Source organism: Dipteris shenzhenensis, chromosome 21 (assembly GCF_047967505.1).
Source record: "Dipteris shenzhenensis isolate YYH24624 ecotype China chromosome 21, Dip_SZ_1.0, whole genome shotgun sequence".
In the NCBI taxonomy this organism is placed as follows: Eukaryota; Viridiplantae; Streptophyta; class Polypodiopsida; order Gleicheniales; family Dipteridaceae; genus Dipteris; species Dipteris shenzhenensis.
In genome coordinates this window covers 25,380,609-25,452,697 of record NC_141616.1, presented here as the reverse complement: position 1 = coordinate 25,452,697, position 72,089 = coordinate 25,380,609, and the positions used below count along the sequence as shown (strand labels likewise).

Sequence of the window (72,089 nt, the reverse complement as noted above, 5' to 3'; positions counted from 1 at the left end):
CAGAGGTGATGATGGGGCAGGGAGAGAAACTGGGGACATGGGGGAGAAATATGGTAGAGTGTTAGTTGCAGAAGGGGGAGTAGAGGGGAGGGGGGAAAGAATTGGGAAAATGGTTTGAGCAGCTTGGTAATCCTCAAAGGTAGGATTAGCAAGGGAGGGGAAAAAGCTAGGTGTGAGGGCTCGTAAGTTTGTGACTATTAGGTTAGTTGAAAATGGTGAGAGGCATGAGCAAAGAGACGATGAAGGGAATAGATGTTAGGATGGAGCTCGGGGAAGGTTAAGAAGGGGGTGGCAACAAGGGTAAGTGAGGTTATGATGTTGGTAGAAAGAGTGGTTAGATATGGGAAGTTGGATGTGAGATAAGGCCCTGTCATCTTCTGACACTTCTTTTTGCTGGTGCAATGGGATGATCAGTTGCATGGGTGGGATGTCGGTTATGTTGTGCCTTGCAAATAATAGGGATGGCCTTTGTAGCAATGGCAATAAACTTGCAATAACCTTGAGGGGAGGACTACCCATGAGGTAGACATATGCAATGAAAGCATCCATCTTGAGTGTTATAAACCCGGCATGTGTAGACAGGCAGAAGATATTTTTCTCATCTTCGAACAAGTCTTAGCAAATTATGTGCAGGGTTTTGGTCCTAATGGAACGTTCCCATTTGATTGTTGGATGAGTAGATATGATCCTGATTTGTAGTTGCTTCCATTGGATAAGCACACGTGCATTGAGGTGATCTTCCACTTGTATAGTAGCCACAAGCTCTTGGTACACCACCATTGTGCATTGAAGTGGGGTTTCATTGGTGTTGTCTTCCAATGCCTCATTGTTGTGCACTAGCAATTGGAGTTCAAGCTTGGAGATGATTATCTTTTGGGAGTGCATCTCATTCAATTTTTCTTTGTATTGATGGTAGATGGTTGTATAGGCCTCCTTAAGCTTTCTCATTTGCATTGTGACCTTTGTTTATTGAGGAATGTCTTCAGTGGTATTGGACCATTGGTCCAAGACTTGTGCTTGTGAAGTGCTAGCCTCTTGAGCGGTAGCAAGTTGGTCCTTTAAGATTCTGCATTCCCTTGTAAGCTCATTAATGCTGAAGGCACGCGCTGCCAAAGATTGTTTCATTTCTTCAAGCTTGTCTTTGCAATCTTGGAGCTCTTCTTCTTTTCAAAAAAGAGTGAGTCAAGCTTGTGCGACTAGCTCTGTCTATTGAGCATGTGCAGATGTTAAGGAGTTATAGTAGGTTTGTAGGATTGCCATTGCTCGTACTGCTGCTATCAGTTGTGTTTGACTTTAGTGGAGGTTGGAGGTCACATCCCTCACTGCCTTTTCTTGAGCTTGGAGAGCTTGGTTCATGTGCACTTCTTCTACCTCCTTCTCATCTATCTACGCCTGAAGTGCCTTGACCTGTGAAGATTGTGGGAGAGAGGGAAGGAGTCTCACTTGCGGCTTTCTCACATGCACAATGGGGGAATACACACAAAGGTGGAGGCTGAAAACAGTTTTCCTCTTCTTAGTTGTAAAAGCCAAAAGAACTCTAGTACAAAGAAATAGAAGAACCCTATATGTGGGTCTCAAACCAAACTCAACTAACTAAGGTGGCATACTAACTGAGCCACAAACTAGAGTAGATAAGGATAGCTGTCATCCAGCTATTATTTGTGGGTGGTGTACCAACCGCATCTTCAGCTAACAGGTCGGTGCTAACAGGTCGGTGACATAAATGCACAACAGTCACCCTGGCATATCGCGAGTGGAGCTCGATATCTCAACACTCCCCCTCGAGCTCAATCCCAATTCCTGCACACCAAGCAGGTCTCTGAACTTGCGCAGCTTCTCTGCGCCCAATGCTTTCGTGAAGATGTCAGCTACCTGATCCTCTGTGCTGACATAAACTAGATCAATGAGACCTAGTAAAACCTTCTCCCGCACATAGTGATAATGCACCTCAATGTGCTTTGTTCTGGCATGAAAGACTGGGTTCTTTGCCAAATGTATACTACTCATGTTGTCACAATAAATGACAACTGGCCCATCTGTAGACTGATGCATATCATAGAGTAGCTTATGCAACCAAGCTACCTCACATGCAGCCATTGCTGCACCCCTGTACTCAGCCTCTGTGCTCGACAAGGCAACTGTATGATGTTTCTTGTTGCTCCAAGCGACTGCAGCACTCCCAAAAGAGAACACATATCCACTGGTAGATCGTCTATCAGAAATGCTACCAGCCCAATCAGCATCAGTGTATCCATGCAACTGTATCTGAACCCCAGCCTCATAAAATAGTCCATACTGCAATGTGGACTTCACATACCTGAGTATGCGTCTAGCCGCATACAAATGCGGTTTCCTTGGAGCCTGCATAAACTGACTTACCAACCCAACAACATAGCTCAAATCTGGCCTGGTAATAGTCATGTAAATCAAACTTCCTACTATGCATCTGTACATAGTAGGGTCTTCCAGAAGCTCACCTGCATCTGTGCTCAGCTTCACATTCTGCTCCAAAGGAACTGAAATAGGCTTATAGCCTGTCATCCCATATTTGGACAGCATGTCCAATCCATACTGCCTCTGCAAGAGCTGTATCCCACTTGGTGATCTAATCACCTCAATGCCCAAGAAATAACGCAGCTCTCCCAAATCCTTCATCTCAAACTTCTGCCTCAATAGCATTTTCACATGAAGGATATCTTCATCACTATCACCTGTGATGATCAAATCATCAACATAAATGACCAGCAGCATAATCCCTTTCTCTGTTTTTCTCACATAGAGTGAGAAATCTGCCTTGGAAATCTGAAAGCCAATAGTGACAAGATACTGTCCTATCTTGTCAGACCATGCTCTAGGTGCTTGCTTCAAGCCATACAAGGCTTTCTTCAACCTGCAAACAAACTCAGGATGAATAGCATGAACATAACCTGCTGGCTGCTCCATAAAGACCTCTTCTTGCAAATCACCATGCAAGAAGGCATTCTTTACATCCATCTGATGTAAAGACCATCCCTTTGATGCAGCCATAGCAATGGCTGCTCTTACGGTTGCCATCCTTGCAACCGGGCTGAAAGTTTCTTCATAATCAATGCCATATGTCTGTGCATACCCCTTGACAACTAATCTTGCCTTGTATCTATTCACAGAACCATCTGCATTGTGCTTGATCTTATAAACCCACTTACAGCCAATTGCATTCTTGCCTTTCGGCAAAGGCACCAATTCCCATGTAGCATTAGCATCCAAGGCATCCATTTCTTCATCCATGGCTTTCTCCCATTTTTCATTTCCCATGGTTGCTCAAAAGAAGTGGGTTCTGGTTCCTGTATCACTTTGACCATATAGGCATAGTGAATGGCTGTAAATCCATCATATTTTAGCCTATCCACAGGATACCTAACCCTGGTAGACCTGCGCAAAATAGGCTCACTTCTAGATGCTCTCAAAACATCCCTGGTCTTCCTTACTCCAGGTGTAACAACAGAAGGAATACCCAACTCATCATCAATGCTCTGTTCTGAGCCACTGGATTCACCATCCACACAAGAGTGACTTGCATTCACATCAAACATGGGCTGATCTACCTTCTCTTTTCCTTTTCATGATACCTGCGTACCACTATCTGCATTGCTTTGAGGGGATTCTCCTGATCTCAATCTGCCTGTCCATGGCAAAGTATGTGAACCACTGGTAGAGGACACTCCAGGTCCACTGATATTTTGTGATTGCTGCTGTGCATTCTGTGCAGCATTACCATTTTGTGCATCTACATCAATCATCACATTTACTGGTTTATACCAGCTGCTCATCTCATCAAAAACATCTCTGCTCACTATGAACTTACGTGTAGAAGGGTTATAGCATCTATACCCTTTCTGCTGCAGAGAATAACCAATAAAGACGCACTTCTCAGCTTTTGGATCCAACTTGGACCTCAACTCATCTGGCACATGGACATAAGCAATGCAACCAAAAATCTTCAAATGAGAAATATCTGGTTTCCTACCAGTATACATCTCCTCTGGCGTCATGCCATGTATTGCTGCAGTGGGAGTCTTGTTCATTATATAGACTGCTGTAGCAACTGCTTCAGCCCAATAATAATCTGTTAGATCTTTTTCATTTAGCATAGCCCGAGACACCTCTCCAATATGACTGTTTTTTCTTTCTGCAATTCCATTTTGCTGTGGGGTATGACTGCATGAATATTGCTGCTTTATACCATGCTCCTGCAAGAACCTTGCAAACTCATTTGAGAGGTACTCTCCCCCTCCATCTGACCTTAGGCATTTTATTTGCAGGCCTGTTTCTTTTTCAACCATAGCTTTGAAAGCTTTGAAGTGCCCAAACACTTCACTTTTCTTTTTCATAAAATACACCCACAGTTTTCTGCTGAAGTCATCAATAAATGTGACAAAATAGTGACAGCCTCCAATGGATGCAGCTTTTGTAGTCCACACATCAGAGTGGATTAATTCCAATGGTTTTTTACTCTCTTGAACATGCCTAGGAAAAGGTTTCCTTGCCTGTTTCCCAAATTGACAGGCTTCACAAATCTTGTGCATTTCTGCAACCTTGAATTTTGGCAATCCTGCAACAATATTTTGGGCTTGCATTGATTTAAGTCGTTGTATATTAACATGACCAATGCGTTTGTGCCAGATATCAATATCTGCAACTACATCTGCAACTACACCGGTCCCATGTGCAAACATTGCTGCACTCAATTCAGGCATGTCTGCATCCAACGTAAACATCCTGCCCTTCTTCTTTCCTTTTGCTATCAAGCGACCATTATTTTTCATATCCTCAACAAAGCATCCATGAGGATTAAATCTGACCTGCAAGCCCTGCTCAACCATCTGACCAACAGAAACTAGGTTCTTGGTGATGTTCGGGACATGAAATACATCAGACAAGTATTTCTTTTTCCCATCCTGCATAGACAAAGAAATTTTTCCAATCTGCACAATAGGATGTGCAGTATCATCACCAGTCTCCACAAATCCTGGTTTTTCCATTTTTCTTGCATCCTGCATCCATTCAGCGTGACCTATCATGTGGTTTGATGCACCCGAGTCAATATACCACACATCATTGCTTTCTTCTGCACTTGTTACAGAATTTGTCATATGCTGCACCATAAACAAATGCTCATTTCTGTCATCACCCTGTCTACTAGAGGATGCATAATTGCCTTGCTACAATTTTCCATTCATAATGTCATTCTGCTTTTTATAGCAGTCCTTAGCCATATGACCCATTTTGCCACAATAGTAGCATTCAATATTGCTGTTTGCATTTTGGCCTCGCTGCCATCCACCACGGCCTCTTTGGCTCCCCCTGCCTCTAGAGTTCCCACGTCCTCCTGCATAGGACTGGTTTTCTTGCGTTTGCTGCATATTCTGATTTCTACCATGGCCTGCAGATCGGCCTCCTCTACCTCTGCCTCTACCTCTGCCAACATTTGAGTAGAAGACAGTTTCTTTTGAAGTTCCTACTGAAGAAGATGCACCCCCATTTCTCTGCTCTTCAGAAATTAGAAGAGCAATCAACTCCTCAAAATCAGGAAAGTTTTCACGGATAGCAATGGATGTCCGGAACTGTGCATAATCCTTTCCTAGACCATTCAAGGTCACAGAAACCAAATCGTCATCATCCACTGGCGACCCAATGGAAGCAAGTGCATCTGCAATTTTCTTCACTTTCATGTGGTAGTCACTTATGCTCAAATTTTCTCTCTTCACATTGTGCAACTCCTGTTTGAGTTGCATTTTCCTGGCTTGCGTATTTGTGCTATACATTTTTGCCAAAGTATCCCATGCCTCCTTTGGCGTATTTGCATCCTGAATATGCACAATCATGGAGTCTGAAATACTGATAGACAGCCAGTACATAACTTTCCTGGCTCTCTCATGCCATCCTTTGAATGCCTGCATTTCCTATTGACTAGGAACATTAGGAAGAACAGGTTCTTCTTCATTTCCTGTAATGAATTCCCAATAGCCTTTTCCCATCAAGAAATTCGTCATTCTAAACTTCCATGCCTGGAAGTTGTTCTTGTCAAGCTTTCAGTGACAATCTGTGAAAGAGAATCAGATGCCATTACAGAACACTGCAAAATATTCTGTCACTGCAAAAAACACAGCTTTTTGCCTCACACAGGCAGATCTGCAAAACTGACGAAAGTGGTATTTCACCACACAGTCACTTCCTAGTGACGATTTTGCATCAACAGGCAATAGGCATGAATCTGTAACTCCCAATATCTTTGCACATAGGCATACGATGCAATTTCTGCGGCACCTTTCCACCAACTAGCCGCGTAGTGGTCGCACAGCCAAAAACAGGGCCTTTTTCTGAGTGCCTGCGAAGAACTTCCGCCTTCAAAACGGGCCCCGAAACGGCCTCAAATCAAAAAAATAAAGTCACTAAGGGCTTCGCCCTTACCCGCAGCATATACTGCGCTCTTGCCACACCGCGAAGGGCGTCTCAATCTGAAACAGTGCACTCCTGCACTTCTGGCTGTGCTACCTGCAAAGATTTACTCCCAAACTCGAAATAGGAAAGCAACACTGGTCCTCTTACCAGGACACCACGAACTTGGCTTGCTTTCTTGAGCTCCTTACCACGAACAAGGCTCTGATACCATGTGAAGATTGTGGGAGAGAGGGAAGGAGTCTCACTTGCGGCTTTCTCACATGCACAATGGGGGAATACACACAAAGGTGGAGGCTGAAAACAGTTTTCCTCTTCTTAGTTGTAAAAGCCAAAAGAACTCTAGTACAAAGAAATAGAAGAACCCTATATGTGGGTCTCAAACCAAACTCAACTAACTAAGGTGGCATACTAACTGAGCCACAAACTAGAGTAGATAAGGATAGCTATCATCCAGCTATTATTCGTGGGCGGTGTACCAACCGCATCTCCAGCTAACAGGTCGGTGACATAAATGCACAATAGTCACCTTGGCATATCGCGAGTGGAGCTCGATATCTCAACATGACCTCTATGGCGATTGACTAGGATTGGTCTTCAATTTCTATTGTAGTCTATCTTTCCAATTCCCTTGCATATTCTTCCTTGGCCAAGCTAGTGAATAGTTCTGACATTTGGATCATTTGGCTAGCTTGATGTTGGAGAATGACAGACGGTGATGAGGTTTGGCAATATTGTTGATACAAGTGGTGCCCATGTAGCTAACTCGATGATTTTGTAGTACTTGGGGGAGGTTGTTCCAATGCTATTTCAGTCCCTTGTGTACAATAGTCATACTATTAGTCTGACACTAGCTCCCCTTGTGGCTCATCGACTGGCATGGCATCGATGGGCGGTTCTAGTATTGATGTAGCCTCAGGCTCTGGTGTCGATCTTTTCTCAAGTTTTGGTGCCAATCTTGCCTCGGGCTCTGGTTGCTGCTGTTGTTGGAGATATATTGGTTGTAGTTGTGCACCGAGCTATAGCATCTCTTGGGGCAATTTCACAATCCCAACCTCCAGAATAGGTATTTCTTCTAAGGCAGCTGCACCTATTAATGTGATAGTAGGAGAAGTTGGTGACGGCTCCCATACTAGTGAGAAGGGTATGTCCAACTCCTCAATTGGTTTTGGTGACTAGGGCAGAGTCATTTCTCTTTCTTGTAATTCTTTTTTGAAGATTATAGCCAATAAGTGTGGAATTTTACATTTTTGGCCTAAAGAACCATCTAGTTTCTTTGTAAAGAAGATGACTAAGTGCTGGACCTAGTCTTGTTTTAGCTTTCTACTTAGCAAAACAAATGTGTTGAGTGGAAGGGATCAATTCTTGCTGCACTTACCCCTAGGATTCTAGATAGGAATTGTGCTGCTTCCTTGAGGCGATGGTCAAGGATTGTACAAAGAAATATGCCATCTCTATGGATTAGTGTGCCCTTGGTGAGGAGAGACTGTACTTCGATAAACTTTGCATTAGCAGGCTGTTTAGGGTATTTGGCACCTTGTGTTGGCAGTGAGAAAGCCCTTTGAATGACTGTACTGTCGAGGATAATGTTGAGTGGGCTCTGATGTACAGTGATTGTACCGTACTTGCCAACCTTGGCATTGTTGGAGTGGTAAGAATGGAGAAAGTCCTTGATGTATGTGGTCATTGTAGTACTGTCCTCTAAGGATTTTAGGCTCTCATGCAAACTACCTAGACCCCTTTGCTTTAAGTAAGACGTTGCTTCCTAGGAAAGAGCATAAGTCGATGGGGGTGGCCAAACAAGTTCCAATGACTGGGCCCCTTCAATGGTTGTGTAGGTTGTTGGTGACTGGGGTGGCATTTGTTCTTCTTGGTCATGCACTGAATCCTCTTCAGGGTTATCACTCTGGACCATGAATGGCTATGGTCACCGTGGTTGAGAGGATGTAGATGGCTACAAACTCTGAAGGGGGTCTCATGGTTGAGGCAGTGGGCTCTCTTTGCGCATCCTCTTTAGTGGTGGCATCTTTCTAAACCTGCATCCATGTGCATGTGGTGTACCATTGATCATTAGATTGGTTGGCATGTCGGTATGACCTTTTTGTGTGTGTGTGAGAGATCTTATTTTTATACATGCTTTGAGAGTGTGGTACAATTATTCATGCAATCATCTATGTGTCTAAGCGAAAGCGTGTGAGTGCACATGACCTAGTAGCTAGGTATGGACTAACTATATGCTTTTTTTATTGCTGGGATTTTCATAGGGCAGCTAGAACTCAAGCATCACTTCTGAGCCCTAGGTCAAAATCGATTGATGCTACCTATATGTGCAAAGATGTACATATGCAAGTGAGTGCTCGTGATACAATCTAATCCTAACTAAGGAAGACTTGGTTTCCCAAATCTTTGTTTTTGTCAGGGATGGCTTGCGTGTTGATGTAGTAGCACTTCAGTCGGCTCCCATTTATTGTTGTGTTGAATTGGACTCCATCAATGTTTCTAGTAGCACAGCTCCAATGGGATTCATCTTTTGTAGTCGGTAGGGTCCTTGACCTAGATGCTTCAGTTTCCCCTTGTGTACTTTGGCATTGTATAACAGATAATACGACTAAGTCGCCTTCCTTGATGTCTTTAGCTTTTAGATTTCTATCAAACCATGCCTTTCTTCTGCGTTTTTCAGTGGTCATGGCATGGTAGGCGACTAGTATTGTCTCTGTATGCTTCTCCAACTGATAGAGCCTTTCTTTCAAGGATTCATGGTCTCCCATGCATTCTTGTACTGCTATACGTAGACTTGGTATTACAAATTTGAGTGGGACCACAGCTTCAAGGCCGTACACCAAATGAAAAGGTGTGTTCCCTGTACTGACCTTGAATGTGGTTCTGTATGCCCATAAGGCTGCATTCAATTTCTTTGCTCAATTAGAACATTGTGGTTCTACTATCTTGGTGAGGATAACGCATATTATTTTGTTGGTGGATTCGGCCTGGTCATTCCCTTGGGGGTAGTAGGGTGTGCTTTTTCTATGGATTACCATGAAGCTAGACAATAGTTCTTGGATTACCTCATTCACAAAATGTGTGCCTCTATCCTACACAATTTCAATGGGGCATCCGAAGTAGGTGATCACATTTTCGTATAAGAATCTTGCTGTGCTTTTGGCATCTACCTTTCTAACTGCTTTAGCTTTAGCCCATTTTATAAAGTAATCAGTGGCCACAATGATGTAGTGTGCCTATGTTCCTTTTACTGCTAGATGTATGGGACCCACATAGTCAATCCCCATTTTTCAAATGGTTTTTGTGCAACAACTGTTGTTAGGGGATTGAAGTCTTTGTGGTGGTTTAGTAGTCCGTTGGCATACATCATAGCCTTTTACATATTCATAGGCATCTGCCCACAGTGTTGGCCACTAGTAGCTTGCGAGGAGAACTTTTCTTACTGTGGCTTCCCCTTGGAAGTGTCCTCCTACAATGCCTTCATGGACTTCACTTAGGATTGGCATGATCTCATGAGTTATTACACATCTTCTTAATATCTAGTCCTTGCCCATCTTATATGGTTGTCCTGCAATGAGTTGATAGGGTGCAGCCTTTAGAATCAATTTTTTGGCATCTATTGCTTTCATTTCAGGGGGTGGTCTTCCTGCCATCAAGTACCCAATGATATCTCCACACCACTCTGGAATAGCATCTATTTGAAATAGTGTGGCATCTGGTAAGTCATCCTCTATTCCAGTGGCTTCTTCTCTCGACTTGACTCGAGACATGTGATCGACAATGTAGTGTTGGGCACCTTTGCGGACCACTATTTTGAAGTTGAATTCTTGAAGCAAGAGGAGCCATCTGGTTATTCTTCCTATTGTACACGGACGGTTCACAAGATAAAGCAATGCTTGATGGTTGATGTAGAAGACTCTTTCTATGGTGGTATAGTTGATCTCTACATCCTGCATCATTGAGTTGTCAACTGATGAAGTAGAATGGGTAGTCTTTCTTATGTTCACTAGGTTGACAAAGTGCACTCCCAATTGCATACTTGGATCTGTCAGTATGAACATGAAAATCAATATCCCAATTGGGAGATATAAGGATGGGTGCTATGATTAGGCACCACTTTAAAAGCTCAAAGGCTTGGTCGCACTCTTTGGTCCATAAGAATTCCACCAATAATTATAAAGTGGTCCAGCTATTATGGCATACCGCAATATAAATCTTTCTATAATAGCCGGCATGTCCCATAAAGACCTGTACACCTTTGGAATTTGTAGGAGGCGGCAATTCCATGATGATTTTGATTTTGTCCATGTCAGTGGGGTGGCAATCCCATGCTGAGAGATGATGTGTCCCAAAACAACTCCGTGGGTGACCATGAACTAGCATTTTAGGAGATTTAGGGAGATGCCATACTCCGTGCATTTGATTAGTATTGCTTCAAGACATTTGAAGTGGTCTTGTTTGTTTGAATGGATGCACAAATCATCGAAAAACACTTGTAAGAACTTATTCAGAAATGACTTAAAAGCTATGAACATGACTTATTGGAGAGTGGCTGGGGCATTACAAAGGCCGAATGACATGACTCTATATGCAAAAATACCCCATTCTGTAGCAATTGCTATTTTTGACTGGTCTTTAGGAGCGATTTGCACTTGATTATAGCCACTAAAGCCATCCAAGAAGCTATATATTTCAGAGCCTGCCACCTTTTCCAACACTAATTCTGTTAAGGGTAGGGGATAGTGATCCCTAATTGTGACGGCATTCATATTTTTTAAGTTTATGCATATTCTAATCTTCTTGTTGTGTTTAGGCACAATGACAATGGGTGAAACCCAATCAGTGTGCTCTATCTCATAGATGAATCCGGCATCTAGGAGTTTTTCTATCTCGTCGTAAACCATGGTGCCATGCTTAGGATTTGTGCGATAAGGTCCACATACCTTAGGGTGAGCCCTTCCCTTATAGTATCATGTGTACTGCCACTTCTAGTGAAATGCCTTTCATCTCTTTGCATGACCATGCTAGGCAGTCACGATATTCCATTAGGAGTGCTTTGAGTTTGGTTTCATCTTCTTATCAAAGCTGTTTCCCAATAAAAACTAGTTTTTCTTCCTCCCCTTCGAGGGTGACATTTATTGTGCATGTTTTTGCCGGTCCCTCATAGATTAGAGTTTCTCCAATGCTATCGGTTTCTTGAATTTTAGACTCTCTTAGTCGTCTTGGAATTGCTATTGGCGCACTGCCACTTGTGTAATTCTTGAAGTATTTCGGCACTTCTCGAAGATCGGCCTCTGATGGTGTTGAACTAGCCTAACATGTGCCATGTGTACTGGGTGGCATAGTTGCATGTACTAATTTGTTAGGCTCTTCTTGACTTTCTTTTTCTGAAGTTTCTTGATCGATGAGCTTCATCCGTACATGTGGCTTATATTTCTGAAACTTCTTATGTTGGGAACTATGGGGTAACTTTTCCACTAGTAAGGTGTTTCCAAGTACGGGTTCATTTGCTGTGCATACTCCTTCCAGTCCCTCAGGGGACCATTCAAGAGGCGGTGGTTCTACTTTTGAGGGAGCTAGCTTTGCAAGGTACAATTCGATGATCCTTGTTTGGACTCGTTCGAACTCATTGAATTGCTCGGCCTTGGCTTTTCTGCGATTTCCTCCTTCAACTTTCTTGTGGGATCTTTTGTTGTTATTCAACTGTGGAGGTTCAACTTTTGGGAGCTCAACTGCCATTAGGGCATGCAGAATGGCTAAGTCATTATCAAAGATTTGATCTTCAATTTCAACATTTTCAGCCTTTGTTTCAAAGTCCCAAGGAAAATCTGAGTCATCATTGGTATGGGTACCTTCTTCAGGTTCATTATCCCACTCAAGGTCAACCATAAAGAATGGCATCTCTAGATCAATTGGTTCTTCATGTGTGAGTGGAGGATCTACCTATAGCACCTTAGCATCTATCTGTGAGAAGATGGGGTCTAATGAATGGCAATTGTCGATGGTTGCCAATGTTTGTATCCAGTTATTGACATTGCTTTGTGAGTCACCCGCCATGGCATGCTGTTGCAGGGGAGCTGATTTGCTTGAGATTGTCGTGAAAGATGTGTCATCCAATGCTCTAGGCATAATTGGTTTTATAGCTCCTATTCCCACATTCACCTTGACTGCGGTGTCTCAATTCTGGATTGTCAGTCTATCAGTTCCCTAGTTATGGAGGAATGATGCTTCCCGTAACCAAGGATGTCTCAGTATGATTTGATAGGATTTTTTGGGGAGATCCAAGATTGTGAATTGAAGGGAAAAGCGGACTCCTGTGATCTTTGTGGACATGCCATTCACTATTTCCAAGGGTTAGCCTATGAATTATCGGCAAGGCGTATGTTGAAATTAGCCTTTTGCATTGGTGGGAGACCCCATTCTTTGTAGAGCTCCTTTGATAGGACATTTACACCTGCTCCACCATCCACTATCGCTTGGACTTCATTATATGCCTTGTGGATCAAAGGCACAGTAATGTTGCATATGTCATCTCTCTCACCCATCCGTACAGGGATATCTTCGATGTCATTCATAGATGGAGGGGGATATGTGAGTTCAATCCATCCTTTGAAATCTCCTAGAGATTGGGACAATTCCATAGGAGGATTCTGATGGGAATGGACACAGGGCAACTCAGGATGCTAGAGAGGGCGGCTCCTTCAAATTCACGTGGCGGTACATTATATTGTGGAGTCTGTTGTTGGAATACGAGCTCGAGTACAGTATCAATACTTTGTGGAACCAAGTCATGGATTGGGTCTTGAGCTTGTTTCTCAACCTCAAATTGAGCTTGTTTCACAGCCTCAAATTGAGCTTGTTCCTTTTGTACCCATTGTTGAAGTGCCTAAAAACGAGCCTTCTCCACCTCTGCATTTGGGTATGGAGCTTCTTTTATTTGAGGCTCGCGAGTTGATGTGGATGAGCTTGGCTACTCATTGCTTGGCAGAGGTGGAGGCACTTGTGCTTTCTTTTTCAAAAGTCGCTTTCGTTGGATTGGAATGTTAGGGTCCTTGGTGGCTCTTTCTGTTGGTGTGTAATTACATTTACAGGTTTTGATTTTACACTTGCCGGCGGACCCAGACTTTGATGGTCCACCCCAATGATGCCGATGGGGATGCCAAGCTTTAAATCTGTTTATTTTGGGACCTTATTTTTCATGGGACAATCCATACAGGCATGTCCTATGCCACAATCTCTGCAGAGTGGTTGGAAAGCTAGGCTACCATGATGAGGGCACTCTGTGATCTGGTGATTTTCTCCATGACCGTAGCACTTGATTGGTGCATGATATGTGTTAGGACATACTTGATTTGTATATATTAGTATTAGACCCTCTGCACCTTCTACATAGTATGTTGGGTACTCTACTTCATACTCAAATGGCGAGTCTACTTCCTCGGCTTGTAATTGATGTATTGGAACTGCCTGAGGAGCTGGATTTGGTGCTCTTGGATATAGTCGTGGATCTAGATTCTTGAGTAGTTGTGGAACTTGTGTCCGAATGGGAACAGGATTTAGCCTCAGAGCTAGGGGCGCTTGCGGTTGCTTGTATACTGGTATGGGTGTCGCTTGGTATTGTTGAGGTCGAGGCAGGTCGTTGCCCATGTTGAAGATGCACGATCCATCCTTTGAATGACAATCTTGAGTCGATGTTGTGGAACACTAAGTACCTCCTCCAATCGATCAATCTCTTAACGAAAATCATGGGTTGCTAAGGGACCCATTGTAAAATGGCTTCATCTTCTGCAGGACAATAGGCTGAAGAAATGTCATTGCTATCGTGGCTTTCCATCTATATTCCTTCATTGGTTTGTATCAAAGGGCATGCAAATTTCAGCAATCTTTCTACAACATTGATTTGATCACTTTGGAAATATTTATAATATTGGAAATATATGGACATATAGATCTATATGGATATATTCAAAATCTTTTGTCTGACATTATGGTCCTTGTCTTGTCAAAGGATCACTTCAATCAATTTGGAGCTTTGTACAACATCACTTGGATCACTTCGTCTATAATATTGGATATATCCGGACATATAGATATATGTAGATATTTAGTCTGACAATATAGTCCTTGGCCTATCTTGACACTTTCGAGACTCAAAGTGTTCTCTTGTCATACTAAGTGCTACCATCATCATAGTGACATCTTTTCCTCTCTCATTAGCATTATCCAACCACTTTATTTCAAATCTTCAACTCATTTTACTAAAAATCTTTCATCTCACATTATGGTCCTTGGCCTGCTACTAAAGGAAACTATCTAGTCACATAGCTGAGGAAACATCACTTGAATCACTTTGGAAATATTATAATATTACATACATATACATATATTATTATATGTATATAAATATATGCTAATAACTGCACCTACATTGAGAAATATGAAATCCCATCCATAAATCCAAGATTCCATCGGGCTAGTAGTTACTTACTAGCCACCGCAATGGCCTGTAGTTATTCACCTGTCAATTACAACCACCAAGCTAGCATGATCAGTAGAGTGCAATTAATTACCAGTCACCGAGATTGCATGCAAAGTGCATGGTAATGAGTGATGAGAGGTGATTAGGCTTCATTATTTATGTTTGTGGTAATTACTACCTAGTGGTGGTGACTCTCATCAACCACATCCATCATGGCTAAGATTCCACTGGGCTAGCAGTTAATTACAAGAAATCGTAGTGGCTTGCAATTACTCACCTGCCAATTTTACCACCACTGGGCATCTGCTTCATGATTACCAGCCGCATCGTAATTAATTGCCATTACCATCGGTGGCAAGGTGGCATTTGGGGTGGTCCCTAAGATTCCATTGAGCTAGCAGTTAATAACTAGCCATTGCAGTGGCTTGAATTAATATGGATGGAACTCTGGGCCTCTGGGTCTCCAGCCACCATGGTGGCTCAAACTTTTTAATACGTAAGATCCATGGCATTTGGCATTTTGCTATGTTTCTCTTATCCACCCCTGCTTTGCTACTTTGCTCCATGCACTCTGCTACTTTGCTCCACACACCCTCCTTCACACCCCTGCTCTTCTTTGCTCCATGCTTCCTCAATAAACCCTCATCACTCATCTGCTCCCCTGCTCATCCGCTCCACTGCTCACCCACTCATCTTCACCATGCCTATTGTAACTACTACCACCCCTCGTTGTAATGTGATCCCAATATTATTTGCCTTCTTGCACTCTGTAAGATTGGAAATGCTAGATCTTTTGGACACCCTTCATTCCCTCAGTCGATTCCCCCCACATCTGTATGTCATTAGCTTGGATGACATGTGCATAGAGGGCCTCTATATTCCCCTACTAGACGTTGACAAAGCGCTCAGGATTTTCATAGCAGTGGAGTACTCTTGTGACTTGTCTTGTTGGGGGCGCTGTAATGTGAGTCCTGGAAATGTGCATGGTCTTTGGCCTCTCCATTGTCTCCTTCATTGGCTCTTCAAAAGATTTAAATATAGCAAGCTGGGCTGGCGGCAATACTTAGTTGTACAAATTTCCTCTTGCTCAATAAGGCTCATAACCACTCAGTAATGGCTGGATGTAATCCTCATGTGCTACACACCTACTTTCCCAGTTCATCTGGTTGGAAAGGTTGACTTCAGAATGTTCATATGATAGAAATGAGAGGGTTGCATGAACAGAGAACTACTGCTTACAAAGGAAATTTAGCTTCTGGTCAGGGTCGAGCCACGACTAGTGTCTGGCAACAAAAAAGGCCTTCGCGAAAGAAGTGATCGAGGATGTTCTTGTAGCCTCAACGGCCAAATATAGCCTAGAGATCCCTAGCAATGCCTTCCTCAAATAGTTGGAGCTCAATCCCAAGCTTTGGAAAATTGCTTGATATATCAGATTTGCAAGCTTGTGTACTTTGTCATGAAATGCTCGTCTACAACAAGCACAATATCAAAGCTCAAATATTAAGAGTTTTCTTTCTTGAAAAGAGTTTTCTACATACATAAGACATCGTTGCAGACATGAATAAATTTCTTGGATCAGCATCGCTTACTTGCAAATTTGGGGCGCTTCTTCAAAGCCATTGCACTTGCCCAAAATTTCTCGAATATACAACACATCTCTCCACTCTCAGCCGTTTCCGAAGATGGATTAAAACTTGTGGAGTAAGCCATGCTGTCATATAGATTCTGACTACGATACTGGTTTCTTGACTTTGCTAGGGTGCCCAAAGAACTTCTGACAAGTTGCCTTTATTTCGTCTACAATAGCCTATGGGGATGCCATGCTCGATCACCTACAATTTTCTAGATGTTAAGTTGGCCAGAGGCAGCTATCAAATGGCTAGATATGATCGGACTCTGGGCTTTCAAAGAATTGTCATGGTCACAAACATTTAGCCTGATAATGGCAAAAGAAGCCATTGAGAGCTATGATTCAATACCAAGTAGGAGCGAGGAAGATCGAGATTACCGAAGCATAGGTGACAACCACATTCAAGCTGCCAAATGAAGACGACAATATGGCACATCCAACAAATGACACATGTGATGCTTTGGTCCTAGAGCATGCGGGGCATCGAGGCAAGTCGACCGAAAGACTAACTTCTATTCACTTTTTTGGATTCCTTGCGGAAAGGATTCTATTGAAGACCACGGATATGTACATACCCAGACAACTAGTGCAGAAGGTGGTAAGATCGGCAAAGGTAAATTGGGCCAAAATTTTGACCCATAAAATCAATGACTAGGTGGAGAAATTGAAAGCAGGGAAGCCGAGGACGTGCCGAGTTGGGCCTCCTCTTTGTTTACTCAAAGTAGGAGGTGAAGTGGAAACCCCTCTGCCACTACCAACAAAGGATGGGTTGGAAGAGCTTTCAGCGAGCCAGTAAAGGAGCAAGAGAAGGCAGCCCCCAAAGATCTGGTGCAGCAGATGCAAGCACGACTAGTAGATCCCATGACAGAGAGGCCAATTGAATAGTGTACAAATACCGCTAGGCAATAACAATTTGAAGCAAGGAACAATTAGGGAAAACAACCGATAGATGAGGGAGTCCTCCTAGGCAAAGGAAGAAAAACTCCGCCTTGAAATTACCCAGGGCCTGAAATGTTTATTCCTTTTAAAGAAGAGGGATTACCGCCAATCCCTCAAATCAAAATCTATCGATCGACGGAGCACGACTTGAAGTAGAATACAGACAAGTACTTCAGTATAATCTGAAGGGAGATCAATGTGATTGTCCACATCCAACAGAATTTCCATCCCTGAGGTGTAATGGAATTCCGGCTACGAAGATCCAAATCCAACTTGGACCAATTGGAAGCCACATGTGCAGCCTTGAAGGAGGAGAGCAAACGTTTTGTTCTATCTGGAAAATGATGTTGGATGGCATTCTCACAGAAATAGACTCGAAGAAAGAGGAGGAAAATAGCTGCAAGGAGGACATGCTTCGATGGTGGGTGTATTACTTGGAGTCAACAGAGAAGGTGAATATTAATTTCCCTGGCTATTGTTTTTCATGCTCCTTTAAGGTACTTGTCAAGCTCATGATGTAGGTTTCTTTTGGTAGGACATGATAGAGGCACGAAGATGTATAGAACGCAGAGACCAAGATGAAGAGGACCCCCAGCAAAAGGAGGAGCTACTATGGGCTTATAAGTCGACAGAGTCAAGCAAGCAGTGTGTAATCTGAGTGTGTGAAGAGCTCTACCATTGTGTGCATTAGACTGGCCTAAAGAGGTGGGAGATGCTTGCCATAGAGAGGCTGATAAGATAGTTGGGAGTCTGGAATTTCCTTGAAAAAGCAAAATGTCATTGTATTTTGAAACAATAAAAATCTTGCAAACATTTCTTGGACTTGTGGACTTTCTCATGGTGCTCGTAATACCTGATTTTGCATCGACCTGCTTCCATGTTAGTACTTAAATGTTTTAAGAAGCCCGGTGGTTGAAATCTGACGGTTAACGATAACAAGTCTAAAGGGCACTAGCACTATGCAACAAATTTTAGGATAGCACGACAGTAGTGTAGGGATAGCACGGCTGCTGGTATACATACTCTATCTTTGCAAACCAAGTAGCCATCTTTGATGGAAAAATTCTTCCATAGAACCTTTTCATCGCTTGTCACAGCAAATTGTATATGATGACATGATTTGAACCAATTTGTGTGGACATGCTCATCTCATGATTGGGGCCAACTTCAATAACTTGTTCTAAAATAGAGGCCAAGGGTGAGGGATCCTTTCTTTTTACTGCATGCCACACCTAGGAATAATGTAGATTGGCTTCGCACTTACCTTTCAGCGATTCCAAGAAATCACTCATTAGTTGAGTAAAACGCAACTCATTAACCCTGGGTGTACAACTCAATGCATTGGCAACCATGTTCTATTGACCTTTCTAATTCTTGAGTTCAAAGTCAAACTCCTAGAGCAACTCAACCTAGCAAGTTGTATGACCAAATCTTTTTGAGATGATAGCCATTTGATACTCTTTTGATCAAAGACTATCTAAAAGTGGGCACCATACAAATAATCCCACCACCTTTTCAACATGTGAAAAATTGCATACAAATCCCTCTCATAAGCTAAATAATTATGTTATGCACTACCCAACTTCTTATTTCCAAATCCGATATGTTGATTGCCTTGGATAAGGACAACAACTATCGCATAATTGTTAGCATTTGTTTCGAGAACAAATGGCTAATTGTGTAGTCTGAGCGGTGAATCAAGTGTCGTGGGGATCTTGGATTGAATGTCGTCAAAGCCTCTACTCCCAAACAATACCTTGTGGGAGTTTTGTATGTGCAAGCCTCACGCTTGTGTCATCAAAGCGTCTATTGTGTGCAAGATATCCTCCACAAAACTCTAGAATGGATGCAGGTGTATGGTCAAAGTAATGCTGAATATATTTTCCACTGCATGTTTCAGTCTGGTAGTGAAAGGAATCCTCCTACAGGCATTATAGTGCTATACAATAACATACTCCAAGCCCGCAGAATATGATTCAAACTAGCATAAGTTAGTTTGATGATTCCCATGTGGCATACCCAATAGATGTACCCGATGATATGGATGCGGCTTGGAACCTTTTTAACTCTGCCCCACAATCACCACCGCCCTCACAGCCCAACACAACTCCTGGCACAAGCCCCAACTCCACTATCATGGGCACACACACAAGCACCGCCCCCAACTTATAGCCCTCCACATCACAGCATGGCACAACGGACATGCAATAATAGCCTCTCCAACAAGAGGGACCCGAGAAGACATACCACTCATTGGTACAAAATCCTCAAACCCATGCTCTTCTTTGACGTGAAAGGGCCCTACAACAAAGAAGGCAAAGAGGAGGTTGACCAGCACCCTCATGAAGAAGAAGACCAACAGCCGCAAGACACCACTCCCAACCACAACACATGGTATGATGTCATAACATAATTCCGCATGTTTGAGGATGTGGTAGATGTTAATCGATGGAAAGGCAAGTTACAGAGCTTCCACCTCACACGCAAAATATCATGGAGATGCGAGATCTCATCAAAATCATCCAATGTAACTTCCAGAAGTGGTGGTGTAAAAATTACTAGAATATGCAGGCGAGGATCAAGGATATAGTTGACCCGACGACAACCAAGTCCCCCGCACAGATGCCAATGCCAGGTTGGTCTTCTATGGCTAATGGCTTAATGAGTTCAAGAAGTGGCATAGCCATGGTAAAGTCTACAGAATCGTGTAACACTCTAGTCCATGCCATAAAATGATATACAATGGGATGGTAAAAGAGTGTAAGGATGTCCATAGCAACATCTAGGACTATAGCCTCATGAAAATACGCCATGGCCAATGATTGGATGGGCTTGGGTGGTAGGGTGGAAAAAAACCTCTTCAAGGTCGTGCAATGTGAGGATGTTGTTAAAAAGTATGTCGTGGGGGAGGACTCTGAAAGTAGTTGAATGTGTCGTGGATTGTGTGTGAGGTGAAGCAAAGGGTGGAGGCACGGGACGATACTTCCAACAACGTCTCGTGGGGATGAAACCTAGTTCTTGTTGTGGAGGGGTTGCTACCCGAGTTGCATGCATATCCATATGGAGTGACATGATCTATTGTTGACACTGTTGGATCGTTGCATGTAGCTGATCAATGAGTGCGGCGTGCTACTGAACCTCTAGCTCCAAGGCCATATTCTTCTCCTAGACTCAAGCATGTTGCTCTTGATCCATTATTTCCTATCTGTGTAAGGCCTCGAAGTCCCCCTGGAGGGTGTTGGGTTTTGGAGTGAGTGAGGCAGTCGACCATGCAAGCGATGTCGAGCGAGTAGGACCAAATTAGCGAGTGAGAAAAAGTGAGCGAAGCAGAAATGGTTGGACTACCAACTTATAATCTCATTGTATGTATGTACTCATCATTAACAAAGACTTATAGTACTTCATCAACATTAAACATGATTATAACATAATATTGCAAGTGCACATTAATAGTAGTATTCTATATTCTCATGAGATGAGCTTAAAGAGAAATGGTTTGGCTATCAACAACAGGTACTATATAGTTGAAGTGCATCACTTGAGAAAAACATAATCTCACTATATGTATGTACTCATCATTAATAATTTTTTATATTATCACCACAATTTTGAAGATGATTATAACATAAGCTTGCAAGTTTACATTATTGATAGTGTTATTAATTCTCATGAGATGAACTTGCATAGAAATGCTTTGGCTACCAACAAGTAGTATATAGTTGAAGTGCATCATTCAATAAAAACTTCAATACTGAACATGATCATAACATGTTATTGAAAGTCTACCTTGGTAAAAGTGTTCTATATATTTTCATCAAAAAAACTTGCATAAAAAATATTTGATTATTTTTATCCCAATGTATAGTAGATATCTAACATGCTTTCAACTACGAGCAGCCTTGTTCTAAATCTAGTGCAAGAAAATTCTCCTGTTTTGGGCCAAAAAAGGGTATTTTGGACCAAAACATGAGAATTTAGGATGCCTAAATTCTCATGTCTTGGTCCAAAATAGGGAGTGTGTCCCTATTTTGGCCCAAAACAAAAGAATTTTGATGTCTTGTATCTTTTGATTACAAATCCAAATGGGGTCATGTTAAGGCATGATTTAGATGATTATCATGACCTTTTGCACCATTAGGAAAATTTCATACATCAAAATGTGAATTTAATTAAAATTTAACTAATTTGTTGCATCAGATCTATAGGAAAGTTTACTTAATTGGGACCATGTCAATATGTTGTCTATTTTGGCTTCTACTATTGATTTCTATAAGCAAAAATTGATTTGTTTTGAATTTAATTCATTTTAAAGAAAGGGATGTACTTACTCTTTAGATTTTGTTGGATTGGTGGGATGTAACAAGCAATAAAATTTCCATCTGAAACAAGAATGCCTGGTAGCACATCGCTCATACTACCTACTAGCATTTCTCATTGTCCATCAAAGGACGTGAAGGATTGTATTTACAAGATGGGCGAGCTTGTGAGGTACTTCACACTATAAAAAATCTGAAGCGTATCAATGCTTGATGCAAGGTTTTCATATTGCTCTCCACTTTGTAGAGTCTTTCCAACTAATCTCCTTGGTGATCTATGGGCTTTGACAAGCTATTTTCTTGGTCTAGAACTAGCCTTTCCAGGCTTCCTCATATAGCTTGCCCTTCACGATAGCCTTGCTCACTCATGTCTCACTTGCCAATGCATGTGCTAGCCTATAGAGCCTTCATTTCCTAGGATCCTAGTGCTAGGTTTATAGTTTATTGCAGCAATATTATGCTCCTATGCATTTTTGATTGCTCCCAAACATAGGGGTGATGGCTAAATTATTTCCTAATCTTTATGCTTATAATCTTATTCAAGCTCTTCCATTCAAGTTGCATCACTACCTACTTTTTGGAGTGATGGCTAGATCCAAGCTATTTTTGGACTATTTTTGGAGTTGAGTGATGGCTAGATCCAAGCTACTCTTCCATTCAAGTGGAGTGATGGATAGATCCATGCTTCGAAGCTATTTTTGGAGCCTTGATATGTTGCTATTCAAATGATGTTGTTTACATTGAATGTTGTAGCTTCATCATTATGTAAGCTTCTTTTATGACTTGTATGTGGGTCTTACTCTGCCAATGATCTCTTTTTAACTATCACAAGAACCTTCCTTGAGGCTTGAAAGTCCTCACATATAAACCCATGTAATTCCAAAACATTAGTACTTTGTAAGAGCTTAGAAACTATCTACAAGTCTTGTTTCATTGCCAATGCCTACCTTTAGTATTGTTTCTTAAGCTTGCATATCATCTCTTACATGGAATACTAGTACTTTGTAGGAGCTTACCAGTTACTATCTACAAGTCTTGTTTCATTGCCAATGCCTACCTTTAGTATTGTTTCTTAAGCTTTCATATGATCTCTTACATGGAGCACTGCTACTGCAAAGGCTTCACAAAGGCTTTAAAACCTTTTGTCAAGGTTTGAACGTGCTTTTTTCTCAAGAGCTATGTATGCTTGGAGTCATTGGTTTCTCCATGTAGTTAGCTAAGTGCTTGTCATTGCTTTTTTTTGTGGGGCGAAAAAAAGTAGTTTTATATTATGTCTCAAGAGACTGATAATCACATAAAGTTCTAATTACAACTGGTTCCACCATTACACATTTGAGAAACCAAAATAGAAAAAGGGAGAGCAAATGAAGATCATACATCAGTTATAGACTGATGGTCTATTAGTTTTGCTTTGATGTCTGTGATCAATGCCTTGCCATCTCGGTAGACAACCCATTTGCCTTCCTTTCTAGCTGCCTTCACCTTTGCAAGCTCTGAAGCTTTACTCTTTAGTTGAGTTTTTGTAAGTTCTTCTGCAATCCACACTGGAAGTCCTTTCAACTTGTTAGATTGTCTAAGGATCTGTATTCTTTCCTATCTTGTCATTGCTTTCCCAAGCTTACTGCTATCTTTTAGTCATGTCTACAATGTGTTGCTCTACATTTACAAAGACTATGGCTAACTATGCTATGGATTGCACTTAAGTGAGCCTCCAAAGTCTATTGTGGACTTTCCAAAGGTGTTGCATGGGCTCAAGACCACCTTCTGCTCTTCAAGCTGCCTCTAATTGTGAGCTTCTAGGGATATGAAAGCCTTTATTAGTAATTCCCTTTGGTATCTCATGGGATTCACAAGCTCCTTAGCAAGCCATCTTCCTGCTGCTTGTTTACACAAGCCAAGCTAGTCCCCACCTTTTCCCATTTCAGAAAAAATGCCACATTGCAAAAGGGGAATTTTTGACCTCTCTCAAAGAGATTCTCATGTAGAAAATCTTACCCATACAAAGATCTCTCTCTCTCTCTCTCTCTCTCTCTCTCTCTCTCTCTCTCTCTCTCTACCCATACAAAGATCTCTCTCTCTCTCTCTCATGTGTGCGTTTGTGATCCCCGCATATAAGAGGACAACTAAGAGGAGGATCTTCTTATACCCTGATGGAGCCCCACATAAGGGAAAGCTGGAAGAACTTACCCAAACAAGTTGAAAATTTAAAAATGCCAAAAGTAAAGCTAGTCTCAAGGTGATTTTGTCACAAAATCTTATGCTATTATTAGCTACAAATCTAATGGCATTCACTTAGTAGTGATCCAGCAGGCAACTTATCTTTATGCATGATCAATAACATCATTGTCACCCCTGCAAAGGGGACAATTGCACTCAACAAACCCCTCGCTCAACCTCATAATTGTGTGCAACTCAAAGTAACAATGTGGGATGCTTTTGAATTAAAATATCGTCCATGCTCGACCTCACTATTGCACAAAGCTAAAATAACAATGCATTGTGTGTCTGAACTAAAATATCTTCCACTTCACTTCCTCTACACACAAATACAATCGCAACATACCCATCTAGGCAACTTATCTTCTATGCATGATTGGAAACATTATTCTCACCCCTACAAAGGGGACACTTGCATTTGACAAACCCCTCACCCAACTCACAAATGCGTGCAACTCAAAATAACTATGTAGGGTGCTTCTAAAATGAAATATGTTCCACACCCAACCTCACTATTGCACACAACTCAAAATAACAATACTTTATGCTTTTGAATTGAAATATCTTTCACTTTTCTCCCTTTACACAGATAATACAATCACAACATACCCATCCGAGGCAACGTTTCTTCCATGCACTATCAAAAACATCATTGTGGACACTTGCATTCAACAAACCCCTCATCCAACCTCACAATTATGTGCAACTCAAAATAACATTGTGGGGTGCTTTTGAATTGAAATATCTTCCATGTCTGACCTCACTAGTGTGCACAACTGAAAATAAAAATGCATTGTGCTTTTGAATTGAAATATCTTCCAATCCCATCCCAGGCAACTTATCGTACATTGAAAACATCATTTTCACTCCTGCATATGGGACACTTGCATTTGACAAATCCCTCGCCCAACCTCGCAATTACAGGCAACTCAAAATAACAATTCAACAGGCTTCTAAATTGAATCCCACTCTGGTCCCTCTACACACACGATACAATCGCAACATGCCCATCCCTGGTAACTTACCTTGCATGCACGATTGAAAGAATCATTGTAACCCTTACAAAGGGGATACTTCCATTGGACAAACCCCTTGCCGAAACTCGCTATTGTATGCAACTTAAAATAACAATGCATTGTGCTTCTCAAGTGAAATATCTTTCACTCCACTCCCTCTACATACATAATACAATCACAACATACCCATCCCAAGCAACTTATCACCCACCAGTGTAGAGTGTTCCATGAAGTGAAAGTGAATGAAATGCAAGGAGAGCTTAGATTTGGAAAATATTGAGGGAAGAAATCGATAATGTGATGTGCAATTGGTAATGTGATGTGGCATCCATACCCATTGATAAAGTGATGTGGCATGCCATGTCAGCTTACTAGCCATTGATAAGCTACTATGGCTTGTTTTTGTTTAGGGGGGTTTGCTGACCATCGACAAGTTGACATGGTTTTTTTCCCCTTTTTTGCTTTTTTCTCCTTCTTTTAAAAAAAAACTACCACGTGGATGCTGACTAGATGTGGTAGTTTTTTTTAGTCCTTAAAAAAAAACCGCCACGTCCTCTTATCGGTGGTCAATGAACCCCACAAAAAAAGAAATAAGCCATGTCAACTTGCCAATGGTTCTCAGAAGGAAAGAGGGTAAGTGCCCAAGTACAACCCAATGTCTGGAGTCCAAAAAAGAATCCTGGGTAGACTTGAATGGGTGCACCTTATTACACACTTGCTGCCCATTGTGGGTTCTAAAGATTTAGTGCCCTCCCATGGGCTCCCTTTACACACCGCCTAACAGCTGCCCAATGATGGCTTTGTAATTTGCGGGACCTTGAACACACAGGTGATTGACAGATTTGAAGGGTGCCCATTAATGGGTAGCCAAGGTTGGTTGCCCATGGAAGGGCTTGGAGTGGGTAGGACGTGGAGTCCACGTAGGACTGGAAGGTTTAGTCATGGGCAATGTGTGTGCCTGTCCATCGTTAAAAATCTCTCATCCTGTTGGTTCAATCGACCGCCTAGCAATGGGTGCCTCTTAGTGTGTGAACAGCCTTAGAGATGAATGAGTGGAGCCAGTAAGAGGGCATCTAAGAAGGAGGCTGTTGGCCCACTTTCCCAAAAATACATAAAGGGGCTCACCTTTACTCTTCATGCATTCTACAGGAATGCAAAGTACACTCATTCCTTTCATTGTTTTGCGAAGTATGAGCTGCTAATGCAAAGGAGGACACCATCAAGCTTTTAGCTTGCAAAGTCACATGAGAGTTGTTGGATCTCATGTCCTCTTCCCGTAAGAGAGGATTAACCCTACCCGTTGCTACAATTTCTAAGCTTTCAACTTGCTAGTCCCATGAGAGCTGTTGGATCTCAAGTCCTCTTCCCGCCGCAAGACAAACCTTTGTTACAATTTCTAAGCTTTGAGCTTGCTAGGCACATGAGAGGTGCTGGATCTCATGTCCTGTTTGCATGAGAGAGATGTAACCCTACAAGGCCACAAAGGGGGTGATGAGGATTTGGAAAAAGAACTCAACACACTCAATGACAAGAGTACTCCCAAAACCAAGTCTCTTGTGCTCTAGTTTGCATTAACACAAGACATATTGGAAGTTTTGCGATGTGGGATAGAGACCTTGTTCCATGTAGTATTCAACATCATGAGTTTCTACAGAGGAGGCTAGGGTGGGGGCCGACACTCCTCACCTAGCTAGTGGCAGTCTCCTGTCCCTAGTCGGCAGTCCCTTGCCCGTAGCCGCACCTGGTTAGGTCTGTGGTGCCGCCTCTGCAGTCCCCTACCCGGCAGGGTAACCGCACTTGGTTAGGTACGAGGTGCCGCCTATGTAGAAACTGATGATGTTGGAAATGTGTCTAAAACTTGGTGTGATTTGGAGTGGGAGCAAATGAGCAAGATGAGAAAGAAGTAGAGATGGTGGTGATGGAAATTCACAGATCCTGTACTCCTCCTCCTCGCCTTGCTTTCTCTCTACATCATCATCATCATCCATGGCGTCCTTCCCGCATCCCCCCTCGCCATTTCTCCTGCCACGCTGCTCGTCGGCACCTCAGACGACGCGAATTCCTCTCCCCTGAAGAAAACAATCGCAACAAACACAATCCTTTCGCCTTCTCTGATCGCCCTGCCAATTCCGATCCCGACAAGGTCATTATCGCTTTAGACCCGCAGGATGCCGCTCGCAGAGCAGCAGACGCCGTCGTAAACGCTGCAGAATCCGCTTCGCGCGCTTTGCATCGAACTGCCGTCAGGGCTGTCCGGCTCGGTGAGGCGGTGGCTAACGACAGTCGTGAATTCTGGAGAGACTTGCGTTCGAGCGTGTCTGTTCAGAAGGACAAGCGTATTGTTATATCGGTGCGTCGCTCCAGTCTTGAGTATGCTGCCAATGCACTCTTCTGGTCGGCACTGCTGGTAGCTGTATGGAAAATTTTCGTCGTAGCTGCCAAGAAGTATCGCTGGGGATGGGACGACAGTTTCGATTCGGATACGATTGTACGGAGGGATAGGAGCTTGGGAGGCAAGGAGGTATCAGTTGGCAAGAGTCCCAGGAACCTTTTCTCCAAACTGCAGACCCGAAAGACTATCAGCAATTCAAAGAGGCGAGCGAATCCGTTGGATGCTGTTGAAATAACTCGTTCCGAAAAAGAAATGGCAAAACAAAAAGGAACGAAGATTCAATCCTTAGGAAAATCAGCCGCACGGTTGCCTGGGTGGTGGCCTGCTCCCGAACCAGTCACAGCGACTGCCAACCTTGGAGGAGAAGACGCACAAAAGAAAGCTTCTTTCCTTGTGAAGGGTCAGTCTTGTTTCAATGCTTGCTCCGGCGATTGGATACAGTACTTTACGCGTAGAGAGGTTTCCATGACTTGTGTTGTTTGTGAACCAACTTCGGAAGTTTGATTGTACTCTACATCTTCTGCGAGGTCTCAGGATCGTTTTGGATTCTACTCAAATTTGCCATTTTCTGCATGCCCTTTATCTCTAGCATATGTGAACTCGTTATCATTTCACTTACGGAAAAGAAAATAGTCTTCGAGTTAGATTATAGGTACTAGATAACTATGATCGGAATGGCGTCCAAAGAACCTTCAGTCGGTTTCTAGATAACAATGGATACATCTTGTAATGCACCCCTAGTCAATATGATGCTAGTTTTCTGGACGCTGATGCCAGTCATTGAATCGCCAGAGGTTGAAATGAGTAATGCAAACCCTTTTTTTTTTGGGGTGGGGCATTCAGGGATAATGGAGAAGAGGTTGATTGGAAAGGATTTTGATGAAGAAGATATTCTGCAGGTGAGGTCTTTTCTTCCCTAAAAAGAAAGAACACATATAGAAAAGGTTCTGTTGCATGAAAGGCAGACTTTGACAAAGTTTTTTTCAATTTGCATTTTGAAACGTGCAATTTGTGATGTTTGCTTATAACGTTGGGTTTACAGCTGCGTAGGATATGCAAATATGCCGGAACCAGCGTGAGATTTGATACAGAGAATGTCCGCGACTCCTTTTATCGAGCGGCTATCCAATCGGTGCTGTCTTCCTGTTGCAGGTGTAGTACCTTCATACTTTTGAGGGCCTTTTGTGACTGCATGTGTTTTATTCATGTTAAAGAGAGAGAGAGAGAGAGAGAGAGAGAGAGAGAGAGAGAGAGAGAGGTTACTACATAGTTATTCTCAGTGTTACAAGCACTTGTAACACTGATTGATGAGGTTGATCCTGCAGCACTATAACGAGGTAGAATCAAATCTGTCCAGGACTGGGGAGTTCTCTGGTGACGTGAATGGTGAGAAAGCAACTTACTTTCTTGCTGGCTTAGCGAACAATATTGAATTAGAAGCAGAACGGGCTGCTACTATGGTGAATGCCGCTGTTGCAGCAAGGACAAGGTCTACATTTTTGCAAGCTTGGGTAAGCAAATTGATTTTGATCCAGTGCATTTGAATGGTCTTGAAAATATACCAGGGACAGTTATGAATCTTTTTGTCATAAATGTATAGAACAGATTTGCTTGCTTTGTCTGTTTTGCTTGAGGCAGCGTGAGTGCTAAGTATAAAAGAGAGGTTGGGTGTGTATGGAGATTGGGGCATTTAGAATGTAGATTGTCATTTGCAAATGCTGTCCATTTTATGGGGGTTTGCTATCATGGTGTAGATGTTGTCCTATGTCTCCTGGAATCTAATTTTTGTGTGTCAAGGTTTCCTTCGATACCTTTTCATATGACATGTTGAGACTGTAGGTACCAATAGGGAGCAGCATCCCTCGTGTCCTTCTAGCTGCCACTGCTGCATCCACAATTGGGTCTTGTTAGAATTAGTGAGGGCGGGAGAGGACACAAGGAGATCACACACCTGATAAACAAGAGAACACACGATAGACCCACAAAGTACATCTGTCAAAGAAGAAGCTGACTATCGCTGAGATAAGGCATGTGCAAATGCTGTCATTTTTATGGGGATTTGCTATCATGGTGTAGATGTTGTCGTATGCCTCTTGGAATCTACTTTTTTTGTGTCAAGGTTTCCTTCGATACCTTTTCATATGACATGTTGAGACTGTAGGTGCCAATGGGGAGCGGCATCCCTTGTGTCCTAGCTGCCACTGCTGCATCCACAATTGAGTCTTGTTAGAATTAGTGAGGGCGGGAGAGGACACAGTAGATCACGCACCTGATAAACAAGAGAGCACACGATAGACCCACAAAGTACATCTGTTAAAGAAGAAGCTGACTATCGCTGAGATAAGGCACAGATAAGGCACCAAAAACAGCTCCATATGCTGTATACTCTCTGCCACATGCCTCACATATAGGCTTCAATACTACCAAGCATGAGCTTGACCTGCTCACCTTCTATGCACCAACCGTGGCTCTTCTACCTTGATATAGATCTGCCCCTATGTTGTGCCCTAGAAGGCTCAATCGACTGCAGGCTGAACTTACTAATGCCCCGCCAACGACTGCCCGGTCTGCAGCCCTTATCTGGCCACCAGCACTGGCCACCCAGTACTCTCCTCTGCCTATTCAAGGGCCTGTTGCTGGCACCATTAGCTGCTGTCTTTATTCAGCCCATTGGCCCATGTCCAGGGCTCATGGCTGGGCATATACAAGCCAACTTGGCCAGTGCCACTGGCCCCCATATCTGACCTGACCAGACTGTTGCCAGCCCTCAACCTGGGCATAAGTCAGCCAGTTATGCTGACAAGGATGGCCCATGTGGCTGGTCCTAAATCTAATCTATTCTCTACTGAGCCAGTTTGCTGCCTCATGGCATTTGGTATTCCAGCCCTCTTTCCCATCCCATGCTGCATGTCAACCAGGTCACCCTGTCAAAGTCGTGCTTTATAGCGGAAGTGTGTTTCCATTGATTTCATTCAATTAACACATGAAATTAATAATCTTAAACTGAAAATTTTCAATAACATTCTTAATTCACACACAGTTTAAAAGTTAAAGTAAAAGAGATATAAAAAGAGCGAGGCGCATGAGTGGAAATGAGGATCATCTCCTGCCAGATCTTAGCCCTTCAGTTCTGTGAGCATTTCCAACCCACAATCAAGAATTCATATAAAAACAATGAAGACACATCAATCCTTTACCAATCTCAAGCAGAAAACCAGAAGAGGTAACTAACTGGTTGCTTCCTCCTTCACCGCCTTCTCCTCTATAAATCTCATTTCCTCTTTCTTTCCTTTCTTCTCTCGCGCTTCCTCTCATTAATAAGGATTTAACTTGTAGCTTTGGGCAGGCTAAGACGGATCCAGACTCAGTCTGAATCAGAAAGATAAGCACTATTTGAGATGGCTTGGGACAGCGACTAGATGGTCTCAAATTTCATCATAGAGGGTGAAAGCGAGTAGCAACTATTATATAGGTAGTGGGCTCCACGGTGAATGCATCGAAGCGACCAATGAAGTGACGGAGCAAGCAAAATGGGTGGAATTGGGAGGAAGGAAGAAGATCCAAGATCTTAAGCATGCTACAAGGAAGGATCGACAAGAAAGTAAAAAATTTATCTAGTTCTATGCAATTTCGGAGCATAAATAGCTAGAAAGCTAAGGAAAACAACTACACAGCTAAAAACAGTTTTTTGTTTAATTAAAGTATATATTTGTTAATTCAAATAATTATTTCTAACCTAAATAATTGGGAATAGAATAGACTAATTTAATTAAAGAGTTTTTAACTCTCCTTTCACATTGCTTAGGATATCTTTTAAGTTAGAGAGGATAATATAATTAAATAGCTTTTATTCTCAATTCACATTGCTTAGGATATCTTTCAAGTTAGAGAGGATAGTCTCTTGGGCGTGCAACTACCGGGGTGTTGGTGGAATCTTTAAAATTTTTGCCCCATGACTTCTCTATCCATACAAACAATTAATTACTTGATGGGCCTAGAATATTTAATATGCCAGAAGCTTGCTAAGACCATATCTCAAGCTGGACTTACCAGAGTTAAATTAAACTGAAACTAACAGGTAGGGCACATTGTGCAGTATCTAATGTGCATGTGAGTGGTTGGGGTTAGAGTTTAAACTTGGTCACCCCGAATGCCCATATGATAGCACTAGGAACTATAGGGCATAAAAGCCCGATGAGTGGATAGGGATGTGCAGAGCATCCCATTCTCAAAGGCATACTAGTAGGTGGAGATTGATCTTGTAAATAGAATAACACCAAATCCTATGTACCTGCACAACCCTACGGGTCATGTAATAATTCCATGTGATCCAGAGTCCACCCCATTCACCCCCAAGGCTCGAGTCCACCCCATGCACCCCCAAGGCCCATATGAAAGCAGGAACTACAGTGCACAAAAGCCTCATGACTGGATAGGAAACCCTATGGATGTGTAGAGCATCCCATTCTCATAAGGCATGCTAGCAAGTCAAGGGTGATCTTGTAAATCGAATAGCACCAAGTGCTACAGACTTGGACAACCCTATGGGTCATGCTCCTCTAAAGGCACTATCCCAAGCTCTACGGGTCCATCTTTGGTACTCTGAGGGGGTCCGATCGAGGAGGGGATGCCACATGGCATTCCCCAAGCCTTGGATGGATTTGGCAAGGTTGCTTGAGGAAGCACCTGGAGAAAACTCACTGGGAAAGAGGTGTGGATGGACCGATCAGCGTAGAGGGAAACCAAGACGGGCAGTTCATGTCATGTGCTGATAGAGGCCGGTTCATGTGTCCGGACGACGTACGAAAAGGTAATCAAACAGAGCGCCATTGAATGGTATAGATTCTAGGGACGTACGGGCTGTACAGCTTGTCAGTGATAGTACGGTGTTGGGTGTCCATATTTGAGTACAGCTTGTATGGAATTCAGGCATTGTACGGCTGCATGGGTGCCCAGGTTGAGAATAGCTGCACAAATGCCCAAATCTGCACGGTTTGTAGTAGGACGGTGAACGTACAAGGGTGTACGGGGAGACTTGTTAGCACTTTGCATGCCTTGTAGGCTAGTCTTAGGACTCACTCAACCCTTAGGTTGACTTCATTGGTCAACCATATGGTTGATTTTGGGGCCATATAGGCCCCTTGTACTTTCTCATTATCCATTTGCAAGTACTCACGTTTAATTCAGGTTGTTGTTTGCTCCCTTGCATCCCTTTCCGTTTCCATTGCTTCCTGCACCCAACAGTGGTATCAGAGCATGTTCAGTTGCTCCTACTTGCCTCCCCTTGTGCTCAACCATTGCTCCTACCTGTCATTTTGCTCCAGCTCGGTCCGGTGCCTCATTTCATTGCTAGAAACCTGTCGTTTGTGCATAAAAAAAGTCCACGGCTGTGTTTTGACTTTTTGAGTCTGATTTCGACTTTCTTAAAAATTTATAAGCTACCCGCATATAAACGACCTTGTCTTGCACCATTTGAGCTGATTTTTTTCATACGACCTGTCTGCACAGCCGTACGGACCTGTATGGACAGCTACACAACACTGCCCAGAATCCTGTCAGCAGGTGATTCCGAGCATTTTTTGGGGTTTCGGGCTCAGATTTTGACTTTTCTGTCATCCGGGCCTTCCTCCAGCTGCTCCAACTAGTTCTAGCACCATTTGGACGGCCTCTTGACTCAGATATGCCTGATTGTTGGCAAATTGTGGGATTTTCTCAGATTTGCAGGTTATTTTGTTACATTTGCACTCATTCTAGTAGCATTTGGCTGCTTTGATATGAAATTGAAGGTCTTTTAGTGACATTGGCAAGAAATTGCAGCAGATTCGGTCACATTTGCAAAATTACCCCAAATTTTGGGGCTTTTCCACATTTGCCCGCCTTTGGCATATTTGCCCTGTCAAACTTTGGGGTTTTTGTCAGATTTTTTGATATTTGCAGTGATATTTACTTGGCATAGCCATATTTGGAATTTTCTTGCATTTGCCCTTTTGATTTGGGCATTCTATCTTATAGATTTTCAGGCTTTTACCTCGTGTGCACTCCACTTGGCCCTCGTGCCCCGTGCCCCTGAAATTGCATTACAGGGATTTTTTTGCCCCACCATTTGCAGGCAGATTGTACTCAAATTGGACAAATTTGCAGGTATTTGCCCTTTGATTTGGGTTGGTCACCTTTTGCAAGACCTTCTTTGCGGGACACCTTGTGCATTTGCTTATTGTTAGAGCAGTCAATTTTGCAGTCTCATTTGCAGGGGGGGGGTCCTTTGATTGGACATGCAGGTTATTTTTGGGGACAGCTTGTGCATTTTGCTCAGTGTTTTAGCAGCCATCTTGGCATTGACACGTGCAGACATTTGCTGTCATTTTAGGTCTGACATTTGCACCCAGCAGTGAGATACTTAGGTAGCCAACTCTTTGCATTATAGCCTTGAGGCTGTGACATTTGCAGGGCACATTTATTTTTAATTTTTTGGGGATTTTCATTTGCAATGGCAAACCATGAATCTTTTGGGATGCTTGTTGTTGAGGACAAGCTTGATGGCACCACTTATCCCATGTGGTCGTACTTGGTGCACCACTTGGTGGTGTCCAGGAACTTTTGGGGAATTGTATTGGATCGAAGACTAGACTTGTCTCTTCATCATAGGCACTGCTGCCACCACAGTCATGTTTGGTTCATCTACCACTACTCCCTTAGTGCTTGCCACTGACCCTCCAACACAAGAACATATTCATTGAGATCAGCGAGATGCACAGGCGCATGTTGTGATTGCCATGAATTGCAAGAGAGTTGTTATACCTCACATTCAGTCTTGCAAAACAACAAAGGCTGCATGGGACACCTTGGCCAGCCTTTATCAGATACGCAATGAGGCGAGGAGTTGCTTATTTGTGCATGCAGCTTGACAATGTTAAGATGAATGAAGGGGTCAGCATGGATGCCTATTTGACACAGCTTAAAGACTTCAGAGAGAAGCTCATCAATGTTGATGAGATTGTACCAGACTCACAAGTGGTGTCCACTACACCCGATGGACTTCTTGACTCATATCACGGATTTGCTAGTGGCCGTGGGTAACCCCAACCACTATTCTTTTGATTAGCTTGTTTCCCTACTCTTGCAGGAGGAGCAGAGTCCTTAAAACAGGGCTGTTTCTACTCATGCAGATCAAGCCTTTGCTACTGATCATAAGGGCAAAGGAAAAGGGAGGGAAAATTACAGCAAGCCGAAACTTACATCTGGTTCCTCATCCTCTTCTTCTCTTGCTGATGGGAAGAAGAAGAAATGCTGCAATTATTGCAAGAAACCAGGTCATGAAATCTCTGAGCGCCGGAAGCGTATTGCTTCAGATAAGAAGCAGGGACAGCTGAGACGACAAGGTCTTGCTGTCACAAATACTCCAGCTGCTAATGTCACAAATACAGAGGTAGCCAATCTTGCTCATGATGAGGGGACATTTATTGTGTAGTGTCATCATAATCCTACTCTGCAAGATTCAGCTTTTGCAGGCTCAGATTCTTCTTTAGACTAATACTTTGATAGTGGTGCTTCCAAGCACATCACTTCCTGCAAAAATCTCTCACACATTGAGTGGTGTTCCAAAGGGGGGCCCTGTCACTTATGCAAATGCAAATAATGCTGCATATCCCGTGAAAGGGATTGGTCAAGTGCTTCTCACACTAGTGTTAGGTGATACCATTCCATTTGTGGAAGTTTTATATGTTCCAGGTATAAAAAAGAATCTGATTTCTATCTCAGCCATCTCCACACATGGCCTCGGAGTTCTTTTTGTGGGCACAAACAGATGCAAGGTAATTTTTTGGCTGTAGCTTTGATTGCCACTTGCAATGAAGAGCCACTATGTCATAAGGATGCTTTTGACAGCAGAGGGTGGATGGATGCTATGAATGCTGAACTTGAGTCCATTCATGCAAATGGCACTTGGGAGTTGTGTGACTTGCCTGCAGGCAAGCGTGCTATAGGCACAAAATGGGTTTACAAGGTGAAACGGAAAGCTGATGGCAGCATTGACTGCTTCAAAGCTCGTCTTGTTGCAAAGGGTTATGCACATCAACATGGCATTGATTTTGAAGAGGCCTTTGCTCCCACCTGACGCATCACAACCATATGGTGCATCATTGCTCTTGCATCCCACAAACATTGGGAGGTGCATCAGTTGGACATTAAGAACGCTTTCCTTCATGGCGATTTACAGGAAGAGGTCTATGTCACTCAGCCTCTTGGCTTTGAGAAAAAAGGTTCTGAAAATCAGGTTTGCCGGCTCAAAAGGCCCTTCATGGATTGAAGAAGGCACCCCTGGTATGCCAAGATACATGCATATTTGACAGCCCATGGCTTTCAGAAGGGCCATATAGACCCAACTCTTTATGTCCGAAAGAGTGTTGCCAAATTTTTAATTCTCATTGTTTATGTGGATGACATGGGGCAAGATATGGACAAAATTGTAGATTTCAAAGCTGATTTGCAGAAATCATTTGCAATGACAAACATGGGCCGGTTACACTATTACTTAGGCATCTAGTTTGCATATGTTGAGGGGGGTTAATGATGAGTCAACGCAAGTACCTCGGACAGCTCTTAGACCACTTCCAGTTTGAAGATTGCAAGCCAGTTTCTACTCATTGGAGCCCGGCTTTCGTTTTCCACAAGGATAGGAGTGGCCACTTTTTATCAGGCTATGAGCTGCCTTATTTGTTTATGTTATACCCCGGCATGATCTTCAGTGTGCCGTCTCCTAGTTGGTGTTTGACAGTGGTTTCATGCTTGGATCTTCATGCATTTCATGGTTCAGCAAGAAGCAGCCTACACTTGCTACTTAGCTCCGTAAGCTACTCGCAGATCTTGACATGAGACAGCTAGCTTCCACTACCATCTGGATGCATCAATTTTACGAGCAAAAACCTATGAGCAGGTTTATCCAAGCGTGTTTTTCAAGAGATTTTAAAAATTGCATTTCTTTAGGAAATGTGGTTTTTACACTTTTATTTTCACTAGAACTAGATCTCTTTATCATAAAAATATAAACTAGTCACTCATTCATTTTTGCACAACATAAATTTTCTTATTCATAGACATCCCTTTGTATCCATGTTATTATCTTTAAAAAGTGTTGAAAAATAATTCCTTTAAGAAACATCTCTCATAATCACTCTCAATGTAATAATACTATACATATATAATTACTTATTAACACATTTATATCATATGGCAATATCTTTCTAGTATTTTATAGTATAAATAACAAGATATTTATGGACATGTTTCTAAAGAAGTTTAAATTACTATAAATAAGTATTAACTTGGGCTTATATATAACTCTTATAAAATACATGTAATATTTAATACTATATATGTAAGATTTTTTAAAATATAACTCCATAGATGTGCTCAAATGGGGTGTTTCGATCAATTTGAGTGGTTGAATGACTATATTTGGACATTGAATGTGAAAGTTATGTCACTTTTAAAAGTGCTATCCAAGGTAGTTTCGCTGGGTTTGGTTGGCAAGGTAGTTTCGTTGGGTTTCGCTGTCCAAGGTAGTTTCGCTGGCAAGGTAGCTTCGCTGGGTTTCGAATGACTACTTCAAAGGGTTTCGCTGGCGAAACTACCTGGATGGCTTGCTTTAATGAGTTTTCTTTGAAGAAACTCTTGCATGAAGATAGGTTGAGAGGTTTTTCAATGTCACCCCCTATTAAGTAAAAGTTGTAAGAAGGATCATAAGGGAATTTTCATAGAGAAGTATATTCTACATGTGGGTTTCTTCAATAGCCATCTCATTATGTTCTCACCATTCGTAAAGATTCACGTAAAGATTTTTGTATAAAATAGGCATTGCTATAATACTTTGCATATTTCTAAGTGAAACTATGTTTTCTTCTGATCCATTTTTGCCATATTTTTGCATAGTTGGAAGCTTTTTTCCCCCTTCGCTCGGACGCTCGGAAGATTTCGCTCAAAAAATGCTCGTCCCCCTCCCATCTACTCTGACAGCTAGAGTGCTTTGGCTATTGCAAGAAACCTAGTGTTTCATGCGCGCACAAAGCACATTGAGGTTCATCATCATTATGTTTGAGAGCGACTGTCAACTGGAGACATATAGTTATCGTATGTTCCCATGGAGGGCAACTTAGAAGATCTCTTCATGAAGGCTCTACCACGGCCCAAGTTTGAGGCTTTTCGACATGCCTTAGACTTGCCACCTTTTATTACGTGATGTTGATCTCCTTGTATTATCATAGATTGCTATATCCATTTTGAACGAATATGTGCAACCATGATATAGTTTCTAAGTATTCTTGAGATGTATCCAAGATACTTCAGCCATACCATGGAGGGGGGTTTGTTAGCACTTAGCCCTAGGCCTTAGGACTCAATCAACCGTTAGGTTGACTTCATTGGTCAACCATATGGTTGACTTAGGGATCATATAAGCCATCCCTTTGTACTTTCCCATTATCCATTTGCAAGTACTTTGTGTTGCTTCAGCTTGTTGTTTGCTCCCTTGCACTCCACTACCATTCCATTGCTTTCCGTATCCAACAGGTAGATTGATGTAGTCATAGCTTTGAATTGGGTTGTTATAGATGACCGGCGGTACCATTGCTCTACTTGGCTTGGGGCTTTTACGAGGTTAGGTATCCGACTTCAGGTGATAGGATTGTGATGAGGTTCAGACAAGGATGCCGTAGTTTTTGATGTTTACTATGGGGGCAGGTTGTTTAGGCCCAGGGATGAGGATATCCTTGTAGACATTGCTTTGAGCGTGGTAGGGTTTTGGGTCACGTGGAGCAGTTCTTCTTAGCTTGAGGTTAGTACTTAGATGCTAACCCAGATCACATTGCCTTGGCTTCATGGAGGATACGACTCTATGGAGGTGTACCCATAAAGTATTTGTAGTGGGACCCCGGGGAGTGGGAGTGGATTGATGTAAGGAACCAGAGAAGAGCCTCCCCTTCTTCTGCCACATGCTTGGTAATGCTAGGAGGTTTCAGCTTTGCCTCAAGGGTTGGAAGTCCATCAAAGCTCCTTATTGGGAGAATTTTCTAATTTCTGTTGACTTGCAAAAATCCTATTGGAAGAGACTCTAGAGATCCCTCTGAAGTAGTGTTGGCTTTTTATTCGCAGAGGGATTGTAGTGAACCAATGGAGATTCAGGTTTGAGGCAGCCTCTACTTTTTTTGTCTTTCTACTGAGGACTGCATTCAGCATTGTCTTTGGGCTTTTAGATGGGCGAGGTTTATCTGGAAGGGATTTGCTAGTCTTTTGAGCGCTTTTGTTCCTTACGCCTTCTTCATGACCGGGGTTCTAGGGCTTGGCTCTCTCTTGCGGGGTCTTAGGTCTTTAATGAGAGCCATGACTCTTCTTTGGCTCTTTCAGTTTGACAACATTTAGTTGAGTCATGCTCTTTGGATGGTGTTTTTCACTTTGCCCAAGAGACCTCCACATGCCTCAGTGGATACTCTTTGGGAGATTTTGGTGAGCATTCCATCGTTCATTTTTGGAGATCTAGATGCACAGAGGCTTTGGATGGCTACCAATCCACCTTTCACTGGTATTTAGATAGATACTATACACACTTTTATGGCCATTTGGGTAAGGGTCTTCCCGGGCAGCTTTTGCCCGGAGGACGGTTTCTCATCGGGAGTGGAGTGGTTCCCCGTTTTTCTTGGAATCCATCGCAGGCTTGAGGTGGCACTTCAGCCTTTTCTAGCCCTCTATGATGAGCATATTTCTAGCCCTCTATGATGAGAACATTTTTTGCCCACTTAAGGTGTTTTGTTTCTCATGCCTTGCATGATGAATTTCTGCAATGAGCTTTGCTCTCGGGGTTTTTCATAGTAAATAGAAATCTTTTCATTGAAAAAAAGGGGCTTTCATTGATATAAACTTACTATTTTTTGGCAACTTAAGTTTTCACAATGATGTTAGCCTTTGTCATGAATTGGATGGACCTTTCCAGTTGCAGAAACTGATAATCTATAAAGAGCAACTCTGTGCGTCATTTGATATTTGGAGATGGGAGGGCTGCTGTATACAGGTGGTAGCTTTTCCTCACCGTGAAAAACATGAATGCTTTGAAACTAATGAAGGGTAAGCTGAAGGTAGAAAAAAGTCTTGATTTGCTGGTCTAAAAGAACAAGGTTAGCAAGCCTGCTTGGAGGTCTGTAGTTGAAGCACCCCTATATGTACTAAAACAGAGCAACAATCTGTGGGACCACTTTGAAGGTACTCCTAGAGCCTGGCCAACTCAACAAAGTCTGGGGGTACAACTACACAGTCATATCATTGAAATGGAAGAGAGGGAGAAAGACCGACACATGGGACAGTTGCATGATTTGCTTTTAACCTGCAACTAAAGGAATGCATTCTCAAGTTAGCCTTGAGAGAACTAAAAAAAAAGGCACGCATAAGGAATCTGGGACAGGGGTTGCTACTACACAGTAAAGCGTTGAGTTGGAAGAGGGAAAAACACTCACACATGGGACAGTTGCATGATTTTCTTTTAGCCTGCAACTAAAGGAATGTATTCTCAAGTTTGCCTTGAGAGAACTCCTAAGAAAGGCACGCATGAACAATCTGTGGACAGGAATTTTGAAAGATATAAATTTTCTTAGCATGGAGTTAATCTGCTTTTGGAATTATGGCTTGTAATGTGCATACATGTTGTGTTTGGATTTTGCAAATTTGCTGCAATATGTTAGGGTTTTCTGCCTGAAACTTTGCTACTTACCATCATCAAAGCATTTATAACAATGTATATCTCCTTAACACAGGCACTCTATATCCAAGGAAAGTCAGCAGAAGCCGAGGAAGAGATTGCTAGAATTTCTCGCATCCATGCCATCCTACCTTCCGATAATAATTCAGTAAGTGTACTTTGGTATATGCATTTCAGGGGGCTAGCAACATGTGATAATCCTGTACCTGGATTTATCAGCTGATAGGAGCCTGTCACCTACTGACCTTTCATTGTTATTGATGCATGCTTTTTTAAGCCTGAGATGGAAATGGTAGCCCGAGGTTTGGGACGCCACTTGGCATTGGATGAGAGGCAGCATTTGTTGCAAATGTATCTGAAGGTTGGTGGCAGTTCTACTCAAAGGGTTGCATCTGAAGCACTGGGGCTGTATTCAGTCAAAGATCGAGTGGTGAATACAATGTCTGGAGGTTGAGTGTCAGTTTCAACTGACAAACATAGATGCTTGCCAGATGTAGCCTAACACACCATAAAAGAGAAGGCCCTACTATGGTTAACAGTGTAAATTATTATTTTTATAACAAAGGTGCAAGTCTAAAGGAATGGGAGCCAACCCTGATGTTTTGCAAAGGGTTTGCTCAAGTGCATCTATAGTGCAAATTTCAACTTTACCCTTGAGGATGAAAATCATCCTCACCTCATTCAAAATAATATTGCATCTTGGTATCTCTACATTTGATGCCAATTATTGTATTCTAGTTGGGCAAGTTCCTGACTGCAACTTCGATAGCATTAATTCATGTGCATCTCATACACCATTTTTTGTTATGTCAGTATTGGAGATGCTCTTTTCTTCGACTCTCAAGTAAGAATACATATTCAAAACGACTTCCCACATGTTCTTGGGGTTCTCTTTCTTGGTTTGATACTCTTTTTATTTGACTCAATGATGCTCTACTAATTTGCATTATAGAGGGGCATAACTGTTTGGTTCCGTATCCCAAAATATGGGAACAATAGGCTGAGAAGAACCTGTGAGGAAACGTAACATCCAATCAGATTATCAATTGCATCTCTTGCATGAGGCAGCTTGAATAAACTTTGCATTGATACCTGTTGCTAGAGGCGTGTAGGAAATTTACAATCTCCTTGATTCAACCAATTTGCTTGGAACCGAAAGAAAGTGGGTGCATCAAAATCGTCACATGATTTAACTTAAAGGTTGTGGAACTTGATTTTGGTGAGTGTGGCTTACTTTGAAGTGGGGTAAAATTGTGGAAATTTTTGCTGCTGTAGGATGGTTTTAATAGTTTAGTGTTAACTTTTTGTAAAGAAAAAGTATCTTTAGTACATGGCTCAATTCAACCCCGATCTACTTGGAACTCAAAGAAAGTGTATGCACCAAAACTGTCACATGGTTTGACTATTCTGAATGTTGATTTTGGTGATGCGACTTAGCTTGAAGTGGGCAAAAGATTGGGAGAATTTTGGTTGCTTTAGGATGCTTTAAATAGATAGTGTTCACTTTTTAGAAAGAACAGCCTCTACAATACATGGCTCAAGGTTGAGTAACTTCAAATTGAGGGTCAATGGTGCTTGATGTGCGGTTAGATGCACCTATGTGGAGATATGCCATAATAATTAATGGATTTTTAAATTTGTGTGAAAGAGAATACAGCTTGGCAAAACCTCCTTTGTAGTTTCTTGGATTGATTGCAAGATATCAAAACAACCAATGAACAACACTTGCTTGAAGAAGGTAGAACCTCAACTTGATCGAGGTTACAAAGTCCTTTGAGGAGAACGTTGTAGAAAGGTTGTATGATTTGAAATATAGTGAAATCATGGTGAGTTTTGAATTAGAGTGATTTAAGGACCAAATTTGCTAGACTAATGAAATGTCTTCGGCACGTTTGTTATGGGCTAGTTTTAAAAACATGGTAGCTACTTTAGACATTTGAGAAGAATCTTTTTGTTTGAGAATAGTTCCCCATAGAAATAAGATAGGGGGACCAACCTAGTTTAGCAACTACCATAATTTAATATGAATAAATCTTAAACTATTCACTATGTTGTGGGGAGATTAGATCATGGAATCACTAATTTAAATCTAGCCAAAACTATTCGAGCAACCATTAGATTGAAGATGTGGCCCAAGTTGAGAACAAATTTTCCTAATGCCAACCAAACAAACAATATGGGATTCCCAATACTTGGTCGGTAGATGTTGTCTAAGAATCCATTAACGGACTAGACGATGCCACTAAGCATGGTCATTAGGTAATTTCAATGATGATAAACACAAAAGGAGTCAAGAATTTGGATAGTTCACTTGGATTAGGCCACTAAATTAGATAGGCTAGAGTAGTTCTTGAATTTGGGGATTAATTATTTGAATTAGGAGAATACGACACAATTTGACAATGAGAGACTTTTTTGGATGTCGCGCTTTCAATTGCTAAAATTGCAAAGATTATACCCATTTCATAACGCTTTTTTGAGCTTGTAATCTTTAGGCTTGTTGAGCTTATGTAATGTAATGGTGAAGAAGATCATTGCAACATGTAGCTCACTAGGTTATGTAGTCATTCAATAGCCATCAAATGCTTGTCTATGTTTGTTTTCTCTCTTCTTGTACATGCATATACATACCAACACACTTATGGCTACTTGTTCTTATTCTCTCCATTATGTGAGCCACTATTGTCATGTAATGAAATCTAATTGATGGAGACATAGTGAGCTTGTGACACATTTTTGGGTTATAATATGAGTGTATAGTGTATTTCGATAGTGTATTTCGATAGAAGGATGTAGAAGTAAAAAATTACAACTAGCATGAGGAAGATGTAATTCTCAAAACAATCATCTAGCGCACCCCCCAAGACAAGATTGTATTTCTACTTACTTGTTAATGAGGTTTTTCTGTCTTTCAAAATCCTTTTGGATCCTAAGAGACAAACGATAGATTAGCGAGTGGCTTGAGCATCCCTTGAGTTATCTTTGGGGGGTGGGGAGAGAGAGAGAGAGAGAGAGAGAGAGAGAGAGAGAGAGAGAGAGAGAGCATTTAGTATCAACATTTGGCAACCACCATAATGGACAACTTGGAGTGCCATGTGTGGCTTTCGAGAGTGAAGAAACCCTTAGATTTGTAGCTACAGGCTTGGAATCACTCACTAATGAGCTATTGACGGATTATTTAAATAATGAGGCAAGAACAATGTAGATGATGATTGAGCTATTGAATGCCTAATGGCTCATTTTTCAATAATGATACTATAACTAATAGGGTACTACATTGCTTGGGGTGTTGAGTTCTTAGAGCATGGTTAAGTAGACATGAATGATCAAGGACACATAAGAATGTAAGACACTACAAAATGTAAGACTCGGTCATTGAGTGGCCCCAAGGTCAACAAGGTGGATTGGAAAATGACACAAATTAGAGCACGCTAACAGAAAGGGTTGAGGCAAATGAATTGGGTAGTGTGAAATTGCAACAAGCCCTACTCTTTTTGTAGCCAACACTATGATTCAAGAAGAGGATTCAAGAAGAGAACACTAGAAATTTAGGATACATAGGAACATGGACCAAAAGACACTCTTGAATAATTCCAAGAGCCCAGGTATACCCAAAAATGAAGCTGTGTGAAGGACAATGGTCCTATTTCAGAGGTCCCACTAAAGAACTCCAAGGATATAGCATCAAGCTATGGCCATTTTTAAAGCATTACACCATTAAAACTTCAAGACATACATTGTAGCAAGGTGGACTCAAGGACATTGCAATACTATAGGGATAAGGTTGACAAGATTCAGTGAAGGTCAGATTTGGCTCCAAATAAGCAAGGTTGTCTTGGTTTATGCCTCTACATATGTTTCTTTCCTGTTTTCAAAATATACACATGCATAGAACAAAAATTATGTGGCCTTGCAAGTGTGTCCATGAAAATGCTCTTGAAATATTTCTTGGGATGAATTGGAGAACTAGGTTAGGTGAACAAAATGGTTGTCTTTCAATGCCATTCATGTAAGAACAACGCGGTTATTAAATACTACATATCATGCCAAATATTATATTTAGCTTTCCAATATAGGTGCTAGAAGAAAATAGAAGCCATTGGCTTCCCCTCGAGTCTAATAATGATGACAATATAGGGTCAGTTTATATATTTTTGTTGAATAGGCATATGTCAAGAATGTGTCCTCTATCACATAGAAATGGACTCTAAGAGATTTCAACAACACCTATTTGTCATGGAGGATGCAATGTCAAAGTCCTCAACTTTACCTTAAATGGTGAAAAGGTTGGAAACCTATAGAGAAGTGCATGCATGGTTCCAATTTTGTCCATCCTGCAACATCGAAGGTAGTAAAAAGTGTGTTTGACTAGTGCAACCATGAAGTTTTGGATTTTGGACTTTGGCATTTGCAAGTTCTTGCTTCAAGAATTGGACATAGAAAATGTAGTGTAATTTATTTTGATGTTTTTACTTTATCCATGTATAGACTTTTCAAGTAATATTTGGGATTTATGGGTCGGCATTTTTATTTTTAGGTTATGGGTCGGCCTTTTTATTTTTAGGTTTTGGGTATATATAGAGGTAAGTGGAAATTTCATATCCACTTCTCCTACTCTCAAAACTACCTCATTCCCTAAATCACTATTTGGTTACATATTCCATGGGTTCAGCAAGAGCTACATTTCATAATTTCATATCATGGATTCCATTTTTAGATATGGAGGAGAAGATTTTCTATATGTTTAACAAGACCATGTCAACTTGACGAGTCTACAAAAATATCAGTTTTGGTATATTACATTAAGTACCTTTACTTCAAGGAACCCAAGTTCGTGAAGCACTTGGGTCATTTTTGTGATAATATTGTGGAGGCTGGTTCTAGGGATGGACATACAGGTTATATTTTACAATTGGGTATCATGGAGTACAAAGGCAATAGGATCCTTTCCTAGGATATGATCTTCATCTTTCTTTTATAGGAAGGAAATTTGGAAGAAGCATCCTCACCCTCAAGTGCTGCCTCTATAGATCTACTAATATCCTTATCCCCATAGCGGACTCTGACCTATACATGGAAGAGAATCTCATCAAGTTCCACCTTTAACCTTTAATGTTCTCCTTACATTTCTTTTTTCTCCTAGATCCCTCCATCTTGTGAGCAAATCTACCATAGTGGACCTAGTGGTATTTTCAGTGACAAAAGAGGAAGAGAACTCTTGAAGCTTTAACAACCATTTTGCAAATCTCCCCCTAGGATTAGGCTTGAGAACTAAATATGCTAATACAGACTGAGAGGTAAGGAAGAAAAATGGTTGAGGTAATAAATAGGAGCGAAACTTTCTGACTGAAAACACTAGAGAGAGCTTGCTGCTCCATTTCTTCATACCTTGTTTCCAACTCTCTAAGTTGTCAGTTGGCATAATAGATGGGTTGCATTCTACCTGACTCTCCTTTTTGTAGCAATATAGCACCAATTGAATGCAAATATACACTTGGATTCACATAAAACTCTTGAGACCAATCAAGGGGCTTCAATATTGGGCCCTTACTCATGGCCTTCTTAAGTTGCTGAAAAGACTCCTGTTGCTCTATACCCCATTGGAAAGAAACTCCTTTTCTTATCACAACAAGTTCATGGAATGCATCATATTCACACACTAACATTTTGTTTGACATCAACTTAATCTATAGCATATGAGCTCTCACTAATTCACTATTGAACAAATGATCATGTGACACTAAACATAATCAAAACAATAACCTTTTACCATGGACATTTCTAAATGATAGAAAAAGGAATCTTTTAGGAATCTTTATGTGTAGTCAAAAAATGACTACCTCGCCATGCTTGAATACTGAAGATTGTCCTCACAGAGCAATCATGCAATTAAGTACCACAATCGTGTCCTCTCTGAGTAATCAAGCTCTCCACGTTTCTCCTTTAGCAAATGAGCCTACAAATGAGACTTCTCCAATATATATAGACATTGTGTTTCCAAAGATAGTAACCATGTTAGAGTTTTAATTTTAGGGTTTTGTAATTTGTCCTACATTATTCTTAAATAAAAATGATGTTGCATAAAGAGAAACATGCCTTCATATTTAAACCATTATCATTGTTTAGATCTTTATATAGGCACAATCAGGAGAGATCTTCCACTTGTCATTAGCCCCATGAAGCCACCTGCTATCCAATCTCCCAAATCAACTAACAAAATAAAAAGCTAATGTTCATGCACTTGAATCTAAGCATGGATAGATACCGACTAGCAAAAATAAACCCACCACTGATAGTAGGTACTTTAAAAAAGAATAACTAAAACTTACAAGGTTGATTGGAATCTTTGGTTATCCTTTTTTAAATTCCTTCTTGGCTCACTCAAGATCCAAGGAACGCCTCAATTTTGAGGATGGGAATAGTGCGATGGTGACTCCTATTTTTATACTTAAAGTATACCTCATAGTATATAGACTATACCATGTGGTATATGTTTTTATATTGTATGGTAACTCTATAAATAACTTGGTATATTTACTGGTCCCAAAAAAAAACCATTGCTAGGCCGTTTTCGAGTGCTCCTAGCTCAATTTAAAAACGTTTAAAATGTTTTAAAATGCTAACTTAAATTTCCCATTTTAAAACCCCTACATATCCCTAGATATTACAATGTGTAAATTAGCTTCCAAAAAAATTTTCTACCAATTTTACAGATAGGTATAAGTTTTACCTCAATTTTAAAATTTAAATAAAATCTTGCACTATTAGGAGGGAATGTTAAAAGTGGGTAAACCACAATAGTTCTAAAATCTCACTCAATATCCAATAGTGTTAACACCATATTAGAGAGTTTAGGGATTTTCCAAGTCCCACTTTCAAGTAAGGTGTTAGGATTTGGACACCCTAGTATAGTGTTTTAGGTAGATTCAACTTTCAAGTATAGGGTTAAGATTTGACCATGTGGCCAAATCTTAACAGGATCTTAACCATATTGGGAATTCCCAAACTATTTGAAAATTTCCAAATTCCCTAATATAGCATTTGTTCACAAATGCGATGGAAACCACAAACGATTGACAAGCTTTAAAAAAACATTCAAGACAAAAAAAAAAGGTGCTACAACATAGATCTTCAATAAATTCCAAGAACAATAACCTTGACTAAATTTGCAAAAGCCTCAACCAAGAACAAGATATATAACATTTGAGAATCAATGGCACCCACAAATGTCATATTTATAAGTAAAATAAAAGATGCAATAGATTAATGGAAAATAGAAAATACAAATGAACTAGAGCAAAAAATGTGAGCATTAATGGAGCAAAATATAGAAAAGTCTTTGGTGGAAGTTCAAAGTATGTGAATTGCTATTTCCTAAAAATAGAAGACATGCCAAGCTATGTGCAAAGTTCTTGTGAGAGACTATGTTTTAGGAAGCAAATACGTAATGCCAAAGGGACTACGATAGATTGGGTGTGCATAAACAAAGACATAGCAAACATCCCATCTGCAAATGACAAGATTTGCAAATGCTTCAAATCACTATGCAAAAATCTTTTGCCTCGATATATATGTCTACTCCTAATCAACAGAAATAGAGATGAATAAATCTACTACCTAGATATATACATCCAATCCAAATTAAACTAGATAATTGTGTGCACTATAAATTAAGTCTAAATCATTTAACTAAAATCACCAATGGAACACAAGAAATTAAATTTCAAAGAAGAATGACTTGTTACTCCTCAAATAGCATTCACAAGATGGAATTATAGGAAGCATAATCAATCTAGTAGTGGACATTCCTAAGCTTCAAAGACTACTTCCATGATATCTAGATGACAGGGCAAGCTTGAAAATTGGGATTAAAAACACCTTGCATACAAAAAGTCAAAAAGATAGAAAACATCCATGTGTTCATTGTAATGAAAGCCAAAAATGAGACATGTGAAGAAAAGAAAATGATGACTGTACATCCTAGCAATTTGATCTCACACTTTCAAACCAACTATTTTCTCATAAAGGCAACAAAAAGATATATATACTCTAGTAACATTTCTAACCCAAAATATGCTTCCTTTGTCGATGCCTAATTCATCATGTATCCCCATGAAGCTTAATATTAGTAAATATATTTCATTTCATACCTAGTTACAACTATGGATACCACAACCACAGAATTATTTGAACAAGTTATGAGAGCTTGTGTTGAATCCAATAGATCCACACAAGAGTGAATACAAAAAATGGGCAATGATTTTCTAAATGCACAACAACTAAGTGCCTACTATGTTTGTTCACAAATGCATGAAGCATAGCAAAATGGAAGACATACTCTAAAGCATTTTGCAGTAGAAGATGATTGGGTGATGGGACATTCCAAGCCATTCCAAGAAAACTAAAAGATAAGAAATCATTCAGTTTTGTGAAGTTCTCTCTATACAAAGATTGACAAGTTTTATTGTATTGGCTTCTACTAAAAAATTGAGCAGCACAACAACTAAGTGCCCACTATGTTTGTTCACGAATGCATGAAGCATAGCAAAATGGAAGACATACTCTAAAGCATTTTGCAGTAGAAGATGATTGGGTAATGGGACATTCCAAGCCATTCCAAGAAAAGATAAGAAATCATTCAGTTTTGTGAAGTTCTCTCTATACAAAGATTGACAAGTTTTATTGTATTCGCTTCTACTAAAAAATTGAGTAGCTATAACAACATTGCATTAAACTCGGTTTTCCTTGAATACTATTTAAGCCACCCAAGTTCTCACTCCGCCAACATTTCTATTCCTAAATAGATCCCATAATCCCACTCTCGTGCATGTTTTACAAAATGCTCTTTAACTATGGGTTCTCATTATGTTTCTATGTATGTGCTATTATCTATACATATCCTCAATTATTTTGCGTAATCATGAAGTTATGAAGATACATATGATGAGGATTAAAAGTTGTGGCACATAGAAAATAAATGGGAGCTATATGAAGACTAAAATGCCAATGAAGCTAAATGGTGGAGCATATTTAAGCATCGATGGAGCCCTAGTATGGGGTGCAAGTGAAAAATTATGATGACAAGAGAGTGGTGATGGTATTAACTCTAAGTACAAGTCTGACAAATGATATGATGGTAGATTGGTGACATAGCACCTATCTTTTTGTATTTGACAAAGGAGAATCCTGTAAGGCTCTAAGGGATCACATGGCTTGCTTAGAGATTGATAATGATAGGAGCTGTCAATCTGTATTTTGAAAGGAGGATCTTCTAAGGCTCTAAGGGTTCACATGGTAGGAGTGGAGATTGTTGATGATAGCATCTTTCTTTTCATCTCTTGAGACTATAGGCTTGGGGTAGGCATGGTATGATGAGAGATTGGTGATGATGATAGCACCTTTCTTGGAAGGAGGTTCAAGGCTCTAAAGTGGTGCTAGGGCAAAACGGTTTTCCGAGCCAATTAAAAAGAAGACACTCACGCTTTTTGCATCTCAAAACATGGAAATGAGTGTGAAGATAGGGAGCCTAAATTTCAGGACATCGAAGTGACACGAGAGGGCTGAGTAACGGCCTTTATATGAGCCATGAGAGGTGCGAGCGAATGTGCAAGGAGAAGATGGAATGAAAGCCATGTATGGTGTTGGTGCCAATGCCACCGTTCTCTCTTGTGGCTTAGAAGTCGTTATTGTTTGCTTCGCTCGCTCTTACTCTCTCCATTCCAACGCCAACAAGCTCCGTTCTTCTCACCCCTCCATCCACTTCCACGTCCTCCCCCATGGCTTCCCCCCTTCCCTCCCTCACTACCAAGATCTCTTCGCTTTCTCTCCCTCCATACACCTCAACCTCCTCCACCTCCTTCGTACCCTCCTCCTTCACCACCCCGTTTCCTGTATCGTCTCCCACACTTTTATGGCTTGGCCCCAAGACGTCGCCCATCAGCTTCGCTCCCCCACAGTCGACGACTTCTGGACCATGACTGCCACCTCTTACTCTACGATTTTAGCTCTCCCTGAGATTCTGTAAAAGGGACACGTCGGCGTCACCGGTAATGAATTCTTCCTCTAGTGTTGCTTCACGTGTTACTCCCCCGCCCATCATAACTTTTTGTTCCTTGTTACACTTCCTAGGTGCGAGTCTGCCCTGGAAAAGCGAGAACCCAGTCTTCGTCGACTGTATCCCGGTGCTTCCTCGGTTCCCTGTAGAAGACATCCCCTTGGAGTTACGTGTTGCTGACCTTTCGGATCCTGTCTTCCTGGCATCTCTCAAGGCTGCTTCTTGCGCCAGGAAAGCTGAAAGGGTCCTTATCCACTCTGTATATGACTTAGAGAAAGATGCCTTCGACGGTTTGCGGGATGCTGGAATCTCAGCTTACGCCATTGGTCCACTGCCTTTCGACTCCAACAACGATGGCAATCCAACCAAGCCGGAATGCTCGAGCTGGTTAGATACGCAAGCTGACTCTTCCGCGATGTATGTGGCATTCGGCAGCAATCCGGTCTTGTCGCCCGAGGAGATCTTGGAGTTGGCATTCGGGTTGGAGGCCAGTGGGCAGCCGGCCTTCATGTGGGTAATCCGTTCCGATGCAGTGAAGGGCTCGGTCTCGGACATGTTGCCGGAAGGCTTCCAATCGAGAACCAAGGGGAGAGGCCTGATAGTGTCGTGGGGGCCTCAGGTGGGAGTGCTGGGGCATGCAGCGGTGGGGGGGTTTCTGACGCATTGCGGGTGGAATTCGACGATGGAGAGTTTATGGATGGGGGTACCGATGCTGGGGTTGTCCGAGGTGGGCAGAGCAGAGGTCGAATGCGACTATGAGTCTTCACAAGAAACCATTTTTCAGAATTTGTAGAATTTTTCGGCACCTAACTTGCCTAAAATATCCAAAGTTTACAAGATTGAGAAATTCTTTTTTATAGCTCAAAATGAAAATGTTGCAAGTTCATTGCATATAGTTTATTGGTTCCCATGAACACTCACTATCAACTAGCAAAATAATAACAAGTATTCTCCTAGAGAGGGCGAGAAAACACAAGCATATGAAATTCCCATTCTTTGTCTTGCTCCCTCTTGGTCTCCCCCTCTTGTGTTGCTCCTATTATATGCAATCACAATCAATAGAAATCCAAATGGATTAACAAACAGATGCCATAATGCTTACACTAGCATAAACATAGGAAAGCGTACAAGCATAGAGCAAGCATAAAGCATAAATCATAAAGCATATACAGAGGCATTCACATAGACATACATAACTAGTAGGTATTCACATAGGCATACATAGGCATTTACATAGGATTGGTAAAGAGGCACCATAATACTTACACTAGCATAAACATAGGCAATCATAGAAGCATAAAGAATATACTAGCATTCACATAAAGCATATATCATATGCGAGCATACATCTTTGTCATATTTCTTATAGTCTAGTGCAAAACATAAAGGGACAACAATGTTGTGCATCCCACACCAAGGGTTCACAATTGAATATGAAAACTTTAAGGAAGAATGAGTGGATTAAAGTTGAGATCAATCATTAATTTACTAGACATGATGGGGAATGCCTTGGAGCTTTAACATGTGCCCACATCTACAACAACTCGGCCTCACCATGTTAAGTATAGTAGAAATGCTACCTTGTTCCCAATACATTAAAAATTAAAAATTCCATTTAATTAACCATGTGGCATTACTTAGGTAAACTAGGCAGAAAATCCTTAATCAAATCTACCTAAAGCTCACGCGACGTGCATATAGAAACACGTATACACAAACACATATGTGAACCATGGCATTGAAACTTTTTGGTGGGTTAAGCTCATGGGTTTTTTCCTCTTCTTATAGCCCCAAGTTAATTTCTCTCATGAACTTTTCTTAAGTTCCATAGTTCATGCTTGTCTTGTTATGTGATGTCTCATGAAATTTCTTATGTTCCATAGTAGGCATCTTATGGTGATATCGTATACTCCTTTCAACAATGGATGTCCATGTCTCCACCATGAAGGTTTCAACAAGTTTACCATATCCACCTTCTAGTAACTTGCATACGAGCTTCAAAGACATACTAAGTCTTCCCTCTGCCTTCTAGGCCCTCACCCTCTAATCTCTCATCGCCTAAGAGACATTAAGCAAAGATTCTACCCATAGCATGCTATCAAGATTTGAATGAATACACAATTACTATGCAAACATGTAGATCCATTCATCCTGTGCATATCACTAGGGGAAAAACGGTGTATAATGCGTGATCGACCATGCAACGCATATCTGATGGTCACAATACTTTGCACACACCTCAGCTAGTTGAACTTGACTTGCGTGCAAAGTGGAGCCCCCATCTGATAAGTACTTGTTTGAATAACACACCTAGGACCATTTTTTTTAGGGTTGTGTATGACACTAAGGCACAAATGGTGTTTAATGCGTGATATACCATGCAAAGCATAGCCGATGGGCACAATACTTTGCACGCACCTCAACGTAGGTGTTATTGAATTGCATGCAAAGTGGCGTGTTTATCTGATGAGTACTTGATCGGATAACTTCTCCCACCAATAAATTAAGTACTAATTAAAAATTATAATAAATGAGTAGATTATTAAAAAGAGACTAATATTTATGTAAATGTTGCTGCTGCACCATCTGACACTAACGCTTGAGGCACTTTCAAAGAAACTTTCTACCATGCCAATGATATCAGCCTTGCGCTCAAAGCAACCTAAGCAATCTCTATTTTCCTTCACCTCTACAAAGGTTATTGCCTATTCTCCATACCACTTTTCAAGTGGCATATCCACTTGTGTGAACCGCTCGCATGCAAATAGAAGCAATTGCCAAAGGTTAATTGTATGACCTCCATAGTGCATATGTACCTATTTGAGCTGATTGGTCATTGTTCATCTTGTAAGTGCATAGCTGAGTAGGCTAGACTATTGAATGTTCAATTATAGCTTGTAGATGCTTTAAGCTAATGCATAGAATACAAAAATCCATGCTATCAAAGACTAGAATACATATATAGGCATAAACATAGGCATAGATAGAATCATAAACATAAATAGGCATGAATCATAAACATATATAGGCATGAATCATGAACATAGACATAAATATAGGCATAAATAGGCATAGAATCATAAACATAGGCATAAATATTTTACTAAATGTATGTTTAAATAGAGAAGGCTCACTTGTTCTACCTAAGAGTACTTCACATCTCTCTCTCTCTCTCTCTCTCTCTCTCTCTCTCTCTCTCTCTCTCTCTCGTAATATTTAACAAAAAAACACTACACAAGTGATGCATCTATCGGAGCTCTCAAGTTTTTAGAATAAGAAAACCCCTTGTCCCCCCCCCTTCCCCCCCCTTTACCCTCTATTCACCCACCATATAAACATTTCCTTTTGAAAACTCTTATAAATTTTGTCATCCTGCTCATTTGTTGTGAAACTATTGGTGAGGACAACACATACAAATTATACAAAAAGCAAGAAAGCTAAACAATAGAAGTTCCTTTCTTTTGGGGAAATTAAAAAATGTTGAGTTGCAAAAAGACCTCTCCTTTCTCTCGTTCCCATAGCCTCACCATCAACAATAAGCCGGTTCATACATAGGAAGGGATTAAGCCAAAATAGAATATATTAATACTATATGGAACCTTAGAACTTACAATGCTAGAATATTCGAATGGAAAATATGTCTACTCACAATCTGAGCGCAAGGAAAAGGGAAATTGGTCGTTCCAAATGTGGCTGCCCACCGATAAAATGTCTCCACCTCCTCGCAATCTTCTTACACACAGCCATGCAATAGAACTACAGACGTGTCTATTGCATGAAACAAGCCAAGCGATGGGCTACCGACCAAGCTTATACATCCAACTCAAAGGGTGTGTTGCAATTGTTGGCCATCCACATGGTAACGAGATATGCAAAGGATGCAATTTTAGGAACGGGTAAGGGTGGATTGCAACACATGGGAACATGATATTTGGGATGCTAGCTGGAGATGCAGGTATAGTTTCCAAGCACTACTCCAATTTCCCCAGTAGCAAGACGGACAAGTACTCGTGACCGAGACTCAAAATTAGAGATGTGACAGACAAGTACTCGTGAGGAGACTTGTGAGCAAGACTCGTGAGCAAGATAGAGCATGATTCAAGACTTGAACTAGTAGTACTCTGTTTCCATCGTTTGCGGTAATAGAGCAAAGTTTTGGGTTTTCCCCCCCAAAATTGCATTTTGGCACCTCCTTAACTTTCCTCCCTTTAATCCTTTAAACCACTAGTAGTATTGCCATGGCAAATGCACATACGAGACCCATCCATTAAATACTAATCTTCACCATATAATCTCAAGCTGAAGCCCTACAGTAAAGTAAATTCTAGCCTTGTAAAGTCTTCTAGGTTGATTGCATTTCTTTCATGCATAAAGTGGATCTGAATTGTATAAAGCATGGAGATGTAAGTAATACTCAATGAAACTATCATTGTGATTGAGACTTGACCCAATACCCTCATGTGACAGACAATAAGCTAGATGAGTTCTTATGAAATATGTGCTCTACCCAGCAAAAAAGATTTTAGAGGTACAAGGGTTTGCAATTCTGCTAGGAAAGAGCTAAACATTAGCAACTTCGATGAGCACCAAGTGAGAATGAATTGATTCCCAACAAGTAAATAATGCCAAAATTTATGTACACTATATATACCATACCAATTATCCCCATTCGGTAGTACTATAGTTGCATTAAGCTGGTGTGTCATTAGCTTGCTTACATAGTAGACCAGGTAATCCAGTCTGCCTTCTGGTCGAGCTAGGATAACTCCAATGGCATAGCCAAATGCATCAAAATGGACATGAAATCTAATATCCCACCTTAGTTGTCGTAGAATAGGCATTTCAATGGCTCATTTCTTGACAATATGAAATGCCTCAGCCAACTCCTTGGTCCATTGGAACTACAGATTACACCTTCACTTGTTGGGATGACTTTCTCAACTTCTATGACATTTTGTCTTGCAGCTAGTTATCCAGTCCCCCATTTTGGCTTGTAACAAAAATGTAGGAGATCATATCTATCATCACATATTGGTTGGTCTAGAGTGATAAGGTTTTGGATGGTGCACTATGCATCTATAAAATCATTCACACCCTTCGCTATGAACCCATTGCCAGAGTGACTGCTAAAGTTGAGAGCTCTTAACTTAATGTTTTGGCTGAGATCTCACCTTTAACCTTTACATACAATTCTAGGACGACACCCATTGCAAACTCATTGTCTTTGACATGTAACTCAACTATCAATACAACTTTTCTACTACTACATTTACATCTTTACTATCAATAAAACTCCTATTTTCACCTCTGTTGCATATGTTGCCATAGTAGGCATCAATCCTAGCTACATAGCAATGCTTACATATGCTTCTTTGGGGAGAATGAATGCTGTGAGTATTGCTTCACCACCCATTTATTCCAACAGTTGTGATTCCAGCAACATATTTCGAGTGCTCTCAACAATAAGTGCTCATTTGGCTTTGAGAGGTCGATGAAGTGGTGAAAAAAGAGGAGAGGAGGATGGAAGATGGTGATGGAGATGGACATGGAGACCTGTAAGCTAGATTTCCTCACACACCACTCACGCCAAACTATAGTGCAACAAGCCATGGAAAGGACCTGGACGAAATGAGGGAGGATGAGAATGGAAATGGACTATCACATCACTCTCTTCGACAAATGGACTGTCACATCACTCTTCGACCTTACTAAGACCAGTCTGTTGATTTGCCAAGTGATGACATTTTCCTTGAACTTGGTGAAAAGAAGGCTTTGTCTTCTTTTGGGCATCTGAACCTTTTCTGAATAGAGGTAGAGCGTCCGTGAGTCGCATCAGAACATCTACCATTTCGATCAACGATCCTTTACCACCTGGCAAGAATGGACAAACACCGTCAGCTAACCAAGTCGATGGGAGGGGAGGGGCCACGGTATCTTATGTGACTGTAGCTCAAAAGTATAGAGAAGGGTTCTAGAACTGATAAAGGAAGCAGAGTTGGTGAAGCAACAGAAAGAAGCGCAAGGAATCTTCACTGTGAGACCGAAAAGGAAGACCCATAGGCCCCCGCCACCAGCAACCCATTCGAAGGAAGAAAGTGCACTGCTAAGAAAAAGACTTCTCTTGGTGAAAGTCAAGGTTCTACAAGAGGTAAGCAAGTTGCAGCCTTTGTAAACGAGGACCTTCTCTCTTATTCTATAGACTGGCTTAGCACCCATGCATTTATAGGCTTCCTCCCTGGGCCCAAACCCCCCTTAGTCTTTATTGAGAATTGGGTGAGAACCAATTGGGTGAGACAAGGCATTAATGTCACTAATGTGAGGTTTTTGAGAAAGGGATTTTTTGTCTTCCTCTTTGAGTCCCCTAGTATGGATTCCAAAGCCCTTAACTGTACTCTTTGGACCATTAGACACCAACCTCTCTACCTAGAGAGGTGGAAGCATAACATTAACCCTGACCTGCCTAGGTCCACTATTACCCCTGTTTGGGTAGAATTGCTAGATCCTCCTATGTCCCTCTGCAACCAAGTTGCCTCCCTATGCAGTGGTCTAGGTGAGATAGTGGGTCTTGAGAAAGAAAACTTTATAAATCCTAGAGCTAACCATCAGGAGTTCATTAAAATGGATATTGCAGAGGATCTTCCCATCACTCTGGTCATGGTGAATAGAAATGGCAGCATATACAGAGAACACCCCCTCCTTTATAAGAATCTGCCAAATTCATGCTTCCTCTATGGACTGGCAAGTCATGCAGTTAAAAAATGCCCATAGAGGAGAGCTAAACCCAAGCCCAAGGATCTTCCTGTAGCTAATAACACCAAACAGACTGAGAAATGGATTCCCAAGATCCCTGTCACTATTGAGAATTTCCTTCCTTTGAGTGAAGGTGTTGCCAAGCCCAAACCCTCTCTGGACAAAGGTAAAGGGAAAACAAATGACTCTCTAGTCTTGAATAATACCTTTGATGCCCTGGTTAATTGTGAGACAGAAGAGTGGATTTAAAAAAATCAAAATATGGATTTGGATGCTCAAGTAGAGCTAGGTTGGTCAAAAACCTTTGAAGAGGACATCAATAGAGATGATGAGATGACCTGTTCCAGACTTAGTGAGGAGGACTTAGAAGATGACCAAGACATTGTTAGTGCTGGTGAAAAGGATATTCTCATACAAGGAAAGACCTTTAATCAAGTGCAAAGTAAGAGAAATCTCTCTCAAGGCAAAGGTGCCTCCTCCCAAGTCAATAGCCCCAACCCCAGGGCCAAAAAGGGGACTAGACAGAATGGTAAATAAATCAATAGCCATTCTCTCCCTCAATGTCAGAGGTCTCACTGACTCTGGTAGAGGAGAAGAGGTAGCTTACTGGTTGAGAGTCAATAATATTTCTCCTACATTTCTTACCTTACAAGAGGTCAAAGCCTTTGGAGCCTCTCTTCAAAATAGACTTAAAACTGTTGATAAGAGAAGCAACTGGTTCTACACCCAGCATGAGGAGGGAAAGGGTGGTGTGGCAGTTGGGATACTTTCTAATTATGCCCATGGAATTTTAAGTGTTGAACTTGATGCATTACACAGATGTATTATGCTCAAGTGCTCTTTATAGGGTCAAACTTTCATTGTGGTTTTAGTGTATGCCCCTAACAATATACAAGACAAGAAGGTCTGTTGGGAATCTTTACTTCATGTAGGCAACACGTGTTTTGTGGTAGGGGATTTCAACATGGTGGAGAACTCCACTGATAGATGGCTTGGAAAAGGTACTGTAATCAGAGGTAGTCAACTCATTGCATGGGAGAATATGGAAGGAGCCCTAAGCCTTGTTGACATGGGGATGAAAGGTTCTTTTACCTGGTCCAACAATCAAGTTGGTGTCAATAGAAGAGAGGCTAGATTGGATAGGGTTTATGCTTCTGAAGAGCTAGTAAGTCATTTAGACCTAGGTCTTCTCTTCTCTTTTTCTCTTTGACCACAAGCCTTTGCTCCTCAAGTGTCACTTTGGCCTAGGACAAAAGACCACCTCTTGGTTTAAGGCTAACCCTAAACTCTTTGACCTTAAAAGTGTCTAGGAAGGGATAGAAACAATTTGGCTGATGGCCTTCTCTAAGACTATCTCAGCCAATGATTCACTACTACACACAGGTCCTATTATGATGCTTAAGGACCGCAGATTAGCGTGCGTGGGATGCTAATTGTCGATAATAAAAGCGGGATTCGTTAAGGGTCGCTATAGCGACTTTAGGTAAATGTCGCTATATAGCGACGTTTAAAGAATGTCACTATATAGCGACCTTTATCAGACTTGTAAATGGTCGCTATATAGCGACACTTATTAGACTTGTGAATGGTCGCTATATAGTGACACTGAGACAGTTTCCTATAGCAACATTTTACAGAGAGTGTTTTTTCTCATACCGACCTTTCAGGAGGATAAATTTTCCCGAAGCACGCACTTGGGGCCACAAACGAGACATACTATTGGCATAGCACACAAGTCTTCTCGCACTCCTCTCGAGTCTTTGGAACCAACCAAGTGTGCCCAAATAGTAGCTCCCACATTCTTGAAGATATGCATGGGATCCAAGAGATGATTGATTTGTAACTGATATCAATAAGGAAGCTCATGAAAGATCAATAGCCTCTTCAGACCATGAGGAGGTTCATCTCCATTCGCCCTCCAAGCTTGAATCCAGTCACTTGCTTTCAAATATGGTGGTGGTGGATCAAGCTGACCTCCACGTGCGAGATGGTCTAGCGAAAGGTATCGAGCATAACCTTCATAAAAATTCTTCCTCATATGTTTGGAGTATCGTGCAAGTGATTTCAAACCTCGTCCACAAATAGGACAAGCATGGTACCCACTTGTAACAAGTCCTGCATGCATGCATGGATGTGTTAGTATGTATGTCTAGGAGCTCTGGAAATATCAAAGACCCGCACTCCTCTCCATAAGATCTGTAACTCCTCTATCAAAGGTGCCATGTACATGTCCATATTTTTGGCCTTGTACTTCCCTAGCACAAGTAGTGCAAGCATGAGGTGTCCCTTCTTTATTATTAGCCATGGTGGGATATTGTAATTCACCAAGGCTATGGGCCATGTCGACCAAGATGCCGAGCATAACCTGAAAGGATTCATGCCATCCATGGCGAGTCCAAGATGTAAGTTGCGTGGCTCCCTCGCAAAGTCTAGCCACTGATTGTCTATGTGCTTCCAAGCTACACAATCCATGGGAATCCTCAATGTGTCATCAGTGGACCGATGAGATGCATGCCAAGTCATCAACTCTGCTATGGATTTGCATCGGAACATGTGTTGTATTCTTGCAATGATGGGAAAGTGTCTCAAGACCTTTACTGGTATCTTCTCACCCTGCAAGTCATCTCTATCCGCTATGGATTTGCATCGGAACATGTGTTGTATTCTTGCAATGATGGGAAAGTGATTCATGCTCAATGTCTTCGAGCTCCTACGAGCTTCCCCTCCCCCTCCGTACCTCTACCTCCCCCTAGCCCCTCCTTGCCTCGCCCTCTCCCGCCCCTACCCCTCCGCCCTCACCTCCCCTCACCCGCTGCTGCCACCGCGCCCCCCCTCGCCACACCCGCCCCTCCTCCGCCTCACCCCTGCCCTCCGTCCTCACCCCCCCCTCACACCTCCATCTCTCCCCCCCTTTCACCGCAGCCCCCCTCGCCCTCACCCCTCACTCCCCACCTCACCCCCGCCTCGCTCCGCCCCCCCTCACCACGCTCCACCCCCGCCCTCGCTACCGCTCTGCTCACCCCCGCCCCGCTACCCCTTCCGCTCCACCCCGCTACCCCCTCGCTCCACCCCGCCCTCCACCGTTCCGCTCACCCCCGCCTCCCATTCCGCCCCCTCACCCCTCGCCTCCCGCCCCCGCCCCCTCTCGCCTCTCCGCCCTCTCGGTCCACCCCCGCCTCCCCCTCCCGCCTTCACCCTCGCCCCCCCCTGCCCATTCGCTCCACCTCGCCCCTCCGTCCGTCCCTTCCCCCCACCCCCCGTCCGCCCTCTCGCCCCGCTCCACCTCTCCCTCGCCCCCGCTTCCGTTCCCGCCTCCCCACCTCACCCGTTCCCCGCCTCCACGCCTCCACCCCGCGCCACCTCTGTTCCCGCCACACCCAGGCTCCACCCTCCCACTTCTACCCCCCCCTTTTTTGGGTGGCAGCCTCTTCCTCATCGGAAGCCTTGCAGTTTGTCTAGGCGGTATGGCGGCTCCCTGCCCGGAACCGGAGGCCCAGACGGTCCCTCCCTCTCCAGATGCCTACCGCGTCATCCTGACAGAGCAACAATCATCTCGGGTTCAGGAGGTTGCCAATGACTTTGCCCTTACCTCTGTCTATGGCAGAGTCATTGGACATTCCCCCTCCAGATCAGCCATCAGGGACTGGCTCCAGTCCACTCTCATGCTAGAGGACGGCCATATTGAGGAGGTGGCCCTTATGGGAAGGGGCATCTTCTAGCTTAAACTCTCCAATGCGAAAGCTGCGAGCAACCTGATTGCTGGCTCCCCCACGTCAGTGGATGGAAAGATTATCATGATAGTCCCGTGGTACCGTGGATTCAGCGCAGCAGATTTTGATGCTCGGTTCCGTATACCTCGCCATCCAGTGACGCTAGTTTTTCCTGGTCTTGCTGCTGAGCTGCGGTCGATTATTAGGGACCTGGGCTCCCACTTCGGCTGGGTTATGCACGATACTTTCGCCGATGCGGTGACTAACGGCAGGAGCCCCCCGAGTCCGTGTGGCTGTGGCGGATCCTGCGACTCTCCCGGCAGTGATCGAGATCGTGACAGGTACCGGCAGCATCACCCAGAGCATGGTAGTCACCGGACAGCCAGGACAGTGTCTGAGGTGTCACGGCTTTGGGCACCTGGCGGCTGTTTGCCCACGCTTCGCCAGCTCTTCTCGGCCTCCCCCGCCCCCCCCCTCTCCGCCCCCTCCCCCCCCCTCCGGGCAGCCACGCCAGGAGGAGCAGAGGCAGTCGGAGCCCGGACCAGAGATAGCTGGCGGCTGGACTGAGGTTAGAAGGAAAAGAGGAAAGAACAAGAAGATTTCTGATAAAGGCAAGGAGGCAGAGGTTACCCAGCCTGTAGCTGCACCCCTCAGAGACCCGACAGGCAGCCGCCCCAGGGACATGGGAGAGCATCTTCTTCGATGGTAGCCTGCCCTCCACAGCCTCAGGTCCCCCTCTCTTCCTCTCCCCAGCCTCTCCCCATTCAGCCCCAGCCCATCCCCCAACTGCACCCCATTTCTCCCGACCCGCAGCTTCAGCCCCCTCGTCCTCCTCAGTCTTCTCCCCCTCCTTATCAGCCCCAGATCCAGATGCAGCCCCATCCCTCCCCCCCCCCTGCCTCTTTCAGCTCTCCCGCAGAGCTAGCTGCACTGACGGTTCCTCAGCCGAGGGCAGCCCCCGCTCCCCCTCCTTCTTCTCCTTCGCTAGCCGCCCTTGAGGAGTCTGAGCTGCCTATTCCCCAGCCTCCTCCCCCTCCCCCTCCGCTGGCAGGACACCCTGAGTCTACACCACCACCGGAGCAGGCTTCTCTGTCCGCTAGCCCCTCAGTGGCAGACTCTGACGGGCCTCAGCTTCAGGAGAGAGAGCTCCCCCGTGACTTTTACAGATTTGGCCCCTGGGACTACTTGGATGTGGCCGACCTCGGGACCTTCCCTGCTTGCCTCGACATCAGTATCTTCCTGCTCCGCAAAGGGGCGGATGGGAAGATAGCCGCCTTGGCCCCTAGGGATGGCCCTAGCTTTGCTTTCACGTTCCTTAGCGACGGCACCGAGACCTGGACAGACGACTCGGTCTGGGAGGCTCTCAGGGAGCAGACGCATGCTCAGGTTTGCTCCTGGATAGGCCCGTCCGGTGGGCAGCTTCTCGAGACTCAGTGGTCCAAGGGTGACGTGCGCCTGCGGTGGCGCTGCACCGCCAAACGATTCAGACTGATTGTGATCCTCAGGCCCCCCCTGTCTTGGCCCCTCCCCCAAGATGTCAGCAGATCCTGGACTCCTCAGAAACTCCGTGCCTTCTATGGGATGTCCACCTCAGAGATCTCGAGTTGGCTCGAGAAAGCTTTCGTTCATGGTACCAAAGGCCTCTCGCCTTTGCTGAAGGTGTTGAAGGACGGGCAGGACGACCCCGCTTCCCCCTCCAAACCTTCCCATAAGCGCCAGCGCCTACACTCCGAAATGTCAGCTTCTTCTTCGACTTCAACCACGAGCAGACAGTTGTTCGCAGCCTCCCAGTCCTCACCATGAGCCTACACCTCGTATCCTGGAATGTGAACGGGTTTCACTCTTCTGGCACCCGTGGTCCTAGGAAGCTCATTTTGAGACAGGAACTTCAGCCAGCAGTGATTGGTCGTTTGGATGTACTTCTGCTCCAGGAGCACAAGCTTTCGGCGGCTCACTCCCGTAGATGCGGGAAGATTCTCCCTGGTCACTCTCACACTTATTGGGAGCCCTCGATCGGCGCACTGGGGAGGAGTGGTGGTGTCTGTACTTCCGTGGGAGAGCAGCTAGCCTAGGGAGTTTTCGGTCATGGCACGTTGATACCAAGTCGTGCCCTTTGGGTAGGCCTGGAATTGGAGGGCTCCAGAGTTGGAATCCTCAACATTTATGCTCCCACAGATCTCCGTTGTAGAGCCACCTTCTGGAGGACACTTACAGGGATTCTCCCAGACATGGATTCCTGGATTGTTGGAGGTGACTTCAACAATATGGAGACCTTGGAGGACTAGCAGGGCAGAGGACCGGAGTTTACAGGTATGTCTTAGGCAGAGCAGTCCGCTTGGGACTCTTTTATCTTTGCGACAGGAGGAAGGGACTGTTGGCGAGACCCGTCCTTCCGGCGGTGGCACGGGAGCTTGGACTTCTCGTGGGGCTTCTGTAGGGAAGGAGGCAGACTCCTGGAGAGGCTGGATAGATTTTATGTTAGTGATTGGGCCATCAGCAGAGGCGGTCAGGCCGGTATAGTTCTAGGGACGACACTCTCCGACCATGCGCCTGTGCCCTTATCATTAGATTCGGCAGCTCAGGCCCTTCCCCCCCGCTCATGCCGGATTCCCGACTCCATTTTCTCAAGGGAGGACGTGCGCATCAGTATTTGCAGTCTTTGGGACAGAGACTGGGGCGAGTGCGTGGATCTAGTTGATTCGGTGGCGCAGGCTTTGCAGGAGTCCAGCCAGATCTGCCAGCTCGCAGCCCTACAGGTTCGACAGGAGTGGTGGGGTAGAGAGAGAGCTCTTCGGAGGGACCTCGCCTCCATTCAGCGACTCCAGCAGGCATCCCCGCGCTCGGAGGAGCTTCGGATCCAGGCCCTTCGAGCCAGAGCCCTTCTTGAGGAGACACTCCAGCGTCGCTCAGAGTTTTCCTATCACGCCTCTCTCTCCTTCTGGGCTCGGAAGGGTGACCGGATGTGCAGGGAGTTCTTCAGGACACATGGCCAGAGAGCTGTAGGTGATCAGCTTCGGAGTCTCAGGACAGCGGAGGGACACATCGTTACGGATCTGGGAGTGGTCTTGGGGTTGGCCACCGACTTCTACAGGACCCTTTTCCAGCAGGAGCCGCTTGCTCTCCTCGTACTCGTCGTGCCCGTGAGGAGGTGTGGAGGCACACTCCTTCCTTGGTCCAGCCTAGCATGCAGGCGACGTTGTTGGCACCGTTTACCATGGATGAGATGCTGGAGGCCTTGATGGCCATCGATGGACAGAAGTGCCCAGGTGAGGATGGGCTATCCCGGGCATTCTTCACCTCCTTCTGGGACCAGATTCATCAGCCCCTCCTAGCAGCTCTTCAGAGGATTTTCAACAACGGTTATATGCCAGAGAGCCTCTCCTCGGGACTGATTTGCCTCATCCCGAAGGGAGGAGATAGACAGGAGATCCGTCAGTGGCGCCCGATCACTCTCCTTACCACTGCCTACAAAATCCTCGCCAAGATGATCAGCGCCAGAGTTCGGCCTCTACTTCCAGACCTCATTCATGACACTCAGATAGGCTTTGTCCAGGATCGCAGTATCCTGGATAATGTCTTCACCTTTTCAGAGGTGGCGGAGTGGGCTCAGCATAGCGGATCACACCTTGCCATCCTACTTCTCGACTTTGAGAAGGCCTACGATCGAGTGGACTGGTCCTTTCTGGAGGGGACTCTGGAGCGGCTAGGTTTCCCAGCAGGTTGGATTCAGGGTATTTCAGCTTTGTACAGGACAGCTTCTAGCAGAGTCATCATTGGAGGCAGGATGGGTGAGCGTTTTAGCTTGGAGAGATCAGTGCGTCAGGGCTGCCCCCTTGCTCCTTACCTGTTTCTCTTCTTTGCCGAGGCTATGACTTACTACCTTCGGGCGAGGTCTACAGGGATCAGGGGTGTTCGCCTTCCCCTCCGGGAGGACACGGAGCTCTTGGACTCGGAGTACGCGGACGACACAGCCCTGTATGTCCAGGACGATGAGTTGATGCTGGAGAGGGTGAGGATGGCCCTTGAGGTCTTCTGTTCGGCTGCTGGTGCGAAACTCAACTGGAACAAATCAGTTGGTTTTCTCACAGACCCCGAGGCGCGTTCTCAGTGGGGGAGGTTTTTGGGTTTCAGGTGGATCCCGCGGGGACAGACAGCTAGATACCTGGGTTTTCAGGTCGGCCTGGACATCACGCCAGCTCAGCAGTTTCTCCTGGTGCTAGATTCCATCCGACGGAAGCTGGCTTTCTGGAGCACTGCTAAGCTTTCCCTTGCAGGTCGTGCCTTGGTAGTCAACCAAGTCCTCCTTGCCACGGCTTGGTATGTGGCTTCCTGTTGGTGTTTCTCGAGATCCAACGTGGCACAGCTTAGGAGGCTGGTTCGGAACTTCCTTTGGTCCGGGGAGGATGGCCTCAGAGATACCAGAGCCAGGGTTGCTTGGCAGACAGTCATTCTTCCGCAGGCTGAGGGAGGCCTGGGGGTCATCGATCCAGAGCTGCAGAGTCAGGCCTTGTTAGGCAAGTTAGTCATCCGCGGTTTGACCCCGGGGGGGCAGACGTGGAAGATGCTACTTCAGCAGGGGGTCGGTTCTTGTGTCCCGCGCCGAGGTGGAGAGTGGCTCCCGTCCCTCAGGTGGATCTTCATTTCGGCCCCGCTCACTCAGCCCCGTTCCCCACTCGTTCATAGCCTCCTCATGGTTTGGAGGCGGCTCCGCCTCAGTCTCATTCATTCCCCTCCCCGCTGTTAGGAGGAGATCGATCGCCAGTCGCTTATTTGGAATGATCAGGTCAGAGATGCCGAGGGCCTTCAGTTGGGGGAGAGATCACATATCAGGTGGGATGACTGGATGAGGGGGCCAGCCTGGTCCCTTCGAGTTTGGAGGGACATGTACAGACATTTGGAGATGGCTGATCTCGCAGACGCAGCTGGAGGTGCACGTGGAGCCCAGGCGAGATGCACGGAGATCGACGGCGCGATCCCAACTGATTGGTTGGTTCCACTTGAGCCTCAGATCCTCACGCCTGGTGACGACCGTTGGTTGGGACAGTTCACCCCCCGTGGCATCCCACTGGTGGTCGCAGGACATATGGACGACTCCTCTATTTCCTTCTTCGCGGTTATGGGGGATGGACGACTCAAGAGAGAGGATTCACTCATCGACCCCCTACTCCCATGGCAGAGGGTTCGGGTCGTAGGCCTTTTGGGAAAGGTCTGGCGTACCGATCCTAGCATTGAGCAGGATCAGATGCAGCTTTGGCGACTCTGGCTCTGGGAGGGGTGGGCCTTGTCAGAGCTTGATTGGGACCCAGGAGAGTGGAGTTGGCTAGAGATTGTGACAGGACAGGGGCCGACCTCCTTCTTTGCCTACAGCACGACTTTGGGCAGGCGAGTTCTTGGGAGGATGCAGAGCCGCCCCCCCACCCAGCGGCCCAACTGGTATGCACAGGGTATTTCCAGATTCTTTTTGCAGGCCTTCTGGAAGGCCTTGTGGGAGAGCTGGCGGCCGCGGAAGATCTCCTACTTCCTGTGGCTTCTCGCCCACAAAGGTCTTCCGGTGGGGAGCTGGTTGAGACAGATAGGCCAGGACGGACGCTGTCAGATCTGCCATGAGGTTGAGGAGTCACCAAAACACTGCCTGTGGAGCTGCACTCGCGCCCAGGAAGTGTGGAGGTGGACTTTCGAGATTCTCACTCGCGCAGCACCCGAGCTAGGTTTGATCACTTGGGGCACGTTCTGTTGGTGCAGCACCGCACCTGGTCTACATCACTTATTCGAGGCATGCCAGCAGGACCCCACTTTCCTTATCACACAGGGAACATGGGGGCCGCTCGAGGGTATCCCGCAGCACCTAGCAGAGGCTGATACAGGAGTTCAGGAGAGGCAGCCAGTCTGGGAGATTATTAGCAGCATCGCAAGGTGGCACATTTGGACCTCGCGTTGCGCGCAGATCCTCGGTGGCACCTCCTTATCGACTGCCCAGATCATGACTGATATTTGGAGCGAGATTATTCATACCCTCAGAGGCCAGTGGGACCAGATTCAGGGAGATTCCCGGTCCGGTCGGGAGAAGCGGAGACGCTTCCTCCGAGCTTGGGATACACAGGGCCTCTTCTTCGAGCACACTTCGCAGGGCCTTCGGTGGCGCTACTCACCACCCCGATGGCTGTTCATTCACACTCGCCTTATCCCGCCGTGAGAGAGTGATTTATTTTGTTACCTTTTAGGGCTGTGTCCGATTTGTGAACGTAGCCCGTCAGCTACAAGCTGACCTTTTGTATCTTGTTCTTGAAGTAATATAATTAGCACTGTTTTTTCGACAAAAAAAAATAATAATAAAAATGATGGGAAAGTGTCTCAAGACCTTTACTGGTATCTGCTCACCCTGTAAGTCATCTCTATATCGTTGTTCCCCACACTTCGGACAACTAGCCAAATCTCCATGCTCATGACAAGAGAGAATATAGTCATTACGGCAAGCATGGATGGTATCATAATCCATACCCACCATTGTTAGGATCTTCTTCGCTTCATCTCTTGATGCGGGCATGGTATTTGGTGCAGGCAACATCTTCTGGAGCAACCTATCACAATTCAAACATACATAGGCTTCGAATAATGACGATTCTCAAAGCAACAAAGAAGTCATGTCACTAATCCTACAGCTTAGAATACCCGTAAGACATTGAGCATTAAGCTTAGAATTCTACAGCCTGACATTGAGCAAACATTTACAGACTCTTGCATTCTTTGAATTAGAGTGACAGAAGTCTGTATTTATTTGCTCACTAGTAGGCTATTGAAGCTTCACGTGGGAAAAAAGAGAAGGAAAGAGAGAGGAAAAGAGGAAAAGAGAGGAGAAAAAAGAGAGAAAAGAGAGGAGAAAAATGAGAAAAGAGAGGAGAAAAAGGAGAAAAGAGAGGAGAAAAAAGACATAAAAAGAGAGGAGATAAGAGAGAAAAAGAGAGAAAGTGAAAAGAGAAAAAGTGGGGATAAATGAGGAAAAAAGAGAAGGAAAGAGAGGAGAAAAGAGAGGAAAAGAGACGAAAAGAGGAGATAAGAGAGAAAAAGAGAGGAGAAAAAAGACAAAAAGAGAGGATAAAAGAGAGAATGATAAAAGAGAGTCACAATTCAAACATACATAGGCTTCGAATAATGATGATTCTCAAACATACATGATGATTCTAAAAACAAACAATATCCAAATAATGAGTCAAATTAATGTGTGAGCTAACCTCATTAAGGCCGAGACACTTGTATCCGACCACACATAGTTTGCTTACAGATTCAAGATTGAGAGACAAGCCCGTAGTTTAGACATCCTAGCACCCTCGTACAACTGTGTTGATTGCAACCCTCGCATATTGACCTCAGATTGCTCCCCCTAAACCCTTAGTTCCTCAACCCTTAACCTCCATGATCTACGAGGGAGAGGAGTTCTCCACCATATACTTTACCTTGAACCTTGGATCCTCCTAACCCTTGAACCTTTTCTAAAATCTGGAACCTCTTTCAACATTTGGCAACACTGTCGGGGAGACTAGCATCTCAAGTAACGAGTAAACATACATAGGTATGTGTACGAAACGAACTACTTCGAACTTTCATGAACATAACACTCAAGGGCAAGGAGAGTAAAATGTTTTCCAACTCTAGCCACACATATCAACCCCAAGCATCAACCTTGGGTTATTACCTTAAGAAATTTTATTTATTTCTTAAAACGAAGCCACTTGATAAACAATCAGGCTAGGTAGTGGACATGAATGAGTAGAGCTTGCAATTTCAATCATTTCACCTTTTTATAGAAGAGCAATCTGAGCTAACCATAAAAGTTACAGCTCGGGCAAAGTTTAGGGTTTAACCTAAACCTACACCCATTTCCTATAAAAACACACTCCACCTCCTCATTCTTCACCTTTCACATCTTGCCTCCATCCTCTTCCCCATTCCAAGCCCTATGTAAGACACTCCTCCCTCTCCATCGACCACCACCCTACTCCCATCCTCACACGGTGAGTTACTTCGAGCCCATCTTGCACAACGGTAACCTAGCCATCCACCCACCGTCCATTGGTCCTCAACAATCCTGTTAAATTGAGAAAGACTTGGAGGGCGTTCAGGTGACCATCTCTTCCTCCCTTTGTTTTCCGTTGGTCAAGTTTTTTTCCCCCTCCCCCTTCACCCCCCCTTCCACCCCCCCCGCCCCTCCACCATGCCCCCTCGACCCCCCCCCCTCTCCTCCATCTCCTCCACCCCCTCCCCCCCCCTCTCCACCCCCCTCCATTCTGACCCCCCCTCTTCCCCCCCCCTTCCCTCTTCTCTCTCTCTCTCTCTCTCTGTGTCTCTCTACCCCCCTCCCTCTTCTCTCTCTCTCTCTGTCTCTTCCCCCCTGCACCCCCCCTCTCTCTCTCTCTCTCTCTCTCTCTCTCTCTCTCTTCCCCCCCCCCTCTCTCTCTCTCTCTCTCTCTCTTTCTCTCTCTCTCTCTCTCTCTCTCTCTCTCTTCCCCCCCCCTCTCTCTCTCTCTCTCTCTCTTTTCCCCCTCATCTCTCTCTTCCTCTTCCCCACAACCTCACTCAGCCGCCCTCAAGTCGGGACTTGAGACTCAAGAGCGCCCCGCGCCTAGGATGCCATGAACCGCTCCTCCACCTAATTTCCATGCTGCGAAGACTCGGAGACCATGTGCCATCAAGTGCTCTTGACTCAAGAGTCTTGAGTCAGTGAGTCCTCTCCCTTCTACTCGGTCTGTTAACAATGTTGAGTTTGCTCCGTAAGCCACACCAGACCTTGCCTAGAGTGCCGTGCACAACCACTTTGGTGACTCGGGCCACCGATGAGCGCCGTGCGCCACCAACTAGGACATCGTGCATCGACTTGGGTGTCGTGTGCCACCTTGAAGAACACAATCACCACTCGCCACCGCCCATCCTCCTCGGGAGTGGCCACCATCATTTAACCTACCTATGGCACCATGCGCCGTCCTAGACTCCTAGGCCCGGACTCCCAGGCCTCCAAGCTCCACCTAGGGCACCGTGCATGTGCTCAGCTTCGGGCGTCTCGATCCACCTAGGTCACGCCCCTCCTCTCCATTACTCTCTAGCTCCACCCTACTTTCTGCCATCGCCCTCCTCTAGCACCACCCTCACCGACGGTGAATGCCACCCCCCCTGATTATTAAATTAAATTAAATTTGTTTTTTTATTTTTATTTAAAAAAAACATACTTCTAACCTAGTGTAGCTAGGTTAGGTTAAGATTAGGTTTCATTTAGACTTAGGATTAGGTTAAAGTAACTGTAGTTATGTTTATGCTAACTACTACGATAGGTTCGGTTTACTAGATTTAGGAGAATTTAACCGTGGTTTAGTTAATTAGGTAAAGTTTAGTTAAGCTTGGTTAGAGAGACTAACTATCAATCAAACTAACTATTCAATTAGACTAACTGAACTAACTGAGTCAAACTAACCATTCGTTACTCTAACTAGAATTTACCTCAACTCCTAGTTCAACCTCAAACTCCATTCACACTAAAACCTAAAGGACTCCTAAAATTCTATCTAACTATAAAGGTCAGTAACTCGCTCAATTGGGACCCAAACTGGACACGGTTTGAACCAATATTTCACACAAAAAAACATCACGCTACGGAGCATTTTTCCAGCCCATTGTGCACCATTTCGGCATCACTAGCACTCGCTCTTTTGCACCCCTGTGTGGGCATCATTTCGCACTAATTCGCTCATATCTTTACACTGTGACCTCCGATTAATGATCCGTCTGCACTGATAGATTTACCTACACACGTGGGAAAATATTAGGCACATTATTAACACACGGTCCCTACAACACTAACACAACTCTAACCCTCCAAACAAAACTACATCAACACCTGCACTTGCGGCAGAGACACCCTTTGCAACTCTCGCCCAATCTGCATGTAGCTATGCTTTGGCCAATGCCTTTGACTCCAACACTTGCCAAATCCACATACAACTCCGCTGCAACCACCGCCTCCAACAATCCTCTACCCTGATTCCCCCCTTGAAATGCAAGAAATCCCTTTGACTCCTCCACACCACAACATGGCCAGATGCCACCATGACGATGATGGGGATATTGACTTCGATGCAGAGGCTAACAATTTCTTTAATCATAGAAATAATAACAATCAAGGCAGGCACCCCTTGGGAAAATTGGAACTTCCAAAATATAATGGTAGGGGAGATCCAACCGGATTCCTCTAGCATTTTGATGCCGCATGCTGAGTGGGTGGAGATCAATCCAATGAAACCAAGGTCACCAAGTTTCCCATGGCCTTAACCGATGAAGCGTCTGAATGGTACCTAGACCTCCTAGTGGAAGAGCAAGCCACATGGGACCTGCTTCAAACAGAATTCAAAAGGCACTTTCAAACGGAGCGACTACAAGATGATCTCACTCTCCAACTAAGCAAGATCGAACAAGGTTGCCAAAAATATTAATTGCCAAATGTGACCCATGCCTCGATGCAAAGTACCTCATGACCTGGTTCATTGCAGGACTAAGGAAGAAAATCTGCAAGGATATGATCATTGGGGTGGACCATCAAAGTCTGTGGCCAGCAAGCATAATATCACAACCTATGAATGTAATTACATGCCAGTTGAAAGAGGCCACCAAGGACCCTAACATTCCAATCCAACCTAGACGACTTCTTAAAAAGAAAGCACAAGTGCCTCCACCTCCACCAAGCAATGAGTAGCCAAGCTCATCCACATCAACTCCCGAGCCTCAATTAAAAGAAGCTCCATACCCAAATGTAGAGGTGGAGAAGGCTCAGTTTCAGGCACTTCAACAATGGCTACAAAAGGAACAAGCTCAATTTGAGGCTGAGAAACAAGCTCGATTTCAGGTGCTGAGACAAGCTCAAGATCCAATCCATGACTTGGCCCCACAAAGTATTGATACTGTACGCGAACCTTTGGTCCAACAACAGACCCTGCAACATAATATATCGCCACGTCAACTTGAAGGAGCCGCACTCTCTAGAATCCTGAGTTGCCCTATGTCAATTCCCATCGCAATCCTCCTATGAAATTGTCCCAATCTCTAGGAGAGTTTCAAAGGATGGATTGAACTCAAAAATCCCCCTCCACCTATGAACGAGATCGAAGATATCCCTGTGTAGATGGGTGAGAGAGATGACATATGCAACATTACTGTGCCTTTGATCCACAAGGCATATAATGAAGTCAAAGCCATAGTGGATGGTGGAGCAGGTGTAAATGTCTTATCAAAGGAGCTCTACGATGAATGGGGCCTCCCACCAATGCAAACGGCTAATTTCAACATACGCCTTGCCGATGATTCACGGGCTAAACCCTTGGGATAGTGAATGGTGTGTCCAGGTCGTAAGAGTCTACTTTTCCCTTCCAT

At 43.6% G+C, this 72,089-nt stretch overlaps 2 protein-coding genes across 2 annotated transcripts; both read left to right on the top strand.

The window, feature by feature from the left end:
• The first annotated feature begins 26,874 nt into the window (after window positions 1–26,874).
• Window positions 26,875–41,034, top strand: LOC147888682 (phosphoribosylformylglycinamidine synthase). Its single transcript, XM_087392615.1, has 6 exons — window positions 26,875–27,827; window positions 28,271–28,326; window positions 28,470–28,579; window positions 28,785–28,938; window positions 40,222–40,314; window positions 40,444–41,034. The coding sequence occupies exons 1-6, from the start codon at window positions 26,945–26,947 to the stop codon at window positions 40,618–40,620; spliced, it is 1,473 nt and encodes a 490-aa protein (XP_087248741.1). The 5' UTR covers window positions 26,875–26,944; the 3' UTR covers window positions 40,621–41,034.
• Window positions 41,035–50,215: 9,181 nt separating this feature from the next.
• Window positions 50,216–51,013, top strand: LOC147888681 (UDP-glycosyltransferase 85A1-like). Its single transcript, XM_087392345.1, has one exon. The coding sequence runs from the start codon at window positions 50,216–50,218 to the stop codon at window positions 51,011–51,013; it is 798 nt and encodes a 265-aa protein (XP_087248471.1).
• Window positions 51,014–72,089: the final 21,076 nt, after the last annotated feature.

Excerpts from the sequence above, each read along its gene's own strand:
- LOC147888681 (XM_087392345.1), top strand. The coding sequence starts at position 50,216 with ATGAATTCTTCCTCTAGTGTTGCTTCACGTGTTACTCCCCCGCCCATC.
- LOC147888682 (XM_087392615.1), top strand. The coding sequence starts at position 26,945 with ATGGTGGTGATGGAAATTCACAGATCCTGTACTCCTCCTCCTCGCCTT. Across the intron at positions 28,327-28,469 it reads ATGAAGAAGATATTCTGCAG|CTGCGTAGGATATGCAAATA; the intron begins GTGAGGTCTTTT and ends TTGGGTTTACAG. Across the intron at positions 28,580-28,784 it reads GTGCTGTCTTCCTGTTGCAG|GACTGGGGAGTTCTCTGGTG; the intron begins GTGTAGTACCTT and ends AAATCTGTCCAG.